At 46.1% G+C, this 72,089-nt stretch overlaps 1 protein-coding gene, 2 non-coding genes and 1 pseudogene across 3 annotated transcripts; 3 read left to right on the top strand and 1 right to left on the bottom strand.

Moving 5' to 3' along the window:
* Positions 1–17,174: 17,174 nt before the first annotated feature.
* On the top strand, positions 17,175–17,245 carry Trnag-gcc. The gene has a single exon. It is a non-coding gene; the product is annotated as a tRNA-Gly (tRNA).
* A 10,145-nt stretch (positions 17,246–27,390) lies between these two features.
* Trnag-gcc lies at positions 27,391–27,461 on the top strand. The gene has a single exon. It is a non-coding gene; the product is annotated as a tRNA-Gly (tRNA).
* Positions 27,462–56,758: 29,297 nt separating this feature from the next.
* LOC115315908 lies at positions 56,759–59,420 on the top strand (annotated as a pseudogene).
* Positions 59,421–61,140: 1,720 nt separating this feature from the next.
* Positions 61,141–62,956, bottom strand: LOC115315909. Its single transcript, XM_040221826.1, has 2 exons — positions 61,811–62,956; positions 61,141–61,296 (listed from the first exon to the last, which is right to left on the bottom strand). Exons 1-2 carry the CDS (start codon positions 62,954–62,956, stop codon positions 61,141–61,143), a joined length of 1,302 nt encoding a protein of 433 aa, XP_040077760.1.
* Positions 62,957–72,089: the final 9,133 nt, after the last annotated feature.

A 72,089-nucleotide genomic window follows, 5' to 3' on the forward strand; every position in this document is an offset into this window, starting at 1 on the left:
TGATGTGCTCCTGAGCTTAATGGGAAGCGTCGATACCCTTCTAACACTACCTGCCAAGGTCGACGCTTTATTGGCACTAAAGCCCACTGTGGAGTGGCTACAGACTACCGTAAAAGAAGTTGAGGAGTCTGTTACCTTTATCAACGCGCAGTATGACTCTATGGTAGTGGAAGCTGCAGCTCAGAAACAACTAACACAGGACCTCAGAGCGGAAGTCGGGGCACTCCATGCCACAGTAACCGAACAAGCAACCACCATACGCCAGCTTCAAGCAGAAATAAACGACGCAGACCAGCAGCGTCGTCTAACAAACTTAGAAATTCAAGGTTTGCCATCAACCCCAAAGGAAAATCTCGGTGAGACTCTATGTGACCTGGCTTCCAAGATCGGCATCTCGCACTTCAAGCCTTCGGATGTTGTCTCTGCTCGGCGTCTGCCATCCAAAAAGGCAGAAAAACCTGACAATGCCCCGTTAATCCTGGTGAGCTTTGCGTCGGTTGCTCTGAAGGAGCAGTGGATGGGGTGTCGTGGCCGACTGCGGAGCCTCCACCGTGTCGGCACTCTTCCAAATGTGTTCCTGAATGAAAACCTTACCCGTGCCAACCGCGAGTTGTTTTGGATGGCTAGGAACAGGGGGAAAGAGAAGGAATACAAATTCATCTGGACAAAAAACGCTCAAATCTATGCAAAGAAAAATGCAGACTCAGCTCCCTTACGGATTAATTCTGTAGGGCATATCGCCAAGATTATGTAAGGTATGAGCAGTAACTTTTCGCAGTTTAGTAGTTTTCAAGCTTTTAAGTCACTAATAGACAAACCAGAGGGGAAAAGTTTTATTTGCTTACATGTCAACATCCGGAGCATCCGTAAGCACTGGGATCATTTTCGAGTAATTGTTCGCAATGTAATGTTTCATGTTGACGCATTCATTTTGACTGAAATTAATCTCCCCGAATCTATGCTTGGTCAATATACCCTCAAAGATTACAACCAATTTTTTTCAATACGACCTAAGCGCAGTGGTAATGGCATCGCTGCTTTTATCCATCAAAGGTTGCAAGTTTCTCCCCTTGATTTAGTTTTTTCTCATACTGAATCCCTTCCACTCAAACTTCAAAATAACGCTTTTTCGCTATCTGTTCTTTGTTTCTACAGGCCACCTTCAGAAAATGCTAGAATGTTTTTAGATGAGCTAGAATTAACTCTCTCCTCTTTATCCTCTATGCAACACCTCTGCATTATAGGCGACCTTAATATAGACGTATCGAAGACAACGGCACCAATCGCATGTGACTACTTAAATATTTTATCGAACTTTGGTTTGGAATGCGTTATTGACGCCCCCACTCGAGAAGAATTTCTAGGAACAAACCTCGTCTCTACTTGTATTGACCACATTTGCATACGGGCACCAAGCGATCGTGTTGACAGCGCTGTAATTCTTGAAAAGTTGGCGGACCACTACTTTGTTTCCTGTCGGATAACACACACTTCGACCTCTGAACCTCAGTCTAACATTATCAGAGAGGTCCAGATTATTGACATTGTCTCTTTCGACAAAGCTGTTGCCTCTTATGACTGGGATGGCTTTTTGGGCTCCGCTAGTGGCGTTGATCTGTATACAGAATTTGTTCAGGTTTTTAACTCCTTCACTGAAGCTGCCAAACGAACTGTTACCTTAAAAAAGCGCAGACCCCATCACGAGTGGTTGACTTACGATATCCTTAAGAAAATTAAAGAAAAGGACGTTTTGTGGAGCCGATGTCGGAAGTCGCCTAATAATGCAAATTTGCAAATTGAATTTCGGCAGGTCAGAAATTGCGTCAACGCTGTCATTCGTTTTGCAAAGCGACGATATTTTAGATCAAAGTTTGAAGAATACAAGCTTAACTCGGCCAAAACATGGTCACTGATTAACCAATTTCGAGGTACTGGGGCTAAACATTCTATCGACCAAACTCTTGAAAATAATTTTGGTTCACTCACCTCGTCATTAGCAGATAAATTTAATGCCTTCTTTGGTAAATATACTGGTGTGACTCGAGCCGCTGTTGACAAACGATGTACTCTGGCTGATACATCCCTAGCGTCAGCTTTTCTTCCTCCGTTAACTGATGCCGAGCTTTACTCTCTTTTGTTTAGTTTCAAAGCCAACAAGTCACCCGGTGCTGATGGTATTCGCACAAATGATCTTCAACGGAATTTCGATAAGATTAAGGAGGTTCTCCTAGTTATGTTGAATGACTTCATTACGAGCGGTAAAATACTTGATGGTCTTAAGGTTGCCATTGTACGACCTCTCTTCAAAGGGGGTGCGCGAACAAAAATTGAAAATTATCGTCCTATTTCGATTTTCCAATCTTAGGGCAAATGCTTGAAAAACACCTTCTTCAGTCGATGAACGGCTTTATAGATAAACATGACATTATTTCACCCACCCAATATGGTTTCGTGGCTGGGAGAGGCACCCAACCGGCTCTTGACGATTTCTCAGATTACCTCTACTCAACGTTTGATAATAATATGTTCGCTTGTGCGCTCTTCCTGGATGTATCTAAGGCCTTCGACACTGTCAGTCATCAATTGCTTCTAAAAAAATTACAACCCTTAGGTTTTCGGGGTCCGTTTTATTCTTTATTAGAGAATTTTCTAACTAATCGTTCTCAATTTGTCTTAACTGGGAAATTTAGAAGCTCTCTCCTTTCTTTAAAAGCGGGGGTACCCCAAGGATCTGTTCTTTCACCTCTACTCTTTAATATCTTTGTCAATGATATGTCTCGCGCTATCAATGGCTGCAAGATCTATCAGTGCGCTGATGACACCCTCCTTACTTCGCGTCATATTAATTTCCCTTCTGCAGTCAACATTCTCCAGACGAATGCCACCCATCTAATGGACTGGTTTGCGGATAACCTTCTTGACATCAACAGCTCCAAAACAAAGCTTGTATGCTTCCGCAATCCCCTTAAAAGACACCAAGCTACTCTCAGGTTTATTCTCCACTCCTCATGCTGCCATCCGTGTAACTGTGACCCGATCAAATCTGTTAACAACGTGAAATATTTGGGTGTTCATTTTGATTTCGACATGTCCTGGAACACTCATATGTCCTACTTATGCGGTAAATTACGAACAATATCTTGTATGCTCTATAACACACGGATGTTTATGCCCGTCAATGTTCGTTTTTTGTTAGTCCATGCGCTTGCCTACAGTGTGCTACGGTACGGAATCACAGTGTTTGGTATCTGTTCAGGTCGCTGGCAGGCAAAAGTTAGCACTTTGTTAAGAGGCATACTGAAGAACATCCTCTACAATACGCCTCTTTCTGCCACTGCCGACATTTTTGAAAGCCTTCAACTGCCGAATTTCCGCTCACTTTTTATTCAGACCGTCCTCCTTCGCAATTTTTGGAGCAGTGATTACAAGACACCGCTACATTCGTCCCGCACATTACGCAGCTCTCCTCGATTTGTAGTGCCACGTTGTTGCACCCGGTATGGTAAATGCTCGCGCGAATCTTATGTGCCACGTGTCTTCAACGCCCTCCCGGACTATATTTATGATATCACATCACTGAAAACTCTAAAAAAAGAACTCAAGTGTCTTAACCTTGATAGTATTTAGTGCCTGCTCCGTGTGCGTTTATGACGATCCTGATGTGCTGGCTGCTATAGCTACCGCAGATTCAAAATGTTGCCTCTTCTTTTCTATTTTATTTTTGGTCTCCGTGCATTGTGTTACACTTTATTTGCGACTCGTGTCTGTAAGTGTTCATTATATTTACGTTGTTACATTCATTTGTACATTGGTTTCGTATGCTGTATTTTTTTTCTGTAATTTGTACTCTGTGCTACAATCGGGAAAGGGGGAGGGGGGAAAGGGGGTTGGGGCGGGGAAGGGGGTGGGGAAAGTTTTATTATCTTTCAGTTCTTATTCTGAAGGCAATGCCTTTACCTTATCACTTAAGTGGACTTTTCTAATTTTTTTTTTAGGGTGTCATCCCACAAGCCCTTCGCTGGCTTTGATGTGCCCGCAAACGTATGTCTTTAGTAGTCCCACTGAGTCAATAAAATGTATGTATGTATGTATGTATGTATGTATGTATTATTATTATTATTCGTCTTCTTCCAAACTCTTTGAAATGGTAATCTATCAATTCCTCTCCTTCAGGTTTCGTGGTATAGTCATTCCTAATCAGCATGGTTTCATGTCCGGCAGATCGACATCCACCAATCTCGTATCTTTTACGTCTACTGCCGCTGAAGTAGTTTGTAATAGAGGTCAGCTTGACGTGTTTTATTTCGACCAGAGTAAGGAATTCGACGTAGTCAACCACAACATCCTCCTATACAAGCTTTTCTCTTACGGAGTATGTGGTTCGGTATACAATTTGTTAAAAAGCTATTTGTCTGATAGGCAAGCCTACGTCCGCGTCAACAATACCACCTCGTCCTTGTACAAGGCAAGCTCCGGAGTGCCTCAGGGATCTGTCTTGGGCCCCCTCCTTTTTAATATTTTTGTAAATGATGTCTCTCGAGTTATATTAAATTCTTCATTTCTGCAGTACGCTGATGATATAAAACTTTACAAAAAAATATCGACCTTAGAGGATTGCATCGTGCTTCAGAATGACGCATATTCCTTCGGTCGTTGGTGTTTAGACAATGACCTCCGTTTGAATCATTCTAAAACAAAAGTAATGACATATTCTCGCAAGACCCATGATATATTCTTTCCATATAGTTATCATGGCGAACTGTTGTCACGTGTAAGTGAACTGAGGGCCCTTGGAGTTGTCTTTGATTCAAACCTGAGATTTGACACTCGCGTTATCAGAGCGGTTCAATCGGCCTTGCGCACGTTAGGTGCCGTGTCTCGCATGACGAAGGAATTCAAAAGCCCGTCCGCGCTTTTTTTACGCTGTATTGTCCCTTAGTTAGATCCCAGCTAGAGTACGCCTCGGTTGTTTGGAACGGCATTTCCAAAACTAACAGTTTATCGGTCGAGCGAGTCCAAAACAAATTTATTTCTATCTTCAAATATCGTTACCTTGAGAAAGGTCATCCTTGCCCGAACGGTGTGTGTAACTCGCAACTTTTCAACTTGTTGAGCCTGCAGCAGCGTCGGGTGAAGGCAAATTTGTTGTTTTTGTTTAAGACCCTGCAGCCTACTGTCCGAAGTGAGCCTCAGAGTTCCACGTGTGCCTACACGACTACAAGCATATTTTTATATAGCTCGACATTTTAGCCAATTAAACCCGATCCAAACATCGGCTGAGTGTTATAATCGCTACTCTGACACAATTGATATTTTTAACTCATGCGGGAGCAAGTTCGGCAACGCTGTTCGAATCTTCCTCTTGCAGGAAAAGGGCTAATCAGTTGAAGCGTTGATGTAGTATTTGCTTTTTGCTCTCACACCTGGTAATGTCTCTGTTTTGTGCTTTTGATTTCCCTTGTTGATTTCAGTGTCTTTCATACTTGTTAATATTTTTATTCTCAGACTGGAGAACTACGTTCTCCTTCTGCACTCGTGTGTATGCGTGTTTGTATGTGTGTGTTTTTGCTCTTTTTTTTAGTGTGCCTGCACTAAGACCGATTGGTTGTTCCTGGACACTTTAATAAACATTGATTGGATTGATTGATTATTATTAATAGCTGTGAATCGCTCCGATTCATTTTGCCTGGGCCACTGATTGTGTAATTTCAGAGCGACTTGATACCATTTATCATTAAGCACGAATCTAGCCGTGAATAAAACGAACACTTAAGAAGAAAGATGGCTCGAAGTTCAAGAGTCACATTGTTCCTGTTACCCACCAAAATTCTAAAATTCGTTCTTTAACTTTGTTTTTCGCACCAAAAGAAAACAGTCTTGTGAATTAGACAACCGGTAATCAAAATATAAAAATCAGAATTGCAAAAAGTCGAAACAAAACCTATTTCATTATTATAACGGTAACTGTAAACGACCCGTTGTCATTTCCTGTTTCGGTTTGAGTTCAATTGCCAAGAAGTTTTTCCGACAGTGCTTAGCATGGCTGCCACAGATTAGGCTCGAATGCATACAGCTCCAGAGGGAGTATAAGCGGATCATGTCAGGAAAGTATACATTAAAGCAAAATAAGAAAGCACAAATTAATATAGGGCGCCCCTCTTCATAGATTTTGTATTGCACTCACCCCCGGGAATATGTGCCATCGTAAGCTTGCGCCATCTCTTAGTGGATTACTGCAGAGCTCCCATAGAAGCCCATGCGTATATACACAGATACGGTCATAACACCGAAATGTTACGTGTTGAACAATTTGCATTGAAACTACTTCATTCTATCACATACCGCTATTCTGGTGCCAATATTTCAAAATGATGACGTGTAAACTGCAGGATTCTCAGTCGAATAAACTTCTGGATGCATTGCCACTACGTGTACTTTCAAAGTTAATAAATGTGTACTGTTTATATTTGGGTATGAGAAACTTGTTATGATTGTATAAATTACATAAATTCCCTTCCCAATATTATGGCAAATTCTGTAGTGAGTAAAATGTTTGTTACATCTGCAGAGAGAGATATTTTGGAGGCACCTCACGAATATTTTTGAGAAACAACGAATTTAAACGAGCACTATTAAAAAAGGAATACAAACAAATACTATATTTGCCATATGATTGCACTAAAAATAATCGACAATGCGCTGAGTGCATTTTTTTTCTAATCTATTTTCCTTGGTTTTAAAATCAATTTGCCGAAAAAGGTAAAGTCGTCCTCGTTTCGATGCATAGGAACATTTCCAGTATTGTGCTACTGACATCAATAAACTCGTCCACAAAAGAAAACATCTGTTTCATAATACGATAAAAAGTTTTCAGTATACGAATTATTAATGTTCTATGAGTAAAACAAAGCAATTTTTATTGTAAGGAATGGGATCAAGGTGGTAATTAAACAATTCACGGTAGAGTGATTGCTCTTGTGAACTTAATATTCACACGTATAAACTGATATTCAGGCATATACTAAATGTTTAAATCATATTAATTATGGTAATCGCCCTGCACACAAACAGGAAAAAGAAGAAAAAAAAGAAACAGTCCGGGAAAAGAGCATATTGAAGTTTCCGACTCGATATCACATTCCCGAAGCCCAAGATTTTGAAATAACACGGGACTGCAGTCAGCGGCCTCAAACTTTATATTTCGTCGCCAGTTCTGAGTTTGGTTGATCTCGAAACGTCCCCGGACAAGGCGTTCGTGCCCAAATTTGAAATGATGAAGGGATGCCTTAAAACACTCTGATCATGTCCACTTCCAGACAAGTTTTCTCCAAGATCTTATTTTAAAGACTTCGCCATAGTAGCACGGTCTGGTTGAAAGCCCTATAGTTTCCATTTCGTGACTATAGTTAAGAAATCGAGCGATCTCAAAAAGTTCCTGGATGAAACGCGGGTGCTCGAATTATGAAAAAAAAATTAACGAATGTCTGAAAATAGTCGAACCCTGTCCACTTCGAGACAAGTTAACTCAAAAATGGCTCATTTAACGGGATTTGCCATAGCAGTAGCTTGTAGCGGAGGGCCCTAAAATTTAAATTAAATTATCAATTGAGTTTTTGGTCGACCTCAAACAGGACCTGGAAAAGGAGAGCACGCCTGAATTTCGAAAGATTAACAAATGCGTAAAAACGGCCAAACCATCCCCATACTGGTTTTCTTAAAAGAGACTAGTTTTGAAGTATTCGCCATAGCATCAGGATGTACTCGAGGATTTTAAATGTTATATTTGGTCTTGAGTTGGGGACTGAGTTGTCCTCAAAAGCTTGCCTGGCGAGGCGCGGGTGCCTAAATTTAAAAAGATGAACGAATTGGCCGAACCAAATGGCCGAACCATCCCTACTTTAAGACCGATCTTTTTTTTTTTTTTTTTTTGTTAAAAAGGATTTATTTCGGAGCATTTACTATAGTACGAGGATCTGAACGAGGGCTCTCCATTTCATATTCCGGCTTTACTTGGGGACTGGGTTTTTCTCAAAATGTCCCCTGGTAACGCGCGGGTGGTCAAATTTCAAGATAAGAAAAAGTGCGCGGAGAAGGGCCGAACCATCCACACTCTGAGACTGCATTTGCTTAGTGCCAGGATCTGCTTTAGGGCTCTACATTTTATATTCCGCCTTTAGTTAGGCAGTGTGTAGTTTTGAGAATGCTTCCAGGCGGGGCGCGGGCGCCAAAATTTCAAAAGTTGAACAATGCGTAAAAATGGCCAAACCATTTCCAACTTGAAACCGGTTTTCTCAAAAAGAATTAATTCTGAAGTATTAAAAAAAAAAAAAAAAACTCCAGGGTGTGCTCGAGAGTTCTATATTGTATATTCCGCCTTTGCTTGGGGACTGAGTTGTCCTCTAAAAGTTCCCTGGCTACGCCAGGGCGCCCAAATTTAAAAACGTGAACGAAAGCATAAAAACAGCCGAACCATCCACACGCTGAGGCGATGCTACTCGGTATGCGTTGATTTTTGATGATTTAGCGTGATGGACAAGAATGATAAAATTATCATCCGCGTCTTCCAACAGCCAACCTTGCGCATGTTACTCGAGTGGTAACTTTAGCGCACCACAATGGTTCCTACATGCTGATCTTCTTTTTATAATTTGCTGACTTAGGCTTTCGATGGCGCAGGGAAAATTTTGAATTTGAACAATGTGTTTTTTTTTTATTATTAAGAAAATATTCAACAAATTTTAGTTAATTATTCAAATTTTCGTGACGATTAGTCCTCTATGATAATCTCCCCCTTGCCGTATAACTTCGAGATTAACTTTCATTAGTGAAACCTTGACGTATGAAAAAGAAAGCAAAAAGAAAGCAATACGTCAAACCTAAAATGAACGTCCTGTATAGATGTATAAATGTAAGGAATTTAAAAACGACCATAAAAACGACTTTTCATTTTTTTAATTTTTTTTTTAATTTTTTTTTATTGTCTGTATGGACCAATATCAACAATATTTTTATACAATAAATCAACGAAACCGAAACTGGCGTTCGGCTTTCCCGCCATAGGACTTTCTTTAGACGGAAGTGACGTCACCAGTGAACTGTTGGTTCTGGCAGAATTTAGTGGTTATGGGCGTAGATGGTGTGGTGAACTGTAGAGGCACGTTGTGCTTTGAGAGCATTGTACCACGTTTGCTTTTGAAATCCCACCCCCATTTCCCGGTGCAGGAATCTGATTACGTGGGGAAGGGAGAGTTTATCTGACGAGCGTTGGAATAGACATTGCGTTTCTCGCATTTCTTGAACGGTCACACGGACATAACGCGGTTATATTAAAGAAAAGCAGCAGCAGGTAACTGCGGTCGAATGCTTGCTCAGAAGCGATTGCAAAAGTCTCCTGCCTGAGTTTGTCACGTCCTCAACTTTCGACATATACGGCACCACTCGAGGTCGTTCCGCCGCGTCTGTGAAGGTCGCATAGCTCAGACTGCCTAACTGCTAGCCAGCGTCGCTTCCCCCTCGTCCGGCCCCCGAGAACAGAAAGACTCTACACTCGTTATTCACATCAAAAACCGTAATGAAAAAAAAAAAAAAGAAAAAGAAAAAAGGAAAAAGTTTTGCGTCTCGCCCAGAATTACTGATCTACTCCTTTGTGTGGTGAACAAAGTTATATTTTGTTGAATTTTAGATTAGATTAACGTTATTTTATCAAGACGTGCACGTTTCAAACGCACCAAAGAGCATCGTTTCTTCCTCCGACAACCAAATATAGGGTAAGAACTACTTTGTGCAGCGCATAAAAAATGTGCAAAACTTTTTTTTTTTTTTTTTTGGTGACAACGAGTATAGAATTTTATATGTTCCGTTCCAAGCTACAATGGCCCGCAGCCGAGGCTCCGAGCCACGCCATTCAATCCAATTTTAGAAACGTAACGCACGACCACACGATACCCTGCGCGTGGCTGTTTCCCTCGCGACGTCCATGTGGCGTTTAAGCCAACCACATGAGGTGTTTTCCCCCGCGCTTCGCCCGCGTCAGCGTCGTCGCTCGCCGCTGGAGGTCACCCACAACGCCCGGGCCGACGCCGAGACCTGGCCGGGACATATCGGCACAGAGCGACGCGCACCGACGCGAGGTGACGCTGACGCGGGCTAAACGCGTGAAAATCGTCCCACGCGGTGGGGCCTTATACGCGGCAATGAATTGACTTTGGCGGCTTGCAGCATCGTTGGCGGTTCATCGAAAGGTGAAACCATGCTTGGACAAACATTGCGAGACAGCGGATGGCACTTAAAGGGACAATGACACCCCCCAAATTTTTTTTTTAATTTTTTTGCCAGGCGCTTTATTATGGTGTCGGAGGACTACCCAATTAATATTTTGCAACAGAGTAGCGTATTTTTTTAATAAAGCCAAAAGACGCAACTGCTCGAAACCGAAACCGAAACCCGACGGAGGTCGGAGAAGTGGAGAGAAGAGAGTGAGTGGCGGAAGTCACGTGGCTACACCCGACCGTGTGTTTTTTTTTTTTTTTCTCCTTCTTGGTAGCAGACGACATGCGGCGTATGGGAACTGTTCGCCGTGGGATTCTTTTGCAGTTATGTATGTTCCGCTCGTTGTTCTGTACTCCAAGATGAGTTGTTTTGTACACTGAGGAGTTGGAGATGAGTAGTGAGTGCCCGTGGTGAATCTTGATCGGCTCCGAAAAGAATACACCCAAGATGTTGCGTGAAGAGCTGGCTCACATGTCCCGCGTCCGAAACAGAAGTGGCATTGTGCGACAGAGTTTCCGAAAGATCAACGGGATCGGGACCAATGGCTGGCTGAAATTCCAATAGACCATTTACGGGCACCTCGGAAAGCGGACGCTACCTGATTTATATGCTCCTTGCATTTTGTGGAAAGTGATTACATTGAGTTCGCAGGTGTCAAAAAGGAAATCCCATACCATTTAATTCAGCGACGTGCCGTCCACAACATTTGTTTCTTATATTTCTTTTTTGTTTGTTTCTTCAGTAATAATTGAAAAAAAAAACAACAGAAATGTAGACAGCAAAAAATATTTGAAAAAAAAAATGGTTTTACGGGGGATCCAACCCGGTCCTACCGCGTGTGAAGGGGACGTCTTTCCCACTGAGCTACTGGGGCATATCGAAATTGCGGTATCTCTTTCCTTAGTAATAATTCAGCCGATAAACTGTAAGTTGGAAAGTTTTCTGCCGATTTTCCTCGAGCAAAAGCACTCCCGGGTCGAAGTCGGGATGCACCACGCATTGGCGACATTCTCACCTAGTAAAGAAATCGTACGCGTGCGCACTCAACTCGAAGTAGACACGTCGCGCTTGACGTTTGCGCGAGCGATGTCTTCAACCACAAGAAGGGAGCGACGGCTCGGCGACGTCTTCGTGCAAATCGGCTTCGTGGTCGGGCGTGTCGTACGGGATGAATACCAATTCTTTTGACCAGTCCCAAATTTCTCTTTTAAAGGCAGACAAAATTCGCCGGTACCGCGAACGACAGTTCTGAAATAGAGGTCCCACGCCCGTCGTCCGCTGCCATCGCCGTCCCTGCGAGTCCCACGATACGCGAAACGACGCACGCACAGAATGTTTCCGGTTGTCTGTAGAACTTTTTTTTCAATCAACGTATTTGCAGCTTTTTAGAAGCCGCAAAAATGGGTTTCATATTTTTTTCTATTTTTAATATTGAGTGTGTGCCTTCAGTGACCCACGACTTTGATTAAATTTGGTGGTCGCATCGATACCTTAGAAAACGGCCCGTGACCGCGGAAAAGAGAGTGAGCGAGACTCGAACCGGCCAGTTCTTGATCGGCAGTTTTCGGGCGGAAAGAAACCGAATTTCGAGCCGCAAATTCTGTTCTGGGTAGTTGAGCTCTCATATGTCACGTACAACTAAAAACCTCGGCGAGCATAAATACCCTGTCAGTGTCCCTTTAAAGGGGTAATCACACGAGGGAGAAATCCCCGGGATTTCTCCCCGGCACGCGCATCCCACGATGAAAACGTCAGGGTTTGCGATGTGCAAAAGCCTCGCGTTTTCACCTCGCGATGCCCGCGTGCCGGGGAGAAATCCGCGGGATTTCTCCCTCGTGTGAATACCCCTAAGGCTGCTCTGTTTTAGACCAACTCATCTTTACAAACAAGTCGGAGCGCCCCTAGCGGACGCCATCAGCGCAGCGCATGCGCGATATAGTGTCGGCAAGAAGCTCGTCGTCGCCCATAAACGAGCCATTGAAATGCGATGTTTTTGGCGTCGGTTAGAGTCCCCGTGTTATTATTCACCTTGGAATAGTTGATTCTATATCTTCCTGGCAATGTCTGACTAGTGGGGCGGCCTCAGCGAAATTACCGAGGCTCGGCACGCCTCAAACCTTCGCATGACTAATGGGACATGCGGCGACTCATTCGGAAACCGCACAATGGACTTAAAGGCTGATTGGCTAGGTGACCTTCTGCTCGCTATTTTCAGTTGTGACATCGCTCGGGCTCGAAAAGCGTGAACCGTGGCTGAGATGGTCGACGTCGAATCGTCGTCGATACTCAAAATCGCGGACAGATTCGGACCAAGTGAAAAAATCATAACAAGTCGGTGATGGCCACTGGTAACAATGACCAACATCTCCTTGTATCCACTGTTTACACTGAGCCTTCTTACCCCAACCAACCTTAGAATTTAAAAGTCTTTGGAGGCCTGCAATTACTTCTTCCCTCAGTTACGGGGCCAACGTTTGGTCTACGGGCTGATGTCGCCTGTAAGAGAAGACGACAAGCAGAAACGTTTTAAAGAGCAGACGGCGGTTTGAACGATCAGGTGGCCGTCTTTAAAGTGTCCAGTCTAGTAGGGTACGTTGTTGGGCTAGTGGGTTCATCTCAGTTAAACATATAAAATAGCGCAATAGCGCTTGTCCTGTATACTTCTTGTCCTTGTTTTTTGTTTTTTTTTGCTCTATCTTATATGTTGTCCAGTTTAGCCTTGTTGCCTTAAAGATATTATCAGTGCATTTGTGACAAGCACTCAGTAAGATTTGTGAATTTGTGAATCTATAAAATGTTTGCGAAAAATGTAAACTTTAAATTGCTTTATTTTCGCAGGCTCCATATTTTTCTATTTGTGCACACTGGGGCTGTTGGGAGCATATCGCGGGCACAATGGACCTTTAGCGCCATCTCTCGGCGGCCGCTCAAACTATCGATCCTCCGCGCCATCTTTGAGCCTCCCCCATCGTTCCTGTCCTGCCTGCATAGCGTTCTTCGCTATAGATCTTAAAATGTTGATTCTCCAACCTGTGGTGGAGCGTTGGGCACTCCTCAATTAATTATATTAGAAATACTGGTTTAGAAAGCAACGTTGCTTTCATTTGAAAGGACCGAAACGACCCCAAGATTAAAGAAACTTGTTTGCGGACACAGCGTGACAAACACTGGGCGAAGTAGACACGTGTAGAAAGAAAATTAGCAGCGACTTTTATTTTCCAAGTACTATAATGCATAAAATGCATCATAGGGAATTGGTGAGGTAATTGGTGTGTCACGTGACGTATCTTTTCCCACTAAATTTAGCGGGAAAATTAATTGGTGTCTAGGTCACAAGACGTAAATTTTCCTGCTAAATTTAGCGGGTAACTGAATTGGTGTATAGGTCCCGTGACGTCAGGTGAAGCAACGTAGCAGCCCTTTCCCATCTGAATTTAGCGGAAAATGCATGAACGGACGGACGGACGGACGGACACCATTTTGTGATTGGGGTAGCGTTAAAACGCATGCTTCAAGAAGCCAGGAAGCGATTTTTCTACGTTCGTTGAATACTAGTTTTGAATCGCTCTCTAACGTTAATAACCGAATGAAATTGCCTTGGTTTTTCTTTCTAAGCAATGGCAGTGAGTAAATGAATTCGATAAATATGAGCATCGTTCATCCCTTTAACTCGGGGCCAGAACAAACGGCCACATGGCTTGATGCCAATAGACCATTTGCAGTTTTCCTAAGCGCCCCGGACCGCACTCAAGGAGTCATGGGAACGGTGTTCCTTCAGCATCCCTATACTTCGTTTCAGCTCCCGTCCGAGCGCAGCCAAACCTACATGTGGCCTGAGCCAGTCACACGCCGGCAATAGGTCACGCGATCTCGCCTGCACTTTTGTATCACTCCGCGCCGCCCGCGCTGGTCGTCCGCGCCGCCCGCGCTGGCCTAGGATTTCGTCTGCTACGGGTGTGTCAACGGTATCGTCTGCTACAGGTTTAAAAAGCGCCCTTTCACGTTCTGAAATTTAGTCACAGGAATGTCAGTACGTAGGCTGGCCGCTGGCGTTTTTGTACGAGCTTTCCACCTGTTCGGCTTAGTTTCGAGATGTAAGTACACATTGCAAGGTGCCCGATGACCCGGCCGTTGATGTTTTCCTTGTATTGCCTGGATATACCAGGAGTCGAGGCGTAGTCCTTTTCACCAGCTTCTCGGCGACTGAATTGGTGTATAGGTCCCGTGGCGTCAGGTGGAGTAACGTGGCGCCACCTTCCCCGCTGAGTTTTAGCGGAAAATGCAAGGACGGACGGACGGACGGACAACATTTTGGAAAGGGGGGTTAGCGTTAAAAAGCATGTTTCAAAGGAGCCAGGAAACAATCTTTCTACGTTCGCCTAAATACTACTTAGAATCGCTCCGTAACTTTAATAACTGAATAAACTTGCCTTGGTTTTTCTTTCAAAGCAATGGCAGTGAGCAAATGAATTTGAGAAATACGAGCATCGTTTTTCCCCTCAACTCGTAGTCAGAACAAGCGGCCAATTGGTCTTATGCCTATTTGCCTCGGGACCCAGATTGAATTGTAAGGAAACATGCTGTTGTTTATCCATAATTCTTTATGAGGCACGTGGTGATTCCCTCTGTCCATAATGCGGCTCGAGACAAAGCATCTACACTAGCGGCACAGAGCTCGGGCAAAGGTACGGGGCACGAGGTCTTGTAGTTGAATCCAGTGCGTGAGGGCTGCATTGGCGCTTCCCATGACTTCGGCCTAGCGTGCGTAGCACTCGTGTTGATCAAAGTAAGTGTAAAGCAAAGCGCAGTTTTGTTTTTCACCACATATGAGCTGTGTCGATCCAATCTTGAGGCGAATCCTATGCCGCCAAAGTTAATCATCGCCACGCGCTCAGTTTGGCAAAGTAGAAAATGCGTGCTAAGCTCCAGGCTTAGTTAGAGTTCGGTTATTCTCATCATTGCAGTGGTTGGACACGAGCCACTGTACCTGAGTGTCCGTCGAAGCATTGATTGTTATGAGCCGAAGTCCAGTTGCCACGCATTTTTCGTGTTTAATCCATGAGCCGCGCTCAACTGTTCACGCGGGTGGTTTCGATCCCGCAATTACGTCATGAAGCTTTGCGAGGGCAAGACTGAAAGAAACAGTCCCATTTTATCCACGCAATTTCACCACCACAAAGAAGGTTCTGAATCAGTGGCGGCCTGCACGAGTATACTTGGGACAGAGTAGGACCAGTACACTTCTGCAAACTCATGAACATTCCAGCGCAATATTGTTTCATGACCCCTTTAAAAAGTAACAAGCAGCAGTTGTTCCGGTGCATTCTCTGTTGCTGTCGTTTTGGATGCTGTGGACGCAACCGGCAAAAATATGTTAGACAGCCTTAATCGGCCTTTAATCCAATAATGGGGTGACTTATATGTGAAGAGAAATTGACCAAGCCCGCGGTAGAGGCAGGAGCCGCGCGACCTGCCATTTCGCCACTCGGATAGTCCCAGTAAAACGCTACGATAATACAGAGACTCGCTCTAGAAACTTCAGTCTGAAAAGAAAAACAAACGCAGTGCTTAAATTTACTTCGCTTCGCTTCTTTACCGAGACACATCAGTAGTGCGACATCACATTTCCTTGGAAGCGCCGTGCCCGTAACCTCAAACATGGGTCGCCTTGTTTAAGACTACAGAAGAAGGTTGGCGCAACATTCGACAGATGGCGCGCTAATCAAAATGAGGACTCTTCCGCGATTGGGTGTGGCATGATTTAAAATCGTTACCGTGGAAGGATACATTTTCATCGTCGATTTCATCCATATCTTTAAAGTAGCCACTTTCGCTAAAATTAGGTCCTCGGGAATATTAAGTCATGTGCAGTATTTCATGAGCTTACAACATATATACTACCGAATCGTCATTTTTACTGGTAGGTTGTGTCACCCACGTTTCTTACTTGAACATGCATTATTTTTATTTTTATTTAGGAATGATATTAGATGTAATTCTTAGTGTTCTAGGAGCCAGGACTAAAATTGCTTTAACGTATTCTATACTCCGATCGTTGCATGTTTAGTCGGAGAGCTGCCAATGCAACGGGATGAGGAAAATAAAGCAACGATACAACTGCAACGTCACCTAGACCTTCATCTTTATGTGTCGTCGGCTAAGCGCATCAAGCCCAGTGAACAGTGAATGTGTGTCTGTCTGTTTTTTTTACTAGAGTCACTGGCACCTTAAGAATCGCAAAGTTTTTTTATATGTTCAAGCTCCATGAATCATGATGCGTTCTGAGTTCTTCTTATTGGTTAACCCTGTCTTTTTCTAAGCTGTCAGGGACTTAGTTTTTGACTGCCCTTTGACATTTTCTGAAACGAAGTAAAGCCCAAATCAGGTAAGTCAAAAGATCGTTTGTTTTTTACTACGTGAACTCTCGTTAATTTACGACAATTTCGATGTTTGGTAAGGCATTTGCTTTGTGAAGATATCAAAAGTAACGATATACACACAGATTTAAAAAAAAATGCATCGTGGGCTATTCGTGCTTTTGCTGTGAAAAAGGTGGCATGGTAGGCAAGCGAGAATGGTGATTTTTCGTTCGTCATCTGTTTTCGCTAAGGGGACGACCGCTATGACCAATTATAATTAACGTTTTTTTGCTTGACATGGAAAGCCAGCAGTGTACCCCTTATTAATAAACCACTTAATTGCGCTAATTGCCAGAGGCCTCAGAAATCCAGGCACTGCTTAAATGCTTTCCACCACTGGGTGATATCGAGAGCACAGCAATCTGGTGGTAAGCAACCGTGGCGAAAGGGAAACGGAGCAAACCAGTTCGAACCTTGTGACGAGATCACCTTGAAAACAGAGCAATCTTTGGCGCTGCACTCAGTCGCAGATTCACTGAGAACAGAGCGTCGGTGGTTCAGTGGTAGAATACTCGCCTGCCACGCGGGTGGCCCGGGTTCGATTCCCGGCCGACGCAAAAACTTTTTGCCTCTTTTGAAGATTGGTGGTCACCCGTCGGGGTATTTGAATGACAAGCACGGCCGCAGCCAGCGTTACGATTCGCTGGAGTCAATCGAACACCTCCAGAGCCGGCAAACTAGAAATGGCGTCTCAGCTTAGACTGGGTGAAAGTGCCTTCTTTTCCCAGCCTCAGCTGAGACGCCGTCTTTTGTAAGAAGGCCCAAATGTCTATCCTGAAGGCGCTCTTTTTTGTACGTTTTCTACCTCTACCTAATCGCATCACGCGCAGTAAAAACGTTGCACTCATTCGTTTTTTTTTTGTGCCTGGTAGTTTCATCGCGGTGGTAGCAAACGCACAAAGACGACGAGCGCCTTGACGATGGGCTTTTAAAACCGCGTTACTGCATCCCTTGGATCGTATAGCACAGGCTGCGGTTGTGATCATACTTGGGTAATAATTCAATTACAGTACTTAAATTACTGTAATTGAATTACTTTTCTTGGTAATTTGTAATTGTAATAATTACTTTCGGCTAAAAGGAATTGTAATTGTAATTTAATTACTTTCTAGCGCCAGTAATTGTAAAATTTCAGGCACATTTACAGTTACTTTTGCAAAACTTTGAAACACCAACGCAACCTCCCTAAAAGCCTCAGCGCTCGCACAATCGGCCTGGCTTTAGGTGAACAACCAAGAATAGAGACACACTCCCACTCACGCACAACATAAATAGTGTCGCAATGTTTGTTGTTTTGTTGCTTACACTACGAGCTGAGCGCAACTGTGCCGTGTAGCGCCGTCTGCTGTGCGAGCATAAAAAAATACCGTAAACATGGCAAAATACTGGTAGAAAAAAATTTAGCTTCAGCTTCCGGCCGAGGTTGGCAATTTTAATTGTCTACGACGTTACTTTTCTTTATTTTTTGCCAGTTTTTTACGTCCCTCTTCCAGTACTGTCGCATATTTGTGTCTTTGTATTATTTTCAAGTTTATTTCCTGTTTGTTTTACTTTGGATATTAATTGCATAAGCGTTTTGGAGACTGACCTCGCACCTGTGAATATTGTCACCAATGATTCGGGAGTTCCGATTCGGTTCTTATGTATTTCTGAGCCATCATAATTTCAACTCAAGGTGAATAATTGACAATACGTGATGTTTCTATGAGAATGCGGTCGTATTAGCGCGTGTGGACTTTAATTTTATATTAACACTGGTAAAATATTGATATATAACTCATTGTCACATTTTTATTTGCCTGGCTAACAAAAGTCTGTCAACCAACTTTTTTTAGCAATCTGGCGTCTTCCAGGGTTTGAACTAATTTATTATTATTTAGTAAAAATATATGAACGTAGTACTTCATTGCCCCAAACTGTCAAGTTCTATCATGAATTTAACAAAATGCATAAAAGGAAAATATACAACACGCGGCATTTATGCAGCGATGCTTGAGCCTCCTTTTTAAGCATTGGGGCAAGGAATGAACAAATACGTTTCTTTCTATTGAACTCGTTTAGTTATATGGCCCAAGTCGGGTCGCTCTCAGAAATAAGTAATTGTAAAGTAATCGCATTAATTTTTAAAAGTAATTTGTAATTGTAATAATTACATTTCACAAAGTAGTAATTGTAATTGTAGTTAAACTACTTTTGAAGCAAAGTAATTGTAACTGTAATTAAACTACATTTTGAAAGTAATTTACTCATGTATGGTTGTGATTCATGCTTCGGTGTCACTTATCGGCTAATACCTTAACGTCATCGGCCACGGAGAGATAATCAGATGTTTGAGAGTGGCCGAAGTGTACGTCGTTAAACTCGCAGGGACTATATAGTACTTGACTGCGATTTGGCATACAGTCTAAAAAATGCCTGTGCGTGTGCTTACCCGTAAAACCCTCAAAGAGCCAATCTCTGCGATCTACGAAATCAGCTCAGCGAATGATGAGGTGGAACATCTATTTTGACCTCAAAGTTTCGACTAGGCTTTGGCATTACGCATAGCAAGCAAGACGCTTTGCAATGCGTAATGCCACAGCGCAGACTTCATTTTTGGGTCTGAACAGATGTTCCGCCTCGTTATTCGCTCAGCTGATTTCGGAGACCGCAGAGATTGGCTCTGAGTGTTTTGCGGGTAAGGAGATGCGCGGCCATTTCTTAGGGTGTATAGTAAAACGTACAGTTCACTTTAAAGAACTCGCATCACGTTCTTTCGCTACACGCCACCGAGGTAGTTTGCGAGAATATTGAGGCTTATATAACTCATTGTCTTTGTCGAGATAGCTGAGACAAATTCAAGAGCAGAAAATATTAAATGTAAAATTGTTCTATGGAATAAAGCCCGTTTCTCGTCGGCGCGTGCTTAGCGCAAAAAGAAATGGGCGAGTGGAAAAGGTGAAAAGTTGTCCTTTCTCAGATTTCGCTGAGTCAAGTAAATCTGCGATCAATCATAACTAGTTTTTTATTACATGGGCACCAAAGGGTGTTAGCATGTTTTTTTTTTTTTTTTTTTTTTTTTTTTCAAAAACATCTTATCATTACGTTGATGCTCACAGTGCTCAAAACTCCAGGCACTTCTCAAATCGTTTCCACCGCCAGTTCATAATGAGATCATGGCGACCTGAGTGTAAACAACCGTGGCGGTAGGGAAACGGAGAAAACCTGCTCTAATCTCAAAACGAAATCACCTTGGGAACGGAGTAACGTTCCGCCGCTCGATTAATCACGGCAATAAAGAAAAACATTCGATTCTTCAGGAATTTTCGCCATATGCAGCGTAAGGGGTTCAGTAGTTTACTCGCCTGCAACACACAGGGCCCGGGTTCGATTCCCGGCAGTCGCTATTTCCTTCATAATGGAACAGCGGGAATTTTACAAGGACACAGGAAGGAACTGGACAGGACGAGCGCTGACTAAAAACTGAAACGTTTATTATCAAGAAACTACGAAGAAAACATACAACACGACTCTCTAATCACGATGGAAACGCGCATGCGCCTCATAAAACTGGCCCATTAATTTATTCTGTTTGCTATGCCTAATTTCTAGCGCAAGGGGCTCTTTTCAGTGTTCTAACGACCTTCTGTCTAATCCCGACGTGCTGCCTTCACTGATGGCGGTCTACGTGTGCAAGGGCGGGGAGGGGGGGGGGGGGGGGAGGGGAGTTGCGTCGCGGTACGCCAGACTTGTGCCCGTTACTCCAAAAAAGTAATTAATTACAATTACAATTACTTGGCCTAAAAGTAGTGGATTACCGTTACAAATTGCTCCCCGTAAAGAGTCACTGATTAATTTCTTCTTTACTTTACTCAATTACTTTTGCGCTACTTTAAAAAAACACGCAAAATACCTGCAATATCAACTGCGTGTTTGTGGGGGGAATTTCGGGCCCCATCAAAAATAAAATAGATTCAGTACTATATCTACCGAATATTTTAGGATAATATTTTATGACGTTGGATCTATAAAGCTTTAAAGGTCTCGAACAGGTGTTCAATATGAACGAATCTAGCGCCGTCCACCCGGGACAGAACTGAATCCCATGAACATGCGACGAATGCACATGGGTGGCGGAGGCACGCACACCATTCGAAATATGGCAACGGCAAACTTTAAAACACGACTCTCTTGGAGATGTGGTTTTTGTACAGTTGCTATATATTGCCTAAATAGGGTCTGGTTTGAGCCACTAAAACCAACTGGCTGTAAGACGTACATTCGGTACTTGCGGTTGGGCAGATTTCAGAGTACCGCTTGTTGGAGGTTGTTATCCGGCCTTGACCCACTTGATCTTTTTTTTTTTTTTTTGGTCATCAAACTAATCAACACTGAAACTTCACACGAAATATTCATTCATAATATTTCAGCCAAGCTGATTTTTCCGTTTAGAAAATATTAAAAAAGCACAATTTTCAGTGGACAGCACGCTTCAATGTATTTCACGCGTTTACAGCCGCCCGCTGCCTTAACTCTTGTGGAGGCACCCTACAGTGTCCAAGTCAGCCACTGTTTATTCTCAGAAAACTCGGGCTGTGTTCCCTTTCCCTAATCCGCTGACAAGAATCCCAACATTCTCGTTTCTAAAAATATGGGTTCAGCTTCGAAGTCCCAAGCCATTTTGGCTGTGCTCCCCGGCTACCTTATCGCCTCCTGTCTAAAGTTACTGTTTGAACTGACAGTAGTGTTGATGCTACCTTCTTCTTCTGTTCCACTGAGCTGCTGCCATCGCTTCCCTTATGTTTGTGCCTTACGCATCCGCTAGTGCGAAGTCAAGTGACAGAAACCACAAAGCTGGTTGGTCCAGCCAGTATTTAGCTTTCACAGCGCTGTCAAAGATGAACATGGTCAAGGTCTCGTTACAATTTTTTTTTTCGGGGTGTGTGTGTGTAGGCAGAACATCGACAAGCGAAGGACGGTCTCGTGTGACAAAAAATAAATGCTGATTGGTTTTTGGGGGACAACACGCAGGAGGTGGGGCGGAAAGGAGGGAGGGGGGGGGGGGAGGGGGCGAGCGGACATCTGCACCACGGTCACAGTGTCTACGTTCGTACTCTCCACGACTCCCAGTTGATGGTTTTATGGGCCATTAGTTTTCTGCTCTTTTGTGCGCTCGAAGCAGTCCGTTCGTTTTCCAAGTCGAAGCTTGTTGCCTTCATGTAGACAGTCGAATCCTCCCAGTTTGACTGCCCGTTCGAACAAGTCCAGAAACGGGCTCAGGCTGGGCTGTCGCGGTTTCCGTGAATTCCTTTCCTTCGCCAGCAGTAGATCTCTTCGAGAGTGAACTCCCGTTTTGTGTTACCATGCTAAAAGCGCGAAGGCCGATGCATCGCCCTTCTTCCTCTCTATTTTTCCCTTTGACGGGGCGGAAGAATTGTAACGAGTAATTTCAGTAGCGCGTTACTGAAAAAGTAATGAAATTAGATTACAACATTTTCAGAAAAGTAACGGTTTAATTGCAAAATTACTAGAAAAGTAATTAATTACAAGTAATTTCGTTACTTGTAACGGATTACTTTCGGGTCTGTGGTACACCAGTGCATCCTTGTGCCCTCCCGAGCTACAGGCCATCTTTGGTTGGATGGCTCCCGCGACCGGACACTCGGGAAGGATGTGCCGCATCCTTCGCTCGGAGTGTGGCAGCAGGTCCGTTTCTTCAGGGACTGCCTACGGATAGCTTGCAGTCGCAAGCCTGAACAGCCTGGAACCAACCACCGGTTCCATGACTGGTGAATGACATCTTTCCAGGTCACCGAGTTTCTATGGAACCAGTACGCCCTAATCTACCTTCGAAGGAAAACAGCGCGTCAAGGAAGGCACAGTACTCGTCCTCGGCGACCGACCAGTCGCAGAGCAACACAGGCAGATCCTCATGTTGGGCCCGAAGTTCTGTTTTGAGCCGGCGCTGAAACGAGTCGACAAGCTGGCCCTGTCAAGGTTGGTGCCTCGCCAGGTTCCGGAAGAGAAAAAACTGAGGTGTATCGCAGGATGCGGAGATCTGTTGTTGAAGTCAGAGCGGGCCTGTACGAGAAGTAGATGTTTAGAACCTGATATTGACTTTCTCGCTACTAGTGGGCTACGTGCACTTGTGTCCGATAAGCTAGGGTTCTTCGTCATCATGCCGGAGGACATAATCTTAGATAAAAAGACCTGTGCTGTACAGAAGAACTTCAAGGCGGTCCTAGAAAGACCAGAAAAGGTTAAGGAAAGAGCCGTAGAGCTATTGGAAAGATAGAACCTTAAGCAGGTGTGTGCAGGGGTAACGAAGGAAAAGAACCTCACTTTGGATGTTTGCTTCACGGCCAAGACGCATAAGGCGGAAGTCTCGTTTTGCACCTTGTGCCTGAGCGTGACACCTGGTTACGTGTAGCGTCTGGGTACCTCAAAAATCACCTGGACATGTTAAATGCCGAGGACCCGCTCGTTATCCCTAGCTCAAATGTCGTTATTTCCTATCTCATGGATAGTAACCCTGTGGGATGTACAGCGTTCAGTACAGTCGTTGAAGATCTTTACTATTCAATGCCCCATGATGACCTCATGCTTTGCGTAAAAGAGTGAATTATGGACCTCAACGATGAAATTGCGTTTAGGTCCCAATGCGTGTCGAAGGGTTTCTAGAAGTGTTGTCATTTTATTTGAAGTCTACCTTTATCGGGTGGCATGACAAGATGTATGTGCAAAAGTCTGGGGTGTGCATAGGGTCCATTGTAGCACCTGTACTGAGTAATATCTCCATTTCAAAGGTTGACAGGGCACTTGACAGTCTTTTGAAGGACCCCGCTAAAAAGATGTTTAGGTATGCAGACGATTGTTTCGTTTTCGCCGACAAAGGTAACTTTAGTGGAACCCTTGATTTCGTGCTAAAAACTTTCAAGGAGCAAGGTTTGGGCCTGAGGCTCACTTTTGAAACTCCAAAAGACCAGACAATCCAGTTTTTGAATCTCAGCGTGGATGTGAGCCAGAGCCACGTTATTTGGTGGCATCATCCCAGAACCACCAAGACTCTCCTTGATTTTAGATTGGGGCATTCTAAATTCGTCAAAGGAGGCACTGGTGAATCATGTATTCGTTCGGCGGTAACAAAGTCTTGCTACGACAGAGTGGAAGAAAGCCTTGCCGCCCAGGTCGGGAAACTAAAAGACACCGGTTTCCCGGATTCGGTAATCGCCTCGGCCGCGGAAGATATATAGTGAAAAGTATTAAGGGTGAGGCGCTAGGGAAAGTAACAAAAAAGTAAAAAAGCAAGTCACAGTCATCCCTTATGTGCACCACACGTGCCGCCTCGGCCGTGTGGTGCACAAAAGAGCCGCCTCGAAGTACGCGGTAGATGTGTTTTCGGCACGTAACAAGTTAAGAGGTATTTGCTCTGCAGTAGAAAAGCGTGTGAACAAGGAAGAAAAACAGGTGGAGAGACCGTGCGGCATAACATACCGCATTGAGTTCGTGCCATGCACCTTGGGTGCAGTATACCAGATACCCTTCACGTGTGGAAAGGTTTACATCGGACAGACGGCGCGGTTCCTCAAGATTCGCCTGCGGGAACACCGGAGTTCTTTAACAGGAACAGCAACCTCCCACTTGACGTTACATTGCAGCGACTGCGCCTGTACACCGTTACTAGACAAAGCCATTCTGTTGTACAAACACAGGGACCAAAAAGTTCGAGAGATTGTCGAAGCTCATAGAGTAAAGAAGGAGGGGCCAGCCTGCGTGAGTCAGGCTTCCTTGAATTTGTTGGACAGTGAGGTCGAATTTTTAGATCGGGGATGACGTATGACGAATTTTTAGATCGGGGATGATGTTTTTGACGATGTGAGTTTAAAAAGGTACCAAATGAAGTCCATTCAGTCATATTTTTGAGAATGCAATGGTCGGTTTGGTGGGTTTCAGAAAACGTTTTGTGTTTGCATTCGCAACTTACCCTATCGTTCCACGCAAAATCGCTTGTCGATCAGCAGTTGACATGCGTCGTTTTGTTTTATTTAGGTGGCATGTATTTGTGTTTCAGGAGAGAGTGATACCACATGGGGGGGTATATAACAGGCAGCCACATCTAGCTTCACTTATAACCATGTATATTTCTTAAGTATAATGTGATAAATCATTGAAAACACACGACAGGTCTCTATTTAATATTTAACTCGGCTTCCAACATCCTACAAGGATAAGCAAGGCTTAAAACAAGATTTGGGAACCGAGCACCGTTCAAAACTTTAACATTTCTGAGACATCTTATAAGGATGTAATTACTCCAAGTTTAACTGAACTTGTGAAAGCTTCATTTTGGCGAAAGCTCTCGACAAACTTTCATAACTTACATTGTCAAAGATTACAATAGGAGGTTTTTATACTCTCAGGACACTGCAAAATAATAATAATGCAAAGCTGTCAGTGCTATACGCACAACCTTCTGAAATATGTGTGTGTGTTTCACGTAGTAAACGGCCTAATTTTTGCGAGAACCCAATTTTCGCGAATTTTCCTAATCGCCTACAATTCACGAAAAATAGGTCCTGCGAACGATTCCGGTAAAATTTAAACACATTGGAATTTATATTACTAATTCACTGCGGCGCGGAAACTAGAACCCGCGGATTATTTAAAAAAATACAGCTTTGGCCAAAATCGCGAAATTTTGAGCCCGCGAAAAATATGTCGTTTATAGTATACAATTTAGAAGTCAGTGTAATTAGACATAATTTTAAATTAAAAAAAAATGCTACCCATAAAAGTACGTAACGCGAAGTACTCCAAACACGTACTATTCAATTGAATTATGCCAGCTCTCAGAGGTTGCAGAAGTCTGAAAACTTTTGTGTTTCAAGAAATAAAATTATTTATTGAGTAATGCAAAACGGGCCGACATTGCATATGGGCTGGATGCCGCGAGATGCCCAAGACGACGAATTGCTCTTATGCACCAATATTGCGCGGCTGTTTTTATAGACCGACACGTAGAGCGGCAATGTTTCCCAACACGGCCCGAAGGCCGCGCATGCGCGGAAGCTATCAGGGTAAAAGCGGCCCGGCTCTCCGTGTTTTCGCCATTCCGTTGTGTGCCGTGCGCTCGTTGTTGAAATTGTAGGGACGCTTCTAGCTTTATTTGTGCGTCATATTCCCTGACAACGTATGTCATATGCTATGCCCGACTATTAGAGCTCGCTACCCGAACCTGAACGGCAGCGGTATTGACGGCGCTGCCGTCGACGATCCACGTCGTAAACAAGGGCTGCTGGACTTCCAGCGTGAAGTTTCTGCCACCGCATTCGACGGCTCACGTTGCCGTTTTCTTAGTCTTTTCGCCAAGACTGTGCACGGCCGACGCGGTGCAGGCGTACTAGTCTCTTGAGGCCTACGATTACTTCGAGTTGGTTTGGCACTGCCGGCGGGATCAGCATACTGCGGGTCTGCGGAGGTTTATTTATTAATTGATTAAATACACACAGCGTTTTCAAGTCCAAGCTATACTTGTCCTTCCCTCATGACCACAAAGCATGACAAGCAGTAACGCTTTGTCCGTTCTGCAGTTTTGGCGGTAACACGCTACAAGTAACGGCGTTACCAGGAACGCGTTACTTTTTTCAGTAACGTAGTAACCTACTCGTTACTTTTTGACACAGTAACGCGTAACGTACTTACGTTTCTATTTCAAGTAACGTAGTTACGTTACTCGTTGCTTCTTCTTCCCAAGTCTTAAAAAAATTACACTTCAAATTTTTCCGTGTTTTGGGCGTCAAGCCATGTGAATATCTGTTTTCTACGTTTTTCTTTGCGTTTGTTCTAGTGAGTATTTAGGTGAAACCGCAAAAAGAGATAAAGTAATTATGTTTCATTTTCTGCATGAACATAACGTTTTTTTAATATATGAGCTTATGCATACCTGTATCATCAAAACGGTAAAACGTGTTTATTCATTATTTAAAAAGTAACGCAGAAGTAAGGTGCGTTACTTTTTATCGGAAACGGTAACGCGTTCCTTTCGTATTTAGGTAACGTAGCTCAGTAACGCGTAACGTTTGTTTGCAAGTAACGAGAAACGCATTTCGTTACTTTTTTTCGGTAGCGCCTACAACACTGCCGTTCCGTCGCCGATCCCCTTCTGCTTGGTAGCACGGGCGTAACGGGCATCCCACGAGCGCTTGGCCGGTGCTTTGTGCGCGAACACCGCGGGAACAAAATCTGGGTGGTCTCAATGAGATGACGGTTTCCCTGCACATAAGCAAGCCTCGGGACGGAGATTGAAATGAAAGCCGCACTTGCCTTCAAGAAAGTGCTTGCCGCACAAACGGTCGTCCGCGCGAGGCGATCATTCTTTTCGATTCACGGATACTACCCACCACCTGCGCCTTTCAGGGTGCGCCGGGAACTTGTGGAAACCCACTGCGCTACTTTTGCTGTACCTTTGGGTGCAATAAACGGCCACACAGCTTCTCGGCATGCTGGGATGCTATGATGCCCATGCAAAACGCGCGCCTTTCTGCCCACCCCACCCGGCTCCTGCGCGATCGTAGCGCCGCCGCAGCTCCGTGACGTCAAGCCCGCGTGTCGGTCATGGCTATTTGTCGACCTTTGCAAAAGAAAGAAGGGAGCAAACCTGTCTTAAACGAGGTCACCTGGGATGCTAACGGCTCAAATGAAGTGACTTTGACTCGAAATGCATGCGTCGGTGGTTCAGTGGTAGAATACTCGCCTGCCACGCGGGTGGCCCGGGTTCGATTCCCGGCCGACGCAAACGTTTTTATTTGCTGCTGACGCCCGGTTATTCTATAGGTTTCTTGACAGACCTTACATGACACTACCCTTACAGAAATGTCATATCTGGACTTATATTAAAAATACAGATATAGATATATAAGGAATTGGGCAGATATGGCCAGATATGCACAATCAGGCCATATCTGGATGGATATAGACATATCTGCCCAATTCCTTATATACCCATATCTGCCCAATTCCTTATATACCATATATAGACTGCTTTATATGATCCCGTGTTTGGGTCTGGCAGATAGGGTACCCACCCCATATAAAGCAATTTTCACGTAATGCTCCTTCTAGCATCACAGGAAAATTATTGCCATGGGGCAGGTACCATACTTTCCAGGTCCAGACATGGGATCATATAATGCATTTCTATGAATATCCACATAATATACATTTTGCTGCTATCCCACACTGCCAAACGTGTGCTTACGTAGATATATCTACAGAATAGGCCACTGACCAATCCTTATTGCTCTGGTTCGGAATCTGTCTTTCTGACAAATATATATGCTACAAATATAGAATGCAGGCGATCGCTAGCTCGGAAACATTGTAACATATCATTCGACGTCGGAAAGTAAACAGCCCTTTGGCGGGATTGGTTGTCGAGGGAGCAGACCGAGAATATGGTTTGCAAAAGAAGTTTTATTTATAAAAGCACCAAAACTCTAAACAAGTACTGCGCCCATTCAAGAAAAAATGATAAGAAACAAAACTGCAATATAGCACGGACAAATATTAAAATAGACCAAAAATGTAATAGTACAAAGACACCTATTAAAAATAAAACAAACGGAAGGCAACAATTAAGTTGTAAACCATACGAAAGTTTCCAAGTCGTTGATTCCTACTCACAGAGTCACAGTCCTGATTCAACTCTCCGGTCGAGCACAGCAGTTTTGACAAGGGCTTCCTTGCTAGCCTCGTCGTTGAAGTCCTTCCTTGCACAGTGTGATATGTTCAAAGCCCCCAGTCGCTCCTCGCTGGCCTTGTTTTTCCGTTCAATCGCCAAATCATTCCTTGTGATTAACACGTCACACACGTACACATACACCGTTGTTCGCCGGAAGCAATACAAGATGAAACGGTCCTTACTGCTCCTTCAACACGACGAGGTCACCACTGCTACCCGGACTAGGAAATGACGAGGGCATCATATCTTTAACTAAAACATCATAAAAAAAAATAATGAACACATAAGAAACGAGAACACAAAGGACTAAATCATGAGAAAAAAATGAAATAATGAACACAGAAGTAAAGAGAATAGAAACACGAAGGACTTACACAGACAGCCACATTTGTTTAGTTAACAATGACGTTTAATTCTGATAAAAATATTCCTGCTGCACTAAAGATCACCAATATGGTGTGTAAACTAGGCGACCTTGAGCAAAGCAGGAATATTTGTGATCATAATCAAATGTCATTGCGAACTCAAAAAGTGTAGCTGCCTGCGTAAGTCCTTCGTATTACTATTCTTCTGGATTCCGTGTTCATTATTGTGGCTGTTTGGGACCAGGCGGAACTTGGTGCTTTTTCCATTCTGACCTTACTTCGGACAGCTTCGTACCCATAGAAAAACCCACTAGCTTCTCTACATAATCCCACTCCTCAAAAAAAGAAAAAGAAAGAAAAAATTGCGTGTATGTTTATACAGTCGGAAGTTAGCTTGCCTCAGTTGGCGTCTGCTGTCTCAGCTGTAGAGTAATCTAGCCAGCGCGGTACAACCGCTGGCCTGGGGTCTTTAACGCGCACCACGCAGTAGTGACACACAACCGCACGCCGGTACGATGCTCATCCAGATCGAAACGGGCAGGGGCGGGGATCCACTCCTTTTTGCTTCCCTTGAGGCACTGACAAATAAAAATCAAAGGTTGGGTCAATTATGTTAACGCAATATACTTCAAACACGTAGCATGAGTGCTGGCAAGATATTTGCTGCCTTCAATCTAGATAAGCTTGGAAATTTAGATGCTAAATAACAAGTAACTTAAAAGCTGAAATATATTTCGATGGAACTACAAAAACCGAAGACTAACTCTGCAAGTATAGTGCTATCTAGTACAACATAATTGAGTAGAATCGAATTACAGCGTCCCCCTTACAAAGACTGGAGCAAAACAAGTATAGACTCTGCCGTGCCACTAAAACAGAAACAATGGTATTGTGATCTCGTGGAGATCAGAGTTCGAAAAAATTGTGACAGGCTTTGGCACGACAATTATGGCAATGTCATTATTTATTTTTGCATATTATACGGTGACAGTGCAGGGAAACAATCACACACCAGATACTCAGAAAGACAAGCACACGCGCTGAACGTATAACTTTTGTGTATTCGACTAATATAGATACCAAAAACTGGTGAGACACTATATACCTTAATTGAGGACATGCATGTACATTTCCCTAGAAGCTTGTAATTAATACTTCAAAGCCTAAAAAAAAAACAGTAGGAAGAGAATAGATGCTTCACCATATAAAGCAGCTTGAGTGTTTCTGGAGGTGTCAAATTCGTTACACGTACGTTGGATCATATGAAACACGTGTACAGCAAATGATCTTTAGAGCTCGACATTTCGCGAGGAATAAATGCCAGCGTCAAAAATTATTTCGCGGGCACAAATTCTTGCGATCGGAGTGGTATGCTATGCATTAATTACCACGGGGTGAATTCATCGCTGCACCAATTTTTGGCAATTTTTTTCTGGGTACGAACTGCGAAAATGAAAGCGGCTGCAGACGACTGGGGTGGCGAAAGCTACGGACTTGCTCGATCAATCAATCGCTGTTTTTGTCGGGTCCAGCTCTCAGCAGGCAAGTACGGAGAGTGCCATCGGCGATGGAGGGGCACCGCGCTCTTCCAGACATTCTAGCTTACCAGTAAACAATACGGCGGAGGGAGAAAATCAACCCCCCCCCACCCCCCATCCGTCTCCCAAAGAGTTCCCCCCCCCCCCCAATCCGTATCCCAAAGAGTTCCGCCGCAACTGATCGACCTTAAGCGAGTAGACAGCCTCTGCATCGACGAAAAAAGAACAACAGCCTCGCATAACACCATTCGCGCACAATTAGTAATACTGGTAAAAGCGAGCGATCTACAGACAATAACAAGCCTTTTGAACGCAGGACATAATCTAGCCCAAACGAACAAAACACAAACTTACTTCGATCCCGTGCCATGATCTTGGCTGTTGAGCAGATTTGACGTAGTTCCACGTCCCACAGTCGCTTCCGTCTTTGTCGGACACATTTGAAACTAAGGCAAACTCCACGCATCACCACTCATCGGGTAATTGGACCGTTAGCCGGCCGTGATCACAGGCATTCATTCAAACGCACACGGCCGGCAAAACGTGCGAAAGCGAGGCGTTGCTTCGATGACGTTGTATTCGTATCTTCAACACGTTTGAAATAAAACGATCAGCAAACTGCACTATAAAACTCATAAAAGACACAGCAATAATAAATTATTTCGCATGTCAATTTCGCGACAATATCATGAATAAGTCCTGAACATGTTGCAAAATATTAAATACGAAACTAAGCCTGCAATGATGAAAAGCAAATTCAGCAGATCCAATGATCAGCAGATCATTGGATCATTATGATTACGCTTCTTGTTTCGTGATTGCTTCTCCGATGTTCCTATCGGCTGATGCCGCACTCTCATTGGCGTCGAAGCGATAATCAGATGCACGGGACACCCCCCGACGACGTCACGGCGACGCCTGGACTACTGCGAAATGGCTTGAACTCCTGTGAAATGGGCCCACCAATGACTGCGAAATGGGCTCTACGCAGCTTCTTTTTTGTTTTTGTTTCTTCATTATTATCCGCGAGCGTGTGATAATTACTCTGGTTCCGGTTCGGTCGCCCGCTTGCGCGTCCAAAAGTCTAACAACCGAATCTAACCAAGCGCCAGCCAATCACGGCTTTGCCTGCGTTCGTGGCAGGTCGTCACTAGCTGGCAACTGATAATGTTTGCCCATCCTTTCCAACGCGTCGTACGAGCCGTTGTACGTCTGGTAGTGCATGTCTACGGTCCGACCTGGCCTCCAGGAAGCATCACTTGTTCGGAACAGTGAAAGCAAAGCGGCAAGCGACCTTTGTCTCCAAAGTCATATATAATGCTTCGAATGTAACATTCAAGAAGCGATCGTGTCACTTTGTTTACGAGATATTAATCAGTCGTATCGAGAGTGCAGAATAACCTATATTTTGCTAAACTTCCCCGGCAAATTTACCGGAGAAACTAAATTGGTTTGTAGGTTACATGATGTCCATGTTTCATCTACATTTAGTGGGTAAACTGAATTGATGTGTAGGTTGCGTGTCATGATTTTTCATGTTGAATTAAGGTTAAGGCTAAATTAGTGTTTAGGTCATTCAATTTCCTCAGCAATTTTAGCAGGGAAATGCACGGACAATGAACGGATAGACGAACATAAGGGAATTAGGGGTTTCCGTTAAAACGCATTTTATGCCTTAAAAATGAACCTGCGGGGGTGTTATATTTTGGTCATCGATTAGCTGGGAGCAGTTATCCTGGCGTGGGTGTGACGCACAACCGAACAGCAAGGACTCAAACCGTAATCGTAACCCTAAACTGAAACCTTTTATGAATGAACATTTTTAGGGTACGTAATGGAAACGAAACCCCTATTTTCATACGGCATGAACCGAAACCGTAACCGTATAACCTTTGAATGTTAACCGGAAAATGATTTCTAGAGTCGGGTCGGGAAACGTTTCGTAAACAACAAATTGAAACCTTTGGTTAATATTTTTTGCTACCATTGGTGTTTCCAGACGGCGTCGGCGAGTGTTGTCTCCCGTTATAATTGAATAAAAGCTGAATTTTAATTACATGACTAGTTAACTAAACTTCGGTGGACGTCCGATTGGTACAATAGGTCACATTGTGTCAGTCGTGTTCTATGCCTGTTTCGTTTACAGCTTTTTTTCTCGGAGTATGAACATGTAACCGATCCCTTACAAAAAATTTATATCTGGCCAGATTTGAAGATTTCAGATATGGCCATATCAAGAATTGGCCACATATAACCTGATATGGTATATCAGCCAGATATAGCCTCATAATGTCAGATACAGCCTGATATCAATAGCGAGGTATGGAAATTCCAGATCTGGCCAGGCATTTCAAGAGGACACAAGCCTGAAATCAGCACTTTATATCTTTTTATTGTCTACAATTCTCTCAAGTGCCCCGGCCCGCACTTGAGGAGCTATGGAAACGGAGGTCCTTCAGCTCCATAATGATCGCTAGTTTTGACCAATTCCTTGATTACGCAGTTTCGAGTGTAATTCGTAGTCAGCCTGAACAAGCGTCCTATGGGGCTCAAGTACCTGTCATATAACTTTTAAATTTTCTCGTCAATGGCAGCGCTTATGATACTGTGCATTGTGTCCAACCTTCAACCAGGCTGAGCCGCCGAAATCTCTTACCATATTATCATTCTCGTGATTGTTGTTTTAGCAGGAATTACTCAAAAGCCGAGAAATCACAACAACCAAAACCGGGATTTAGCTCGTATTCAGCGGAGCTCTTTGACATTTTTAGCGTTTCTAACTTAATATCAGCGTCTCTGGAGCTGTACGAAAATGATAATAATGTAAGAGATATGTCTGCAGCTCATCGAGGTTGAAGGCTGGACGGAATGCACAGTACTGACATTGGCGGGACATTTTAAAAGTGGTATGGCAGGTATTTGGGTTATGTACGGCACGTGTTCAAGGTGACTCCGAATCACACTCAAATTTGTGTAACCATAGAATTGCTCGAAATTTTTGGATCACTAGGCAGCTGAAAAAACACCGTCCCCATGATTCCTGGAGTACGGGCCGAGGCGCTTGGGGGATTTAGCAAATTGTCTATTCGGGCGTAATGTTAACACTTTGAAATAATTAAGCTACATTGAAATTCTTGTGAAAACTAGCACAAATAATCTCAAACTTAAGCTTGTCAAAGCTGAAGTTTGGGATTATTTGTGCTAATATTTAGCTCGCGAACAATGAGTCATTCAGAGTTTGCTAATAAAGAATTTTTTTAACTTTTTAATATATTCAAAATCGGCCGCCGGATAAGTCTTTATATACGCCAGATAAGTCTGTATATACGCCATATCAGGCTGTATATATGCCAGAGAAGTCTGTATATACGCCAGATAAGTCTGTATATACACCATATCAGGCTGTATATACGCCAGATAAGTTTGTATATACGCCAGATAAGGCTGTATATAATCAAATAATGTTTGATATGGCCAGATATGGCCCAGATAGAAGATTTTCATACGGGATGATCCTGAGATGTTACTGTTGGGCGAACTTCGTCATCCCAACTACAAACGTTCTCGACGGAAAGTACGAAGGACAGAAATAAATTATTCTTGCATGTCTGGTGAGAAATAAAATCTGGTATTCTGTCTTTAACAAGAAATAACGCCTCGGAATAAAAGAGAAAGCAACAAAAATGACTAGAATAAACGCTTTTAAATATATTTTCGTCACCTACCATGACATTGTTTCAGCTCTTTACAAATTTCTAGCAAACAACAATAACAACAAAAACAACAACGTTGCTTGCGTACTATTTACCCGACGTTATCTGCAAATATAACTGGTGAAAGGGTACAATAATTGGGCTAGTTGGTCTGACTGGGATCTCTTCGAAGATTCTAACCACCGAGATACAATGAACAAGAATAAGTAGGCAACACCGTTTGGTCTTTTTGTTTCTTCATACTTGTCTTTCGACGTTGTTATCATTTCCACTTAAACTGTCGAGAGGAGCGAGTGAAGCACAGCCGAACAAAAAAATGGCGTACGGCGTTTTTGGCGGAAGGCTATGGGGGCAAGCTACACTCGAGTGCTTTGTCCTAACCTGCTAACTACCAGAAGCTACGCGCCCAGTGAGTAGCAGCACCGGTGCGAGGCACGTAACAACACACCGCCGAAGGGAACTCTAAGTTACTGCAACCTCGTTTGGGCAACACCACATTCACAAACCTGCAAACATTATTTTTACTGCAGAAAGAAATGGTTAGAATAATCTGCAACCTGCTTTATGATTTCCTTCAAGGCTTTGCGTTCTCTTTATCTATAGCTGTGATTTACCTCTCCCACTCCTGCCTGCAACGACTGTGCATGCAATCTGTTCAGGTGATCAACAACTGTTTTGTAATCTCGTGCACACTTTTGCTACAATGGCAATGTACGGGGCCAGGGCTGGTCAAGCCTTCCTCGAGGCTTTTACCCTTTGCTCCAGTATGCTTCATGGAAATAAACTATTATTATTATTATTAATATTATTATTATTATTATTACCTGTGAATCGCCCCGATTCATTTTGCCTAGGCCTCTGATTGTGTAATTTCAGAGCGACTTTATAACATTTATCACGAAGCACGTATCTAGCCGTGAATAAAACGAACACTTAAGAAGAAAGATGGCTCAAATTAAAGATTCACATTGTTCCTATTACCCACCAACATTTTAAAATTCGGTCTTTAATTTTGTTTTTCGCACCGAAAGAAAACGGTCTTGTGAAATAGTCCGCCGGTAATCAAAATATAAAAATAAGAATTGCAAAAAGTCGAAACAAAAGCTATTTCATTATTATAACGATAACCGTAAAGGAACAGTTATTATTTTCTGTTTCGGTTTGAGTTCAAAGGTCAAGAAGTTTTCCCGGCAGTGCTTAGCATGACTGCCACACAATTGGCTCGAGTGCATACAGCTCTAGGGGGAGTATAAGGGGAACATGACAGGAAAGTGTACATTAAAGCAAAATAAAAAAAAGAATAAATTAATCTAGCGCGCCCCCCTTCGTAGATTTTATATTACACTCACCTTCAGGAATATGTGACATCGTAAGCTTGCGCCATCTCTTAGCGGGTTGCGGCAGAGCTCCCATAGAAGCCCATGCGTATATACACAGATACGGTCATAACACCGAAATGTTACATGTTGAACAATCTGCCATGGAACTACATCATTCTATCACATACCACTATTCTAGTGCCAAAATTTCATGATGATGACGTGTAAACTGCAGGATCCTCAGTCGAAAAAACTTTTGGATTCGTTACCACTACGTGTAGTATCAAAGTTAATAAACGTGTACTGTTTATATTTGGGTGTGAGAAACTTGTTATGATTATATAAATTACATAGATTCCCTTCCCAATATTATGGCAAATTTTGTAGTGACTAAGATATTTTTTTTTAGATCTGTAGAGAGATATTTTGGAGGCACCTCACGCAAATTTTTGAGAAATAACGAATTTAAACGAGCACAATTAAAAAAAATGCAACAATATACTAGATCTCCCATTTGATTGCACTAAAAAGAATCGATAATGCGCCGGGTGCATTTTTTTCAAAAATATTTTTCTTTGTTTTAAAATCAATTTGCCGAAAAAGGTGGAGTCGTTCTCGTTTAGACGCATCGGAACATTTCCAGTATTCTGCTACTGACATCAATAAACTCGCCCACTAAAAACATCTGTTTCATAATACGATAGTCTTAAATTGTAAAAAAAGAAGTTCTCAGTATACGAACTACTAATGTCCTGTGATTAAAACAAATCGATTTTTATTGTAAGGAATGGGATCAATGCGGTGAGTAAACAACTTATGGTAGAGTGATTGCTCCTGTGAACTTATTACTCACACGTCAAAACTGATATTTAGGCACGTACTAAATATTTAAATCATATTAATTATCGCAATCGCCCTTCACAGGAACAGTAAAAAAAAAAAGGAAAAAAAAAACGGAACAGACCGGGAAAAGTGCATTTGAAGTTTCCGACTCGATATCACATTCCTGAAGCCCAAGATTTTGAAATAGCACCGGACTGTAGTCAGTGGCCTCAAACTTTATATTTCGCCGCCAGTTGTGAGTTTGTTTAATCTCAAAACGCCCCCAGACAAGGCGTTCGTGCCCAAATTTGAAATGATGAAATGATGCCTGAAAACGCTCTGATAATTGTCAACTTCCAGACAAGTTTTCTCGAAGATTGCTTATTTTAAAGACTTTGCCATAGCAGCATGTTCTAGTTGAAAGCCCTAAAGTTTGTATTTCGTGACTATAGTTAAGAACTCGAGCGATCTAAAAAAGTTCCTGGATGAGGCGCGGGTGCTTGAATTATGAAGCAATGAACGAATGTCTGAAAATAGTCGAACCATGTCCATTTCGAGACAAGTTAACTCAAAGATGGCTCATTTAACGAGATTTACCATAGCAGTAGCTTGTAGCGGAGAGCCCTTAAATTTAAATTAATTTATCAATTGAGTTTTCGGTCGACCTCAAAAAGGACCTGGAAAAGGAGCGTGCGCCTCAATTTCAAAAGTTGAACAAATGCCTAAAAACGGTTGAACCATCTCCATATTTAAGACCGGGTTTCTTAAACGAGACTAATTTTGAGGGATTTGCCATGGCACCAGGATGTGCCAGAGGGCTCTAAATTTTATATTTGGCCCTGAGTTGGGGACTGAGTTGTCCTCAAAAGGTTCCCTGGCGAGGCGCGGGTGCCTTAATTTAAAAAGATGAACGAATACGTACAAACGGCCGGACCATCCCCACTTTAAGACCGTTTTTGTACACATTTTAAGACCGTTTTTGGACTCATTTCGAGGCATTTACCATAGTACAAGGATGTGATCGAGGGCTCTCTATTTTATATTCCGGCTTTTGTTGGGGACTGGGTTTTTCTCAATATGTTCACTGGCAACGCGCGGGTGGTCAAATTTCAAGATATGCACAAATGCGTAGAGAACGGCCGAACCATCCACACTCTGAGACCGGTTTTCTTAAAGAGGGCTCATTTTGATGCATTTCGCTTAGTACCAGGATCTGCTTTAGGGCTCTATATTTTATATTCCGCCTTTAGTTAGGCAGTGAGTCGTTTTCAGAATGTTTCCAGGCGGGGCGCGCCTGGAAACATTCAAAAGTTGAACAATGCGTAAAAACGGCCGAACCATTTCCAATTTGAAACCGGTTTTCTCAAAAAGAACTCATTTTGAAGTATTAAGAAAAAACTCCAGGGGGTGTGCTCGAAAATTCCATATTTTATATTCCGCCTTTAGTTGGGGACTGAGTTGTCCTCGAAAAGTTTTTGGCGAGGCGAGGGCGCCCAAATTTCAACACATGATCGAAAGCATAAAACCGGCCGAAACATCCACACGTTGAGGCGATGCTATTCGGTTTGCGTTGACTTTTGATGATTTAGCGCGATGGACGCGAATGATGAATTTATCATCCGCGTCTCTTCACAGCCAACCTTGTGCATGTTGCTCGAGTGGTAACTTTAGCGCACCTTCTTCCTAAAATTTACTGACTTCGAGACTTTCGATGACGCAGGGCAAGTTTTGAATTTGAACAATGTGTTCTTTTTATTATTAAAAAGTATTTAACAAATTTTAGATAATTATTCAAATTTCCGTGACGATTAGTCCTCTATCATAATGTCCCCCTGGCCGTATAACTTAGTGATTAACTTTTATTAGTGAAACCTTGATGTACAAGAAGAATAAAAACAGTATGTCAAATCGAAAATAAACATCCTGTATACATGTATAAATGTAAGGAATTTAAAAGGACCATAGATACGATTTTAATCTTTTTTTATTTCTTTTTTTTTTTAAATTGTGGTTTTCTGATTGTCTGTATGGACGAATATCAACAGTATTTTTATACAATAAATCAACGAAACGGAAACTGGCGTTCGGCTTTCCCGCCATAGCGCTTTTTTTAGACGGAAGTGACGTCACCAGTGAACCGTTGGTCCTGGCAGAATTTAGTGGTTATGGGCGTAGATGGCGCGGTGAGCTGTAGAGGCACTTTGTGCTTTGAGAGCATTGTACCGCGTTTTTTTTTTTAACCCCCCCCCCCCCCCCCCCCCCGTTCCTCACCTATCCCGGTGGAGGCGAGGGAGCAGGGAGAGTTTATCCGACGAGCGCTGGAATACACATTGCGTTTCTAGCATTTCTTGACCGGTCACACGGACATAAAGCGGTTGTATCAAAGAAAAGTAACTACAGGTAAATGCGGTGGAATGCTTGCTCAGGAGCGATTGCAAAAGTCTGCTGCCTGAGTTTGACGCCTCTTCAACCTTCGACATATACGGCACCAGTCGAGGTCGTTTCGCCGCTTCTGTGAAGGTCGCATAGCTCAGACTGCCTTGCTGCTAGCCAGCGTCGCTTCCCCCTCGCTCCGTCTCTTGTGCGGCCACCGAGAACGGAAAGACTCTACACTCGAATCAAAGTCAAATTTGGGGGTTTTACGTGCCAAACCAACGACGGGCACCTGGCACTGAGGATTAATTTCGACCACCTGGGGATCTTTTGACGTGCAACCGAAAGGTCGGTTACCACGGCGCCTTCTCCGCAATAAGCCTCCATCGTACTGCGGGCACCTCGGTCGGGATTCGAACCCGCCACCTGGGGATCCGTAGGCCGGCGTTCTCGCCTCGGAACCACCGAGGCGGCACTCTACACTCGCATTCATATCAAGAACCGTAATCAAAAAGAAAAAAAGTTTTGCTTCTCCCCGAGCATTACTGATCTACTCGTTTGTGTGGTGAACAAAGATATATCTGGCTGAACTTTAGACTACCTTAACGTTATTTTATCAAGACGTGCACGTTTCAAACGCCAAAAAGCATCGTTTATTCCTCCGACAACTAATTATATGATAAGAACTACTTGAGGCGGCGCAGGAAGAATGCGAAAAACATTTTTTTTTTTTTTTTTTGTATGACAACGAGTATAGAACCTTATATGTTCCGTTTCAAGCTACAATGGCCCGCAGCCGAGGCTCCGAGCCACGCCACTCAATCCAACTAAAGAAACCTATCGCACTACCACGCGATACACTGCACGTGGCTGTTTCCCTCGCGACGTTCATGTGGCACTTAACGGGAACATGAAATGATTTTAAAATCAAATTTCATCTACCGCACGTCGTAAAAGGTGGGAAAAGAAACACAAAAACACAAAAATGGGGAGCCAAAAAAATTATTTGCTATAGAACTTTAAAAAGAAATCTGGACCCTTTTGCGCCTTCTTTCCTTCGAAAGCTCGCTGCCTTTTCACTACGATGCATCCGCGGAAACGGAGCACGTCAGCCGAATCCACGTCGCCTATTTTGTAAGAGCCTACCTCACCAGCACCGCGATCGTAAACAATAAATAGCCGGCGAATGTTTCCTAGAAGTTTTGTTAAATAATATTCAGATCCACATTTTGTAGCGTAATTAGAGATGTGTGGCGAAAATTGCGAAATTTGATAATGCTGAGAGCCAAGCGCCATCTATCGTGTGGTAAACGAAGCAACTACTGCGCGTACGCAGTAGGGCGGGGCCGACTTCAGTTACTTGGGTCGCTTGGGTCACGGGGGTCCCGACGACCGACGAGCGGTTATTTCCTTTGATTTCCTTCCTCTCAAAACTCTGACTGACTGAACGTTTATTTTTCTACGTGTTCTTCTGGCGCGTGCCGACTTCAAGCAGCAAGAAAAAAGTACTTAAAACAGACCACGACGAACAAGAACGCTGGATCCACAAACACCCGAGAAAAGCGACAACGGCCACGAATCCACCGACTCCGACGAAGCGAGCTGCTCAGAATTTAGGCCTAGCAGGCACTCCGACTCTGCACAGCGTTGCTTAGTCGCAAGACCGCCTGCCTACGACCGGCTGGCGTGCTGAATGGAATATGCCCGCGCTACCCTTGTGGACCCTTCCCGTATTATAGTTTGATCGCTGACCTCAATCTTGGTTTGAGAGGTGAGGTCAATCTCTTCCCCTTGTTTTCCGAGGCACTGTTGACGAACGCTCGTCGAAAAGGGACTCTCGTCGATTCTATCTTCTTGTTTTGTGTGATATAGAGCTGAAATAAACGCCGTATGGATTACCTTCGTAACACGGTATGTACACTTTGTTATTGGTATGCCATTTTTATTCTGACAAACTGCACGTCACTGTCGAGCTATAACAGTTCGTGGGAGGTATACGTGCAATGCCGGTCCAACCTTTCTTCGCCGAGTGTCGCGTCAGTATCGAGTGGCAATCGTAAAAGATCGGTCCCGAATTGCTTACCAACAGCGCGAATACAGCACTTCCATCAAACATGCGCGTCCGCTCCGAGTGTGAACAGGTATTTACGTGGCTCTTGCTGACACTCGTAGTTCAAACGTATCTTTTTTAACGTCGGCTCGCTCCTGCATCTCCGAGGCCGCGAAAAACGCCGCGGCAATGGACCTTTTCCACATACCGACGGCACCAGGTGGTGGGTGCACGAACTAAAAATTGAGGAAGTGACCTACCTGCGCTACCAATCGATAATGGGAGCTACGCTACCAGTTTCTTCGCTCTCTGAGCTGCGGCGCCTGCCCAACGCGAGTTTAAAGAGGAGCATCCGTGGCGTCCACCAAAACGTCGTGTTTTCCTTTCCGTCGACGTTCTTTTTTTTGTAACACAATTATATATATGCTGCAGTTACGTATTTTACTCGCTGATATACAGCCTCCTTCCGAATTTTCTCGATTTTTCGTTCCGACTTCCGCCGCTTGGCATCGGGCGCTCGCTCGTGCGCAGAACACTTCTCGGAAAAGGTCCATTTGTTTCCATCTACGTCGCTTTGCAAACGACTGACACGGGCCGCCTTTTACCAACAATGACAGTTGGGTTGACTTCTGGAGTCTTCACCGGAAGACTCGCTGCACTTCCCAACAGGCATACCGGCGTATGGGACTAGTCCCATGCTGTCGCTGTAGCGCAACATATCTCATTGAATTTCGCCCAGCTGCGATGCGGCTATGAGAGGCGCCGATTCAGAAAATACGTCGGTGACATCAGCGCAGTAAAACCTACCGGCGCAACCCAACTCGTCGCCGCTAACGCTCCCATTCTCCTACTGCCGAGAAAACTTCCGGTTCCGGAAACAGCGTACGTCACGGCTTGTTTTGCGGTCAGTTGGAGAGAAAGAAAAAGTCGATATTTCATTATTTTTTTTTGTGTAGAAGTTAATAAACCGAGACGAAAACGGATGCCTGTTCGGCATTCAGTGAACATTGACGGTTTAATGTAAAAGTTATCTGGAAAAAGTAAAAAGGTCATTTCATGGTCCCTTTAATTATGGTGCCTGGAACGCGTCTCCGACTGGTGTGTTTACCGCGGCCAAAAAAGTGGTCCCTCGATTTCCGCCTGATGACGTCATAGAAGTGTCATGCTGTCGCTGGTCGCGACCCTGGCGGCGTCCCAGCAGTTGTGGTATACATGGCAGACGCCTGTTCAGCTGCAGGTCGCTCTCCACTGTGACAGTTCACAGAAGCTAGAGCAGCCGGAAGTTGGGACGCCTTTGACGCCTGGGACGCAGTGATGACAGCGACACTCGCGTTCGCTCGTGCTTTTCGCCAGCATTTCTACGGCCAACCGCCAGGATCGCGACAGGCAACAGCATGACACTCCGGCTTCTGTGACGTCATTTGTTACCACTTGGGGACCACTTTTGATGTATGGGCGGGATAGGACGCTAAACACACCAGTCGAAGACGCGATCCAGGCACCATACTTTAATTAAGCCCCAACCATATGAGGTGTTTTCCTGGAGGTCACCCACAACGCTCGGGCCGACGCCGAGCTGGGGCCCTAAGCTGTACGCTTGGCGGACACGACGGCGAGAAATCTGGCGGCCGCGATTGGCTAACGCCACACTTGACCTTGGGGCCGGCCAATCATAGCCGCCGAATTTCTCGCCGACTTTTCCGCCAAGTGTCCAGATTAGGGCCCCTGGCCGGGACACGGCACGGAGCGACGCGCACCGACGCGAAATGACGCTGACGCGGACTAAACGCGTGAAAATCGTCACACGCGGTTGGGCCTTATACGCGGCGATGAATTGACTTTGGCGGCTTGTAGCGTCGATGGCGGTTCATCGAGAGGAGAAACCATGCTTGGAAAAACATTGCGAGACAGCGGATGGCACTTAAAGGAGCTGTGCAACAATTTTTGTACTGTACACAAATACCGCTTAAAACGGATCCCGAACGTTAATAACATATGAAACACGCGTTCGTTTTTCACCCCACGCAATAGAAGTCCCAGAAAAAAATTTAAGAAAAACGCGCAGCGTTCACCCCCTCAACTCGCAGCCAGAACAAGCGGCCACGTGATCGCCGATGATATGCCGCCAGTGTTGATCACAGCCACGCGCTGGGGTTGGCAAAGCGCAGGACACGCGCTGAGTTCCAGACATTGTTATGGCTCGGCTGTTGTCGTCGTTGCAGCGATTGGACACGGGTCACAACCCGAATGCTTCTCGAGCTAGCAATTGTAACGAGCCCAAGTCGAGTGCCCACGCAATGCTCGGGTCCAATCTATGAACCGCATTCAAATATCGTCACTTGGGTGGACTGCGATCCCCGAGTTACGTCATGGAATTTTGCAAAGGAGAGATTGAATGAAAATGATCGCTTTTGTCCTTGAAATCACACCGCAACAAAGGAGTTTCTTGGCCAATGGCGTTGCGGGTGAGTATCCTTGAGTCCCAGGTGTGCCAGTAAGATCGTTTAGAGAGAAAAACATTCCAATTGAATATCGTTGCACAGCTCCTTTAGAGGGACACTGACAGGGTATTTATGCTCGCCGAGGTTTTTAGTTGTACATGACATATGAGAGCCCAACTACCCATGAACACAGTTTGCGACTCGAAATTCGGTTTCTTTGCGCCCGAAAACCGCCGATCAAGAACTGGCCGGTTCGAGTCTCGCTCACTCTCTTTTCCGTGGTCACGGGCCGTTTTTTAAGGTATCGAAGCGACCACCAAATTTAATCAAAGTCGTTGGTCACTGAACGCACACACTCAGTACTAAAAGTAGAAAAAAAATGAATCCCATTTTTCGTGGCTTATAAAAAGCTGCTAATACGCTGATTGAAGAAAAACAAGTTCCACAGAGAACCGGAAGCATTCTGTGCGTGCGTCGTTTTGCGTATCGTGCGACTCGCGGGGACGGCGATGGCAGCGGACGACGGGCGTGGGACCTCTACTTCAGAACTGTCGTTCGCGGTACAGGCGAATTCTGTCTGCTTTTAAAAGAGAAATTTGAGACTGATCAAAAGAATTGGTATTCATCCCGTACACGCCCGACCACCAAGCCGATTTGCACGAGGACGTCGCCGAGCCGTCGCTCCCTTCTCCTGGCTAAAGACATCGCTCGCGCAAACGTCAAGCACTGCACGAAGTGTTTACTTCGAGTTGATTATGCACGCGTACGATTTCTTGACTAGGTGCGAATGTCGCCAATGCGTCGTGCTTCCCGATTTCACCCCAGAGTGCTTTTGCTGGAGAAAAATCGGCAGCAAATTTTCCAACTTACAGTTTACCGGCTGAATTATTACCAAGAAAAGAACCCCCCCCCCCCCCCCCCCCCCCTAAAGAGATGTCCCAGTAGCTCTGTGGGAAAGAAGTCCGCTTCACACACAGTAGGACTGGGTTATATTCCCCAGTGAATCTTTTTTTTTTCTCAAACATTTTTTATGTCTACATTTTTTTAACAATTATCACTGAAGAAACAAAGAAAAAATAACAAACAAATGTTGTGGACGACACGCCGCTGAATTAAATGGTATGAGATTTCCTTTTTGATTCCTGCGAACTCAATGTAATCACTTTCCACAAAATGCAAGGAGCATATAAATCAGGCAGCGTCCGCTTTCCGAGGTGCCCGTATATGTTCTACAGAAATAGCAGCCAGCTATTGGTACCGATCCCATTGATCTTTCGTATACTCTGTCGCACAATGGCACTTTTTTTTTCGGACGCTGGACATGTGAGCCAGCTCTTCACGCAACATCTTGGGGTGTATTCTTTTCGGAGCCAATCATAGAAATTCACCACGGGCACTCACTACTCATCTCCAACTCCTCAATGTACGAAACAACTCATCTTGGAGTACAGAACAACGAGCGGAACAAGTATAAATGCAAAAGAATCGCACGGCAAACAGTTCCCGCTACGGCGCCACGCATGTCTCCGATGCATGTCGTCTGCTAGGCAAGAGGGGAAAAAAAAAAGAGCACGGTCGGTTTTAGCCACGTGACTTCCGCCACTCGCACTCCTCTCTCCACTCCTCCGTGCGCGGGTTTCGGTTTTGGTTTCGAGCAGTTACGTCTTTTGGCTTTGTTAAAAAAATACGCTACTCTGTTGCAAAATATTAAATGGGTAGTCTTCCGACACTATAATAAAGCGTCCGGCAAAAAATAAGAAAAAAAAAATTGGGGGGGGGGGGGGTGTCAGTGTCTCTTTAAAGCGCCGTTCACACTGTTGCGACCGAGTACGACTGAGAGAGACCAGACCGGTTTTTAAGCCTCTTGCGACTTCTTATGACCGGATGCACTGCAGCGCGGAGCTGGTCTAAGAGATCGCGAGAGGCTTAAAAACCGGTCTGGTCTCTCTCGGTCGTACTCGGTCGCAAGAGTGTGAACGGATTTTTAGGCTGTTCTGTAAGACCAACTCATCTTTACAAACAAGTCACAGCGCCCCTAGCGGACGCCACCGGCGCAGCGCATGCGCGATATGATGTGGGCAAGAAGCTCGTCGTCGCCCATAAACGAGCCATTGAAATGCGATGTTTTCGGCGTCGGTTTGCGTCCCCGTGTTATTATTCATGTTGGAATTGTTGATTCTACATCTTCCTGGGCAATGTCTGACTACTTATTTATTTATTTTAAATACCCTCAAGGTAATAATACATTGAAGAGGGGAGTGCACATCAAAATAATAATTACAATGTGCACATGTTAGTCAGAACTCTCTTAAACAGAACAATATCAGTAATATTAGCATTGAGGCGGGAAGGTGGTTCCAATCTAATGATGTTTGGAGAATAGAAGAATATTGAACAACGAAGTTTTAAAATTTGGCATACCGACTTCATGACTATGATCAATGGGAGCAGAGATATAGAATGGTGGGATTATTAGTTTACGACGAAGGTCAGCATTTTGATGAAATATTTTATGGAAAAGACACAAACGAAAGATTTTACGGTGATGCGTTAGTGATGGCAGGACTAAAGAGGTTTTCATGCTAGAAACGCTGGCAGTGCGGTGATAGTTCGACATGATAAAACGGGCTGTGAACGGTTTTGCACAAATTCAATAAGGGAAATTAGTGAAGAGTGTGAGGGGTCCCACACAGGTGGCGTCACTACGGCCAGTGGCACCCAGGGCGGTGGCCCTCCGCGACGCCCCCCCCCCCCCCTCCTCCCGTAGCCCGCCGCGACACCCCCAGGAACGGTGCACCCGGAACGGTCCGCCTCCGCCTCCGCCTCCCCCCCCCCCCCTCCCCCCCCTCCCCCCCCCCCCCCCTCCTCCCCTTGTGACGCCACTGCTTGGGCGGCCTGAGTGAAATTACCGAGACTCGGTACGCCTCAAACCTTGGCATGAATAATGCGACATGCGGCGTTTCATTCCGCGTGGACGCCGCAAAATGGACGTTAAAGGCTTATTGGCTAGATGAGATTCTTCTCGCTATTTTCAGTTGCGACATCGCTCGGGCTCCAAAAGCGCGAACCGTGGCTGAGATGCTCGACGTCGAATAACCGTCGATACTCAAAATCGCGGACAGAATCGAACCAAGTGAATCAAGCATAACAAGTCGGTGATGGCCACTGGTAACAATGACCAACATCTCCTTGCATCCACTCTTTACACCGAGCCCTCTTACCCCAACCAACCTTAGAATTTAAAAGTCAGGCCTGCACTTACTTCTTCCCTCAATTACCGGGCCAACGTTTGGTCTACGGGCTGATGTCGTCTCTAAGAGCAGACGACAACCAGAAACGTTTTAAAGATCAGACGGCAGTTCGAATGATCAGGTGGCCGTTCTTAAAGTGTCCAGTCTAGTAGGGTACGTTGTTGGACTAGTTGGTTCATCTTAGTTAAACATATAAAAGAGCGCGCTTGTCTTGTATACTTATTGTGTTTTTTTTTTTTTTTGCTATTTCATATGTTGTCCAGTCTAGCCTTGTTACCTTAAAAATATTATCAGTACATTTGTGACAAGCACTCTGTAAAATTTGTGAATTTGTGAATCTATAAAATATTTGCGAAACATGTATGCTTTAAATTGCTTTATTTTCGCAGGCTCCATATTTCTCGATTTGTGCGAACTGTGGCTGTTGGAAGCATTTGGCGGGCACAATGGACATTTAGTGCCATCTCTCGGCGGTCGCGTAAACTATCGATCCTCCGCGGCATCTTTGAGCCTTCTCCATCGTTCCCGTCCTGCCTGCATAGCGTTCTTCGCTATAGATCTTACAATGTTGCTTCTCTAACGTGTGGTGGAGGCGTTGGGCAGTTTTCAATTAATTATATCAGAAATACTGGTTTAGAAAGTAGCGTTGCTTTCGTTTGGAAGGACCAAAACAACACCAAGATTAAAGATACAGGGAAAACTGTTTGCCCACACGGCGTGACAAACGATGAACGAAGTAGACTCGTGCAGAAATAATTAGCAGCGACTTTTGCCTTCAAAGTACTATAATGCATAAAATGCGTTACAGGGAATCGGTGAGGTAATTGGTGTGTCACGTGACGCATATTTTCCCACTAAATTTAGCGGAAAAAGTGAATTGGTGTCTAGGCCACAAGACGTGAATTTTCCAACTAAATTTAGCGAGTAACTGAATTGGTGTATAGGTCCCGTGACGTCAGGTGAAGCAACGTAGCACCACCTTCCGAGCTGAATTTAGCGGAAAATGCATGAACGAACGGACGGACGGACACCGTTTTGTGATTGGGGTAGCGTTAAAACGCATGCTTCAAAGGAGTCAGGAAGCGATTTTTCTACGTTTGCTGAATACTAGCTAGAATCGCTCCCTAACGTTAATAACCGAATAAACTTGCCTTGGTTTTTCTTTCTAAGCAATGGCAGTGACTAAATGAATTCGAGAAATATGAGCATCGTTTAGTCCCTCAACTCGGGGCCAGAACAAGCGGCCACATGGCCTGATGCCAATAGACCATTTGCAGTATTCCCAAGCGCCCCGGCCCGCACTCAAGGAATCGTGAGAACGGTGTTCCTTCAGCTGTTCAAGAAATTTTATTCCACAAAAATGCACGCTCGCTGCACGTAAAAATCATGTTCAAGGGTCTCGCGGGGGACTGATCTGTAGTATCAACTAGAGTTTAAGGCCCATTAAACAGTAAAAAGTTGATCATGACGCGACCCCTCACCACACAGAGGTAGCGGCACGCCCACCGGCGGAGAAACTCTTGTTCGCCAAGAGAGAACCACTGGTCGTCCAGGTAGGCGGTGAGTTCTTTTCAGATATCCCACAACAGAGGCCACAACGCGCGGCGTCAATATCGCTGGGCCGTCGCGACACAAAGGTTTCGCCACAGCACCCACTCACATATTGCCACTAGTAGCAGCGCAAAGGCGCCCCGCGGGCAACGGCCTTGTGTGACGTATACGTCCAGCCCAGGACCACGAAACGAGCGCTGTTTTATGCGCCATAGGTCCCTCGCCGGTACACACACTCTCATGACGTGCGCGTTTAATTCTATTGCACCACAATTGACGCACTGTGCGTCCCGTACCACATCCCAGCGGAAAAGCCTGTCTTTCGTTGGGAGGACACCCCAAACCTTTAACCATTCAAAGTCACGCACGTGGTCCGGCAGCGTGGACGACGTCATTGCCAGCCACGGGTACGGCTGCACTGCGCCCGGTAGCGGCGGGGGTTGGTCTGCCACCACTAGGCGTTCAACACGCCTAGACGCCGGCTCCTCTCGTGACACGTGGACGCTGAGCTTGTCGAAGAAATCCGCGGTAGACCTGTAAAATGCAGGGGTCGTCTCCGCGCGGGGCCGAAGAGGGCACGGAAGAGAGTCTCCCAAAAGACGGTTATTGACGCCGAGGACGGTACAGCGTGAGCGGCCGTGCTAGGTTGTCGTGGTCGTCAAGAATTGCCAGGGTTGTCTTCAGGGCCAGTATGGGCGCCGCCAGCTCGATGCAAGGAAAGCTCCACGCTTCTTCACAGCGGGGGAGGCATAAGCGGGAGCGCCTCACGAGTTCTGTGCGGTTGTTCCAGAAGAAGGTAAACAACACCGAGCGCACCTGGAGGATGAAGGGGCGCGGTGGGAGGGCTACGCGGGCCACATGCCACAACCTTCCGCAGAAAACCGTCTGAACAAGGTACCGCCGCACAGCCATGGGGAAGTCGTAATGGCCAGCCTCAGCGGCCTTTTCGATGATCTCTTGACGCAGGCTGGCCCAGGTCTCCGGAGCCACGCCGAAGGCGTCGTACCAGACCCCAAGAATGGTAACGGACTGGGCTCGCGGCAGAAATGGCGGGCACGTGGGGGGAGCCCCGATACAGAGCGATTTGCTTTTTTCAGGGTTCAACCGTGCGCCGGAGAGGCACGCGTACTCATCGAAAGAGCCGGGGGGCCTTCACCAGGCTGTCTTCGTCGCGCAGGTAGAGGGTCACGCCGTCCGCATATACGCCGAGACGCGAAGCTCACCGGACCCAGGTAGAGCAAGTCCGTTTATGCTGGGGTGCCTGTCGACTCCAACCAGGAAGGACGAAAAGTACCGGGGCAGCGGGCACCCCTGCCGAACTCCTCGCGTTACCGGAAAGCGTGCCACTAAGGAGCCATTCAGGAACAAGTCACTCCGCAAGTCACTGTACAAGGCTGCGAACAGCTGAGCTCTTTCGGAGGAGAAGCCATACCCGTCGAGAACACCGAGCAGGTTGGTGCTCGACACGGTTGAACGCCTTGGCTTGGTCCAACGACACGAGAAGCCCGTTCGCCCGTCGGTAGCGTGTGAACTCCAGGATGTCGCGTGTGAGAGTCGTCAAAGTATGTATGCTGCGGCCCGACACCGAGCACGTCTGTCAGGGGTTCACCAGCTCCGGTAGGAAAGCTTGCAGACGCGAGGCTAGGGTTGACGCGAGGAGCTTGTAGTCACTGTTTAACAACGTTATCGGGCGCCATGCCCCGGGGTCGGCATGGTCACCACCCTCCTTGGGGATGAGTACGATCCGTCCCAGCCGAAAGGTTGGCAGTAGGAGGAGGGCTTCAAAGTAGACCCGCACGACAGCGGTAAAGAAGTTCCCGAGAATGTGCCAGAACGTGCGGTGGAACTCCGCTGGGAGACCGTCCGGTCCTGGTGCGGAGCCGTTCTCCATCCGCTTCAAGACGTTCCACAGCTCTGTCGCGGACGGGGGCCGCCGCAGACCCGCGTTATCCTCGGCGGAGATCTTGGGGAGGCCGCTGAGGAGAGGGTGCGAGGACACCGAATTGCGATCAACCGGCGCGTCCGACTGGGCCAGCGACCGGAAGTGGGCTGCGAAGCGACCATTGTCAAGGTGGCCGGGCGACCCCGACGCGGAGGGCGTCTGCTGTCTCTCCAAGGCTTGTAGGCTTGTGCGAAGGGTGTAGCGCAGTACCTCCGGGTGGACCGACGGGCTCCCCTGCAGCCTGCAAGACGGTAGCCGTGGTGGAGTCCCACCGAAGGTATCGTTCGTAGCGTCTCTGCATATGGTCGAGGTACGCCCTCATGAAGGGGTCAAGGCGGACGATATGGATTCGGAGGATAGTGTCTTGCAGAAGCCCTCGATGCCGTTCGCGGAGGTGCCGTCCCATCAGAGTGCTGAAGCTTTGCCATTGACCTTTCAGGCGGTGCCAAGACGCCGGCTCTGGGCGCACGCCCACTAGCGACTCCTTGACAAGGTTGCCCAACGTGCGGCGCGTGGTCTTGTCCTGGAGGATCCCGGAATCCAGACGCCACGGACGCGAGGAGCGTGCGACCGCAGAGTCGAAGCAGAACTTGATAAGTAGCGGACGGTGATGGAAAATCTCTTCTGGGCACGACGGGAAGTCCACCGCAGTACAGGTCTGTAGCAAGGCAGATAGCGCGTGAGGCAAGTACAGCCGGTCTATGCGTCTTCCCGAAGCCCCTCTGTTCCACGTCGACAGGTGGGTGGATCCATCCCAGGTGAAAATGTTGCAAGTGGAACCACTCGAAGAGGTCCCACTTGAAGTGGTTTGTCGAACAGGCACCACTTGGCAAGTGGAACCACTTCAAATGGGACCGCTTCAAGTGGGACCACTTCAAGGGGGACCGCTTCAAGTGGTCCCACATCAAGTGGGACCCCTTCAAGTGGTCCCACTTGATGTGTGACCACTTGAAATGGTCTCACTTGGAGTGGGACTACTTTAAGTGGACCCACTTCAAATGAGACCAGCTGCGTTTTCCGTAAAAGACTTCATAATCATGGTCAAATATGTAAATTCATATTTTATTTGACACCTTTGATCAGCAAATACAAAAGGAAATGTGTCCTGAGAGTCCAAATGAGCCTTGAAGTATTAACATTTTATCAGATTACTTTTTTTTTCAAATTACATTAAGCACACGGGTCAAGAAGTCATTCTCGATTAACTTTACATTGCCCCACTTTTTCTAGTACGAAACGACGTATGCTTCATAAAGAAAACCTACATGCTTGGGAAAAAATTAAGTTACCTTACTTAAAAGCAACATTGGAATGAAAAAAGTTTCAAACAGTCGGTATAGGCCACAGATATCACAAAATACACTTTAAATGAAAAATAATTTAATTAGAGCAATATGTACGGGGCGAGGTCCATTTTAGTTTGATTTCATCTGTAGCCACTATTCGAAGGAAAATGTCAAACTAATAGTATCCCTTTTTGCAGTCTCCCATTTATTTGGAAGGAGAAAGACTCCTCAGCTGTTTATGTAATCTTTGTTGTGTCTAGTCCCATGAACGACACGTCTTTCTAGAGAGTATTATCTGTGCGACATTTTTCAAATGGTGGCTACTTTTGAGAGTGACTATTTGACAAATTGATGCAAACTAAAATCAGTCTCGAACCGTAAATATTACTTTAATTCAGTTGCTTTCTCTCCAATAATAACTTTTGACATATATGTCCTATCCAGGCGGTTTAAAAAGATTTTTTTTGGCAATGCAGTCACCTCTGAAGATGAAGTAAATTTAATGTACACATACCAAGAATACATCAAAAGAAGTATATACATCTGAAATTCCTTTTTGCTAAGACAGCATTAACAAACAAAACTTCAACAATGGTAGTGTCAAGAATCACAGAGTGAATAGAATTAAACTATTCAAAGTAGGATATAAAAACAAAATCATGTCTACCTTCATTCACGAAAATAAACAAAAGACACTAACTGTCACATTATTAAAACCAAGAGCTGTTCACTAAACGATGCATGTACATGGAAACACTTCAAATAAACGTATCAAATCAGGAGACATCAAACTGGTAATTGGGATAGAACAATGCTTGCAGGATAGGTACAGTCTGGGAAAAAAGTTTCCACAACCACGGGAGCTGTGGCCGATTTACATTGCTGCACCCTCTGATGACTCGGCACCTGGCGTTGAGACCGGTGCTTGGCTCTGTGCATTCTTCCATACTCGCAGGGATGCCGATTTCCTCGCTTGCGGCTCTCGTGCCTCGGTTGTTGGTAAAATGCCGCGTGGCACCGCTGCTACATCCTTTACTGTTTATCAGTTCAGGTAAGGAAACATTAAATGTAAAAATAAAGTTTATCATAATAAGCGATAAAATTCAGACGGCCTTCAGGAAGGCATGCTATCACTGGCAATGGATACTAGTTGGGTTGAGTGAAAAGAGCTGGCGAAAAAGGCACGCCACCGTAAAAGCTGGTAAGATCTGCGAAACCTTCCTCCACTGATTCACGGGCACCTCTTACCACTGCTGCTTCCGAAGCAGCACCATGTGACATGTCAACAATCGGAGCGCGGGAGTTGCAGACGTAGAAACCGGCATCCCTGCAAGTACCACAGGATGCGCATGCGCTAAGCGCCGGTCTCGACGCCAGGTGCCGAGTCATCAGAGGGCGCAGCAATGCAAATCTGCCATAGCTCCTGTGGCCCGTACACTTTTTTCCAACTGTACATGCCAAAGAAAAGCGGCGTAATACACATTTTTTTCACATATGGCAGAATTTAAAAAAAAGGTGTTCTGGGTTTAACTGATGTGTGCTGGGGTAAACCTTCAATATTCCCATTTATCTGTATCCTTGTTCATATTGCAGCTTCCGTAGAGACCCCCTAACTAGGCATGGGCGAACAGTGCTCTGAACTGAAAGGTTTGCATTTTTTGTAGCTTTTACAGCACAATTGCATTCCTACTACTAAAGGCTGGTTCACACTCTTGCAACTGAGTACGACCGAGAGAGACAAGACCGGTTTTAATCCTCTTGCGACTTCTTAGTACCAGCTCCGCAGCAGCGCGCCTGGTCCTAAAAAGTCACAAGAGGATTAAAAACCGGTCTTGTCTCTCTCAGTCGTACTCGGTTGCAAGAGTGTGAACGAGCCTTAACTCACAAAAAGCTATTTTAGATCCCCGCCTCTGCTCAATTCACATGTCCAAACGCCTCATGCTCTTGCGCACATCTTGGATTTTTTGCGACAGAATGGTAGACATGTTCTTGAGGGCATGTGTCACAGATATTCCTGTTCGGGATCCCCAGTATGTCACTGTCTCTGCAAGACAGCAGAAAGCAAAGTGTATTACGCACAGATCACACATACAAAAAATATGTGCAAACTTACCAATCACCAGCGCCACTTTTTCAGGGGTCAACTCCTTCCTTGCAGTGGCACCAGACTTATAATAGTCTTTTGGGGCTAATTTACCCCCATAGGTTCGTTCGGCCAGCCCCCGACGACTCCAAATTGCTTGTGATATGTCCTTTGCTACTAGCGCTGGCTTTGTCTGTCCCATGGGTTTCTTTGCTTGCTTGCTGCCAACCGTCAGGCCCCTTTTCAAGTGGAACTACAGAAGTAGTAGAAACATCATTTAGAAGCGACCTTGAATACATGTTAATTATATGCTTACCCTGCCACCACCGATGTCAGTAAAAGGAGCATGACCCGCAGCCTGAAGGTCATCCACTGAGGAGAGGCCATGATTTCATAAGTTAGCCAAAATATTGAAAAGAGCACTAAAACAACAGTGGTGCCTAGTCAACTTGGCTACTTTACCTGTGGCTGATGGGGATCCCGAGGTGGCTCTTTGGAAGCTCCTGGGTTGGTCATCTCTTGGGAGGGTACTTGGGGGATCCCTTGGGGGCGAATCTAGCTGCTCAGTGTTGGGCACTTCTGGGGGTCCTCTGGCCAAGCTTACTGGAAGATTGGGAGGAGGTGTTGCTCGTGCTCTCTGCACACTTGTCTCCGGGACGTGTCGATGTGGTATGCAGCCTGAAACATATGTGTCCCTCAAGTATTGAACTTTAAATGTAACACTGGGTAAAGTTGTGGATAGGTTATTCATTGTAAGTCATTTTCTTATCAATACTTCTGCAAGTTGAGTCAAGAATGCTCAGCATATTATAGCATACATGTACTGGACAGGCCTCATAATTCTGTGTGAGCGACAGGCCAATTATGACATATAAAATATGACTGTCACATTAGACTGCTGCACTATAAATTATTGCCCAAGTTTACCACTGTTTAATCTTGGAATCCATGGATCTTCTTGTTGGGAATCTATAAACAAAAACAAAAGTATGACCTACAGGCTACAATCCATCATAGTTAATACATATTACCAAACACTCTTACAACTTTACTAAAGCTACAAAATACTCAGGTCATAACATTAATTTCAGATAACTCAAAACGGCCAGCGAGATCCATATGAACACACTGGTGCCCTAATAATTAAGGCTGACAACGGGAAGCAGATTGACTTTTGAAAGATGGGGCCATTTAGATGTTACTTTCTTTACCTTCATACTAAAGAGTGTTTTTCTGTGCTCAAACCTGTAGGTGAAAATGGCAGAAATTCCCACTGGCAAGAGATCTTTTAGCCAACACCTCACATCTAGTAGTTTATAAAAAAATTTATTCTATCAGTTCAGTTCTGTTTAAGTTAATAAAAACATGTCAGTATAAGCTCATGGGCTCCTTACCTGGACGAACTGCCTGCACTTCTGGCAGCTGAATAGGCCTTCTTGACTCCAGTTTCTCCTCAACTGAACAAATGATAAACACTACCTTAGTTTGGAAACCTCTACCGTAATGCAAACCAACATGAAAACCTTAAACCTCAGGGGAAAAAATAATATTTCGATTAAGCATTATACACCAATTTCAACCAAGCAAATCATTAAAAATTGCCCCTATATATTTAAGGAGAGATTAGTTCAGAAATGTGACAGCTCATCAGATGCATATGATGATAACGTCAAAAAAGTAAGCCATCAAAAAGAAATGAAGTATTTTCTGTATGTATGAAACAACACGGGCATGCAGTCTCCAAAAATACACTGAATAGAACCACAGGCTTCTATGCAAACAGCTGAATGAATGAAGACATACTTACTGGCTGCCAGCTTGCTAGCGATAGTCCCATTCATAGATTTTATGATGTTGGTGAGTTGGGCCTTCTCTTTGATGGCTTCCTCACAGCGGTGGCGCCAGTACCTCGCCTCGCTTCTGGCACGCTTCAGCTCTGACGCAGAAACGACATAGTCATCACTGTCGCTGTCCGATTCAGTTGCAGGACGACGTCGTTTTGTAGAGACCTGAGCAGTAAAAAATTTAGACCATTGTGCACGCAAAGTATCAAAATCTTGTGTTAAATGCATATTTATGGACCACATACCCGGACGGCACAGGCGGCTTCATTTTTTTCCCTAGAGTTTTCCAGATGCTCTTGAAGGATGCTCTGATAGGCAGAGCTCTTAGATGCCAACTGGTGCACTTCCTGCCTTTTCTTCTCCTGTAAAAAGTTACGAAAGTCCTGAAAGACTATGAAAATGCACTAAGTATAAATGAGTGCAACATACCTGTTTGGATGTTTGCTTCTGAGAAGCAGGTGCCTCATGCTCACTTCCTTCTCCAGTTTCAAAATCTGAAGGGTGGATTACGGCCTTGAGCACCTTTCTGGATGCCCTCTTCGCTTGCAGTTCTTCGGAATCTGTGTTACAACAACAAAAAAAAATTACTTAAAATAGTACATAAAATATTTATACAACAGAGTTTGGCACTTATTAGGTCGCAATTTTGAGATATATGAATGCAAGAACATAGGCTCCTTTGATATCCAATGCTACCCGTTATGCCTTTTGACTAGTAATTGTTATCTCTATACACTGCGCGAGTATGAATAAGTTGTCATCTAGTCGTCTATCGGTGCTGTTGCCAGCAAAAATGATTGACACATTTTGCTTGTTCTTTCTCTCCCTGCTATTTTGGGGTAAGAGTCACACTATTACCACGCGACGAAGCGAGTGTGACGCAAAATTACGCATTTACCTAGTGTTGGCCAGTGAATTCCTCGCATAACGATTGTGTGTACACTGGCAAGTGAAATAAAAGGCTGTCATCAAAACTACCAAAACTTGAGCCATATAAATACTACTAAAACACTTAATCACCGTTTAACGTAGTTTTGCTCTTGCACAGTTTGCGGTGCTGGTCTTTCCACGTGCAGTGGGCCCAAACCTTCTGACGAACAGCACGCGGATTTCGAAAGGGGCTCTTAACTCGTCCAGTGAGAAAATGCGGATTACGTGCGCATGCTAGTCGTTGCGAGCAGTGTACATGTGGCTGACATATTTGATATTTCCCATCAGTGGCTGCCTAATTAAATTAAATGACCGCGAACACCACGCAGACACGTTTCCCTTGAAGTCGCGCGTCCGCGCGTATTTCATGAATATGATCACGCCCTCCTAATTTTATGTATTATTTATTTGTAATAATTAAGTCTCCAATTACTTACTTGCCAGAAGCAGCACTTGCGAAGGATACGATCCAGTGTTCTCGGAGTTTTCATTGTCCTCCCAGAACGTCGTGTATACTCCGTTCTTATCGAAGTCATTTTCGTTGACCGGATGAAAGTCCTTAATGCACCGCACCGGAACAACGTACCCCTTGTGATCAAAATCTTTAAAAAAAACGAACTAGCGCGAACATCGTTTCGATGATGTAATAGGAATTCGCGATTAACTAATCTCCAGCACAAAAATGTTCTGGAATCTGCATCCGGAGTGCCGACGCTGTGGTGGCTGTGGATCGGATTGGAATCGGATCTATGATTAGGCTTGAAAAATTATGACCACATAATCTACATTTAAAGAAACGTACTATTACAACTAGATTAAAGATAACAGAGATTTTTTATTGAAATGTTTGGCAATTATAAAGCATGTGTAAACGAAGTAAACGTAAGTTTCCCCCTTAACCAGTTACAGGGGCAATAGCCAACGAAATCCAATCCCAATCCAAAGAACTGGACAACTAGCTAGCAAAGCCAACAAAGCCACATTTGGTTCACGGCGAACATGATTTCGTTGAACTTCGGAAAATTAACGTTGTTTTTCAGTTTAGTTGGAGCTGCTGAGCAAGATTGACTGCCTGTAGCTAACCGGGCCGATCTAGACTTCTGTTGACTGGACCGTGATCGTTTTGTGTTGTTTCTCGACTGGAACATGCTGTGAACGTACGACGATGAGCCTGAGCAAATTCAGAACTTGTAAGCGATATCTTGAGCCCGACGCATGGGATGAACCGTTACCAAGATCAACAGTACACGAGATAAGAAAAAGGGTGCTCGTGTCTCCAAGTGTTCCCTGTCCACGCCATAATTCGGGGTGGCCAAACCCTGCGACTGCTTCGACTACTCGTGGAGCATCGGACAGCAGCTGCGGAGATGAACCAAACAACCACTCGAGATCTGAAGGGAGTGATCCGTCGCACGTACTTATAGACGATGATCCAGGAGATCACACGGCTGCTGAAGACAGCGGTTCGGCGCCCTACGATGAAGACGAACATCACTCTTCAACCGATACTCATCCAGGCACCAGTTCTGCCTGCTCCCCGTTCCTGCTGGAGTTTGTGACCCCTCTTCGAGATGGGAGCTCCATGTCTGTAGGAGATGTCCTTGTCCTCATCATAGACATAGCGATAAAGCATGACTTAGAATGGACGGCCATAGAGGACCTCCTAAAGTTCGGAAATATTCTGTTGGGAAAGAATGTTCTTCCAGAGAGCAAATACTTGTTCAGGAAGTTTTCTGGAGCTTCACCGGAAGAGATGCAGTTCCACTTCTACTGCCCTACTTGTGATCAACTTCTGACGAAAACTGGAGGAAAGCTACCAGAGCGCAACAACATATCGAGCACGTGTTCGATATGCGGAAAGCATTACGTTGGTCGCCAGTTAATGGCAAATGGGAACTCTTTTGTTAGCTTGCCGCTGGATAAGCAATTCACCTCTCTCCTTGCGGACAGTACTGCGAGAGAGCAGCTCTTGGAGTCATTGAGCCGCACAAAGGCACCAGAAAATACTGGTGTATCGGGCATCACCGACGGCTCTTTCTACAAGCAACAGCGAGAGAAGCTCAACTGCAGAAAACAGGACCTGACGCTGACCACGAGTGCAGACGGGAGTCCGATGTTCAAGTCGTCAAACTACTCCATCTGGCCCGTGCTCTTCACCCTGAACGAGCTGCCACCACACCTGCGCTGGCGCAACGTCATTTGTTCTCTCCTGTGGTACGGTACGAAGCACCCAAATATGACGCTGCTCCTTCAAGCGTTCGCCGACTAGATGAGGGAGCTCTCCAGGGATGGGATATCTTGGAATACAGGTGGCCAAGATATACATTCAAAGGTATGTTTCTATATATATGCTCTTGACACAGTCTTATCTTATATTTTATTTCTTTGCATTACATTTTGAGCAGCCTTCGCCCTAAGGCTTGCGGCTATGCATTTATGCCAGGAGTTACTTTTTTTATTTCTTTTGTATAGCCTCTGGTTGAAAAAAATGAAGTCCTAACTTCTTCAATACAATAGACATCTGATATGAAACTACATCAATACATATTTAACAGAATTGGAGGAAAAATGCAAAGAAGACCTTAGTACCTATCTCACCAGTTCAGCTACTTCTTTTTTAAATTAGTTTCTAATAGTATTTATAAAATGTATTACATTGTTATGGAGTTATTAGAAAACAATTTCCATGCAACTATAAAATGCACCGAGCTATATTCTTTGGTGTCTCTTACGTTTTTAGGTCTACTGCATAACCACTGTCGCAGACGCTTCAGCGAGGGCCTCTATGCAGAACTTGGTGCAGTTCAACGGGTACTATGGCGGTGCTTGGTGCTTACACCCTGGAGTTTTCGTCGAAGGTACAGTCAAATAAGTTTATTCTTTGAAGGATCATTCTCAGTTGCTAGGCAAAGCACTAATGTTCATGTTTCATTGTGCAGGCAGCGTGAAGTACCCGGTGACAGTAGCTGTTAATGACAGGACTGAGGCTTCTATGTTGTCTGATATGACAAGTGCAGCAGCGACAAGCCACGCCGTCAACGGGGTTAAGGGGCCACCGCCTCTCATAAATGTTCCGGGATTCGACATAGTTTGGAGTTTTTGGCCCGATTATATGCACTGTGCCCTCCTTGGTGTTGTGCGTCAAGTCACCGAAATCTGGTTCTCGAACGTCGGCGAGGACCATTACATAGGGGCCCCTAGGGCTTTGGCTGTGGCGGACCAGCGGCTCCATGGTCAGAGGCCGCACCTGTGCTTCAATCGTCCACCATGGTCGATTAAGCTCAGCAAGTATTGGAAGGCGTCAGAATGGGAGGCATGGCTGCTTTATTACTGCCTGCCCTGCCTGAGGGATATCCTTTCAGAAGAGCTTCTCGAGCATTTTGCGCTCCTTGTTTCTGGACTTTACCTCTTGCTGCGGAACCATGTCACGCTGGAAGAAGTCGGTACAAGCACTACCAAGATCACAGAGTTTGTCGTGCTGCCCGCATTTTCAACCTGCGCGTGAAACGGTGTCCACTAACCTCAAAACTTGTATTTGTTAGGGAATTTCAGATCACCTGGTAAAGTCAAAGAATTACCGGATTTTGTTGGCTAAATCAGGGAAAATGACCGTGCCACTTGCACTGCAGTGCAAGTGGCACGGCAGTGCAGAAAGAGACGCAGCAGTCGTGCGTCGGCATGGCCGTGCTGAATATTGCCAGGCATGTGATATGTCAAGCAAAGAAACAGTCAGAAAATTTTATCGAAATGGTCACGAAAAACCTAAAAGTCTGGGTTTTTTAAAGTAGGTGCGAAGAGTAACGTGATTTCAACGCGATCAGGAGCAGCACAAATGTAATCAACTGCCTCCTAATGTGCCAAAATAAATAGATTGAACAGAGATATATTAGGAACAAGTTGGCAGTCCTGTACACTCAGGTTCATATGCTACACAATCACGTTTTAAACAAAATATCTAGTTGTACAAAGAGCATTCTCCAACTCACCAGATATTTGTATCACCAACAACTACCTCCAAATTCTAATTTTTTCATGAAAGATCTTTGTAAGCTGCTATTTTTTTACTTTGTCTGCATTCTTTTTTTTGTAGATATAATTGGTTTATTTTGTTCTATATGAGATGCCCCCTCATTGTTACATTGTTCCTCTTGTTAACCTTAAATTGTATATATGGTAGTAATTATGCTGAAAATTGTCCTGGCAGAAGTGAAACAAAGATATACCATTCAACAAACAAGCAGTGTGTTTGTTGTTATTTTCGGAATCATCTGTTTAGTTGACAAACAGAAGTTTTACTATCTCGCCAACTTGAAGTAAATATATATCCTGAACTTTGAAACCATTCATTTGTTTTAATTTTTTAGTCATTACAAGGGTTTACTTGACAAACTGAGAAGGTGTACTATCTTGCAAGTCTGGTAAATCACAAACATTTGCCAAGTTTGCCTTCGGTTAATCACAGTCGTAAAGGCAGAATTAGCAGTGGGGAGAATCCGTCAAGTGCAGTGTGCCATGTTCTCCGGTGCTGATCTGATGATAGGAGTCTTGTCGCTCCTTCCATTGGCAATACCAAACAAACCTCTTGCGTCTTGCAGAGAGCCCTTCTTGCTTGTTGTTAGTAGCTATAACTCCCCCCAAAATATGAATTCCAGACATTTCTGTGTCGCCACGTTCACTGAGGTTGGGCTTAGCATAAACTTGGAAGCAGTCAGGAAACAATTGCAGGGCTCCTTTTAAAGACTGCCAGAACGCCCCCCTCCAGCATGTGCTCGTTTCCTTCACCGGACGTAGGGTGGGGTTGTGCACGTGCATGCTTGTCATGAAGTTCAGAAATCTCGTGCAAGAGGCGGAACTTTTTGAGCAGTCTTAACCTTTCACCGACTAGAGTAGCTCGAAGTGTACAAGGGACGACCAATGTGCCTACCAAGTGGGACCACTTCAAGAACCACTTGTATCCAAGTGGTCACAACTGGACCTCAAGTGGGACCAGTGCAAGGACCACTTGCATCAAAGTGGTCACAACTGGACATGAAGTGGGACCACTTGCATCCAAGTGGCCACAACTGGACATCAAGTGGGACCACTTCAAGGACCACTTGCATCCAAGTGGTCACAACTGGACATCAAGTGGAACCACTTTAAATCAAGTGGGACCACTTGAAATCCCACTTCATATTTTCACCTGGGATGCAGTCAGGACCATCCGTCCACGAGGTCGAAGTGCCTCACAAGCCGCCGAAGTTCACGGGCGGACCAGGTTGAGCGACCCTGACCAGGACCTCGAACGCCGGCGTTAGAGTCCAGGACGCAAATGAAGTCGCCGACCAGAAGCACGGGCCCGCGTCGAGAAGGTGCACGTCGAGGCTGCGGAAGTAGTCGTGCTGGAAGGTCGATACAGTTGGCGCGTAGACGGTGACGAGGCGAAATTTCCGTTCGCCGAAGAAAAAGTCAAAACGGACAGTCCTTCCCTCCGTATCAAAAAGATAAGTGGCGTTGCGCAGCACACTGCGATTGCATACAACCACGCCCACGCCCGTGCGCGGCGCGGCGCGTAAGAAAAGAAAGCAGCCACAGAAAACGGGGCTTCGAAATCCGCAACGTCACGGAAGCGGGCAAAGTTGGTGTCTTGTAAGCAGAGAAGATCGCAGTTCTGCATCCTCGCGAAGTGCATCACTTCAGTTTGCTTCGCTGGGTTTCGAAAGCCCCGCACATTCAGGGATAATATGCGAAGAGTGGCCAGAATAAAATAAAGAAAAGGGATAGGGACGCCGGGCGCGTTGCTTGGAAAGTGGAGCTGTCGGAGGATGCTGGAGAGGGGTCGCGACGCGGGGGGGTGGACTTTCGCGGTTTCTTGGGCCACGTGGCTCGTGGGTCACTGTCAGGTGAGCGGGAAACGCTGCTCGTGAGGGGACGCTTGGAGTCCTCGTGCGGTGGTCGGCTCGAGTCGGAGTCCGGTGTGTCAGTGGTGGTCGTGGCCATACTCTCGGTCGGTGTCGCTGCGGGGCCACGTGGACCGGGGTTCTCGTCGATGACGAGGTGGTCGCTGTCGCTGGAGACCTCGCCATCACCCGACGCTGGGCTCCAGGCTTCATAGGTGGTGTCGCCGACAAGAACCGCGGCGGCTCGGACAGAGTCCGTCGCCTCGGCTGAAGTCACCCCCGAGCCGGTCGGGCTTGGCTCAGGTGGGGCGGATGGGGGCGGCGACGGAGGAGGCGGGGGTGGGGCTACGGCTGCAGCTGCGGCGTCAGGCGGTGACGGAGGGTCGACGGTGGAGACGGGTGGTACGGCCGGAGCCTCGGGGGCGATGGGAGAGGTCGCGCTTCCTGGGTCCAGGGCTGGGAAATCGGTAGCGTAGTTTCCGGCGACCATGGAGGAGTAGCTTCTCTTGGCCGTGCAGTCCACGGTCGCGTGGGTTCCACCGCAGCGTCTGCAGTTGGCAGTGCAGCCCTCAGTGGGGTGCCCAAAGACACCGCAGCGGTCGCAGTAGCCCGTCGTACACTGTGCCCGGACGTGGCCCTCCTGCCTGCAGCGTCCGCATACGCGCTTCAGGCCGCGGTAGTCAAAGGTGGCACGATGACCGGCGACGCGCAGGAAGTTGGGCAGGGGGTTAGCCTCCTTAATCTCCATCCGGCAGAAGCGGGTTCCTGATTTCACAGCCGCCGTTCGGTGGTAGGTCCCGTAGGAGACGTCGATGACTTTGCCGTACGGAGCCAGAGCTTGGACGAGCTGGTCGTTGCGCACAAACGTCGGCAGGAAGAGGCAAGTCACATTCGTCACCTGCGGACCCGTCGGCACGATTGGGACTGACTGGTTGGCGATGGAGACGCTGCCGGCCTCACGAAGCTTGAGGGCGGCGGCACGGGTGTTGACGACGACTTGGAAGTTTGTACCTCCTAGGTGCTGCGCCGAGAAAATTTCGGGCAGCCCCACAATGGCAGGTACCCCATCAATGAGGTCGTCCGCCGATGTGCCTACTGGCACGACAACGTCGAAAGCGTGCGCTTTCGGCGGGGGAGGAGCTTGCGTCGATGCGGCCGCCATCGCGGGCGGCACCCTCGCCGGGGAGCTCGATGACACGTGGCCAGGGACCGCAGAATTCAGGCCCCGGACGAGATGAGAGTCAGGAAACCGGGAACTCAAGAACAGCGACGAGACGTTTCAGCTCCCTAGTGACTACTGCGCATGTGGTCCACCTTTCAACCTGGCTGAGCTGCAGAAATCTCTTAAAATATTATCATTCTCGTGATGGTTGTTTGAGCAAGAATTGCTTAAAAAGCCGGTAATTTACAACAACAAAAACTAGGATTTAGCTCGGAGTCCGCGGGACTGTTTATAGCATTTTTAGCGTTTCTAACTTAATATCAGCATAATTATATTCTAAGAGATTTCTGCAGCCCATCTAGGTCGAAGGGTGGACAGCATGCCCAGTATCGAAAACGTTGAAATTGCGGAGAAAGTTTGAAAGCGATATGACAGGTCATTGGAGTATATCAGGCGCTTGTTCAGAGTGACTCCAAATTACGCTCGAAACCTGTGTAACCAAAATAGGGTTGAAATTACCGATTACTAAGGGCCTGAAGGAACACCGTTCCCATAGAAAAAATCGTAAGGGTGCAGGCGAGCGGCTGAATATTAACCAGTCTCAGGTTAATTCAACACCGTTCCCATGATTCTTTCAGCGCGGGCCGGGGCACTTTGGGAATACAGCAAATGGTCTATTGGCCTCGGGACCCAGATTGAATAGACCGATCTCACCAGCCAGTTTGACTACGCCACCGCTGCCGCAATGCATCGAGGGAACTTTAGTCTTTCTGCACGTGCGACAACCTTGCTGGAGCTCTTCGCGTGTAGAGCACGAAAAGGCACGAGCCCTCGCGTGCACGGTCGTCTGCCTTCTGTGAACTGAAGTTATGGCGGCTTTACGCATGTGCCCAACGCTCAGTGAGATCAGTCTATTGTGTGGAAGCGAGCTGTTGTTTATCCATGGTTTTTTATGAGGCACCTGGTTATTCCCTCCGTCCACAATGCTGCTCGAGACAAAGTATCTACACCAGCGGCACAAAGCACGGGCAAGAGTACGGGCACGGCCACTCGATGAGGACTCCCCTTGGGAGCGACTAAAGTCACTGGATCCTGGGAAAGTAGCGCCATTGCCTTCCTTACCTGCTAGCCGGACACAAACGGATACTAACATACAGACGATCAAAACCTCGCAAGGCGATTGGCTAATCAGCCTACGTTGCCATGGAAATCGCCATCTTGGTTCATTTAAATCTTCGAAGCTTCCAGGGGGTCGTCCTAAACCAGTCGTGCCAAGATCACCATGGAGCATCATCGTACTGGAAGCGTTCCTCGCCAATATAAGAGTCTTTGGCACTTCGTATGCGAGCAACTTATTAATGATGCCCATCTCCATGGATCTCTTACAATTATATTGTTCTTCTTGCGCATTTCACGACAGTAAACTTATTTTTCAGTGCCTCCAAGCAACGACACAGTATCTGGTGGAGGTACGAAGGTGTACGCCTGTTTCCCCGGTGTGTGGTTAGCATAATCTCGGTATACAAAAAACGACTCAAAAAAGCTACCCGTCACCAGCGAATCTAAATCGGCTCACAAAGAACGGAGGGGTCAAGGAGAAATTGCTCATTTCACGGACCAAGATGGCGACCACACGGGGAGCTTGGCGTTACTTTCCCAGGATCCAGTGACTTTAGGAGCGGCCTGCCGTATGCCTCACTCCGCCGGTGAGAGCGATAGTTCTACTTTACCCCGCGGCGCCAGCCGTGGCGCTCGTTATCGGTGAGAGACTCTGGTGAGAGACAGAGCCGTGTATTGGGAGAGTTTGGCCAATAGGCGGAGCAAAGGCCGCCGCCAGCGCCGAATATCCCCCCCGCGCTCAGAGCGTAAACTAAATTTGTGACACAGCGTCGACCAATCAGGAGACCGCGACGTCACAATATTGCAAACGACATTCAAAGCGTGAAATAGAAGCGTTTAATCTCAGCCTCTCCACTCCATCTCACAAATGTCTGCAGTAAAGACAAAGGCACAGGCGCGTGAGCCTAGCTCAGCAAAACGCTTTTGTTTGTACGAGAACTCGTGCATAGGAGGCACTTTCCAAGGCTCGTGCCCATGCCTTTGTCTGCACTGCTGATGTTTGTTCGCTCTGTGCCGGCTTGCTAGAACAGCGTCCTGAGACTGGCTGAAAGAAAGCAATGCAAAGGGTGGGGCGCGCGAGCGTCTTGAGACGCGGAGTCCCGCTCGGCTCGTGCGCTGGCTTTGGCAGTGCTTTCTTTCCCCGTCTCAGCTGAGACGCTGTTTCTAGCAAGTCGGCCCTGGTTTAAAGCGCACGTTCGTTTATTCTACACTTGAATATTGGCGTGACTAAAACCTCACATGCACAAAGCTATACTTTTTCACTCTAGCAACGCTAAAACGGCTCAAATTAGTCGTGTCACATATTTAGAGCACACGACCACCGCTACGGGCTGTTTCAAGGCCTGTGGTAGGCCCCGGGATGCTCGCCTATCCAAACCAATGATGGCCAAACTCTCTCAATAAACGGCTCTGGTGAGAGATAGAGTTCCTTTCGGGGGAGTTAGCCGCGCGTGCTAAAAGCAAGAGATAGTTGCTTCGAAGGAAGCCTCGGCGGCTGCATGAGCGCTCGTGCAGCGAGTGCTCCAGTCAAGGTAGTAAAGGCTAGCCGCTCGCGCTAGCACAGCGTTCGCGGTTAGTCCATGCTAAGGTAAGACGTAATATAGTGAGAGAGGAGCAGTACGCCCGGCCCGGCCCGGTGTGGCTATTTAGATTTTTTTTTCGTGAAGCCGCAAGTCTCAATTGAAACGAGTGCCAGATTGCATGAATGATGTGACAAATCTGTGTAGAATAAAAACACATGATTCTTTCTGCGATAAGCTCACTCAGCTGCAGGCTGCGCGTTAAAGCTCCATTCTGCTGGCAGTATGAGCGAATTGTCGTTTTCTTGCTCCCGTAACTGTTGCCCCGTTTCTATTACCACTGTACTATAGGAGTTATAGTTGGATATAGCTAGGCCGTATGATGTCCGGTTTTAACCGACGCTCGAGCACGCGTGAGCTGTGCCATTTATTCATCTGTGAAGGACAATATAAAATCGGATTTCGCGTGCATAACTTCAGCAATATAAACTTCATTGTTCACAAAAAACAGACCAAGGGAGTCATATAGTTCACAAGCGGAGTACCTTTCGGGAAAGAAGCTTCCGCAAAAGCCTCAATATATTCTCTAGTGGGCTGTTTAGGTCACCAGCCCAGTTTGCCACAAAAGGTCTGAGGAGCTTTCTGAGAAAGAGCTCGCAGAGCTCTTCGCTGTGGTACGGGTCTCGGAAGTTAACACACCACATCAGCGGGCAGTCCATAAGGTGTGGAAGCACAGCGCTCGAGAGGACCTTGCAAATCCTTCCACAACCACCAATCTCTGCCGACTGTAGAGCCCTCTCGACAAAGGTGCAGACGAGCTTGCACAGCCAAACAGCTTCAGGTCGTGGATAGCTGAGTCCTCCTTGGTCAAGGCTAAACGCGAACTGATATGCTCCGTCATCCCTATTGAAAAATATTTTTTACCGGAATGTCATTTCCAGTAAAAGTCTATTTTACTGGATTATGGGACTGTTTTCACTTCCAGTAAAGCCGTAGTTTACCGGAATGTCACCGGGTTCTTTACTGGAATGTTACCGGTTGTTTTACAGGAATATTACCGGATTTTTATCGGAATGGCATCAGATTTTTTACCAGAATGTCACCGGATTTGTACCGGAAGTGTATTTCCAGTAAAAATCTATTTTACTGGATTATGGGACTCTTTTTACTTCCAGTAAAGCCACAGTTTAGCAGAAGATCACCAGATTGGCCGGGATTTACCGTGTTTTTTTTTCTTTTTTCGGACGTCAACGGAAGGCACTTAGGAGGAAGCTGGTGAACTGTGGCTGGTGTACCCTACCTAAAAATCCGGTATAACTTTTCGCTATCCGGATTATGGAACCGGAAAGCTATCTGGACTCTATCCGGATTCTATCTGGAGTTTAGGTTTTCAGAAATTATTCCTTTGTCGACAATCTGGATTTTGGGTTTCCAGAAACAAATTTCCGGTTCCATAATCCGGATAGGGAAAAGTTATACCGGATTTTTCGGTAGGGTATGTTTACCAGATGCTGGACGATTCGCTAACAATTAAAGTGGTTAGTCCATATAGACCTGAGGGTTCTATGCATTTATTTAACAGGGTCGATACCAGTGAAACAATTTGCAGAGCTGTAGGCAAAAGCAATCAGACCAAATAGGAACAACCAAGTCCTTTGCCGCAAAAGATATCTTTCAAGGTACTCACAATGCCGCTGGGTAAATTCCTAGACGCACGGTAGTTCAACTAATAAAACCGCGCAGGTGCACCACACGGACACACACACGTATACTGCCAGTAGCACGCCTAGCGAAAACCACGACCGCGCGGAACGAACATCCGCCGCCGTAGAGAAATCCCGGGCACACTCACGATGTCGTCCCTGATGCCGTCGCCGCGGGTGCGCCAGGCGTCAGTAGCACGCTTAGCGAAAACCACGACCGCGCGGAACGAACATCCGCTGCCGTAGAGAAATCCCGGGCACAACACTCACGATGTCGTCCCTGATGCCGTCGCCGCGGGTGCGCCAGGCGTCAGTAGCACGCTTAGCGAAAACCACGACCGCGCGGAGCGAACATCCGCCTCCCTTGAAAAATCCTGGGCACACTCACGATGTCGTCCCTGATGCCGTCGCCGCGGGTGCACCAGGCGTCAGTAGCGCGCTTCGCGAAAACCACGAATTCGCGAAACGAACATCCGCCGACGTTGAGAAATCTTGTGCAGTCTTTTTCGCTCGCTGGATGCTTCTGAAGGTGGACGGACAGAGGCGCAAGAAGCAGGTCACTGAAAAATATATTCTTTCCATCTGCACACCCAGCTGCTTTGGAAGATATAGGCCCCCCACATACAGTAAAAGCTCGTTAATGCGAACCGCAAGAAGAAGCCGCCTCAGTTCGAATTAACGGAAGTTGGAACAAACGAAAGTGAAGTAACGGCCTTTCCTTCTCCCGACACAGCACGGAAAACAAAGTCGTAACGCTCGTGGAATCGGTGCAGCCACCCATCTGAAGCAGCAAAGTCCTCGTAAACCAGCTGCTGGGCGAAGTCCGCTGCCTCGCCAGCATGACAGGGCCGCTCAGTGGAATATCGTGTGCACGCATGTCCTTAATCCAAAGCAGAAGCGTTTTCTCGAGGTCGGGATACTTTCCGGGCCGCATCCTCTTCCTTTCGTTGGCAACTTCTGCCGCCATAGCGTGCTTTTCGGTATTGCACGCTTCTTCGCAATTTCTTGCTTAGACAAGATTCCGGCGTCCGCTTCCCGCAGGATGTCACTCTTGTTTTGGCACGGTATTTGCCGCGGGCACACGCCATCGTCAAGTCGCAGCTCTGGGTCCGGCGCCACACCACCGATGTCCGCCGAAACAAACTTTAGCCGAGGCTTAACAACACCACAAGGAATCGCGACGGCCGCTACCCCCAAAGCTGAAAACAAACACGTCCGACGGAGACTGCCGAGACAGACGTGCGTGTGTGTGTGTGTGTGTGTGTAGGTGTTCTAAAAGAGGGGGGGGGAGGGGGAGGGGAGGAGAGGGCCAATTGCGTGTGCGCACCGGAGACTTTTTTTTTTTTTTATCGGCGGGTCGGCGCACGCAAGGAGTCTCGGACGTCACGTGCACGTAGCACGGAGAGGAGGCAGCCGCCGCTGCCTTCTGGCCGCCTCCGCGCCGGTCCTTCTCTCGCCGTTCTCTCCGTTTCGGAGGCGACGCAGCCTCCCGTGTAGGGTAAGTTTCTAGGAAATCCGGGTCGTCTGGTATATGAAAGTGGCTGCCGGGGACATCCCAGCGAAATCTGTTTGCCGGCAAATAATCTACCAAAGACATGGTAAATTGGTTTCGGATGAAAACGGGTGAAAGTGCCCACTTTTTTGGATCGTCAAATCAGTTCACTGCACGTACTTTTTGAGGATTGCAACGTCGTCCCGAGCTAAAACTCGCACTCACGAGAATGCCGCTCGAGTGGTCTCGTACCTGCTCCGGCCCAGACTTTTGCCTGTCACAAATATCAAGTTGCCGGTGATCGCTGCCCACCGTTTTGGGTCGTCAAAACAGTTCGCTGCACGCACTTCTTGCAGAATTGCAACGTCGTTTCGAGCTAAAACACGCACTCACGAGAATGCCGCTGCATTGGCGGCCGCCATTACAAACTCTGTCCCCTTGCTCGTCTTGGCCTCCTTGACTTAAGCGGTTCCCCTTGCGTCGGCTTCCAGTGATGCTTGGTGTCCGGCAAACGAGAGTGGCTTCCGGTAGGATTCCAGCGGCGGGTAATCGAAAGTGGTTCTGATAAGCTTTAAGCGAAAGTGGCTACACTGGTTTCTGATGAAAATGAGTGGAAATTAACCCGTTCCCGCCGAATGTTACTGGAAGTTTTTGCCGGATTTTAACCGTCAGCGGCTCCGGCAAAAGGTCCAGCGAAATCTGGTCACTGGAAGTGGCGGCCGGTAATGTTTCCACCAAAAAACTGGTCAACTACGCTGGTTTCTGGTGAAAGTGAGTGGAAATTAGCCCGTTTCCACCGAATGTCACTGGAAGTTTTTGCCGGAATTTTCAATAGGCCTTGGTCAAGGCTAAACGCGAACTGATATGCTCCGTCATGTGATGCATTTCCCTTAAGATGCGCTTGCATTCACGACACGTCACCTGCAAAGTTTAGCGGGTTCTACACATTAGCCTTCCTTGCTTTCACTGAGAAATTCTTATTGCTTTGCTAGGTTGAATCTTTCAGCTAATTACTTTGAAATTACGACAATTTCTACAAATAAAAATGGTCACCTTTTGTTCGCAAACGAAGGCCAAGTAGCCAGCCATGTAAGTCAGCGGTGCGAACTCAAGTTCGGAAGAGATTTCGTTGTACTTCATCAACTGCAGGATTTCCTGTTTCACGAGTGGAGTTGGCACATTTCATCGTCGTCTGGCACTCAGAACTAGAACGCGCATTTACATTTCCGGCAGCTTCCAAAATGCCAATAGAAACCACACACGCGAGCACAGAGTGACACTACGATATTTTCGCCGAGCAGAGCGGTGCATAGGTGGGGGGAAAGCGAGTTTTGCTGCCTTCTGCAACCGCGGCAGCGCCTCGGTATCGGCGAAGCCAATAGGGAGTTTTAGAATAGCGCACGCTAAAGCTTTGCGTGCGCAAAGAATAGCGTCGTCGCCACTGCGCATGCTCCGAACGCAAACCAGATTTTGCGCTTTGCGTGCGCAATTTTAGCGTGCGCTATTTCTCGGAAATAGCGTGCGTACGCAAAGAGTCTTTGCGCTTCTCCAAGGAGGATTCATGATGAGAAGTTGGCTAAAACCAAGACGAGCAGAGTTGAAAAAAAAAAAATGGCGGCTTCCAGGATTATGTCAGCGGCTGCTTTGGCGACGTCGTGAGTGCGACGTCGGCGGCATCCTCGCGACTGCGATTTTCAATACGGGACGACATTGTACTCGGTTTGGCAACGATCACCGACAGCTTGATGCTTGTGACGCGCGAACATTTCTCGGCGAAGGTACGATGTGCGAAGGTCAGTACACGATACCTCTCTTGCCGAGGCGACGCAAGCGGACACGACCGGTCAACCGCTCGCTTCGCATTCTCACGTTTAAACAAATTTAAATAATACTCTGGACCAAAAACCTTTTTTTTTTTCTTAAGTTACACCCTTTCGTGTGTGAAATAAAATTTTTTACTGTATCTTGGTGGCGTCGCAAGCGCGAGATGCTTGGGCTTTTGCGTCGCGACGGAGAAACGCTATTCTAAAACTCTCACGCGTCGCGTGCGCTAATACAAGCGCTAAATTTAGCGCTAGCGTGCGCTAAAATTGCGTACGTTATTCTAAAACTCTCTAATGACAGGCAGATATTTTATCTGGGTAGCGGAGCAAGAACGCCTTGGGCGCCTTTTCTATACTCCGTTTCACCTTATGTTGTACCGCAGCGAAGGCTGGAAGCGCGAGCTCATAGCGTTGACAGCTGTCCTTACTGCACGAGAGCTTGTACTGCCGAGATCTGCCCCAGAGCAAGGAGCTCGCGCTTACAGCCTTTCCTGCGGTACAACACAAGACCGCTCCCTAGGGTGCCTACATGTCTGTCTGTCTGAGGGTGAAGACATTCATTGTTGCCCTGAATGTGCCAGCGCGTGACGCTCTCGCGCACTCGGTGCGTGACTTGGGCGGTATAATGGCATCTATGCATTAGCCAAAGCTACGCGCTCGAGCTGAGTGACAACGGATTGCGCGCACTTCAAAATGCATAAAAAAAACATTGGGCGGAAAAATGGCTGAGATGTCACCACTCAAGCAAGCAAGCGCGTGTGTATGAAGGCACTCTACCGCTCCCCGATGTGCAGCGCCCCCATGGAAAATGGCAGAAGTTCTCCTTTCACGCGCGCTCTTTTGTTTTCGGAAAGACATCGGCAGGCCGCACCAACAGGGGGGATCGAGTGGCCGTGGTACGGGGCACGAGCTCTTAGCAGTTGATTCTAGTGCGTGAGCGCTGCATTGGCGCTTCCCATGCACTACGGCCTCGCGTGCGTAGCATTCCTCTTCCTCAAAGTAAGTGTAAAGCAGGCGCGGTTCTGCTTTTCACCACATATGAGCTGTGTCAATCCAATCTCGAGGCGAATCCTATGCCGCCAAAGTTAATCATAGCGACGCGGTCGGGTTGGCAAAGTAGGAAATGCGTGTTAAGCTCTATGCATTCTTAGAGTTCGGTTATTCTCATCACCGCAGTGATTGGACACGAGCAACTATACCTGAGTGCCCGTCGAAGCATTGATTTTACGAGCCTAAGTACAGTTGTCGCCCATTTTTCGTGTCCAATCTCTGAGCCGCGCTCGACTGTTGACGCGGGTGGTTTCGATCCCGAAATCACGTCATCAAGCTTTGCGAGGGCAATACTGAAAGAAACAGTCGCATTTTATCCACGCAATATCACACACACAAAGAAGGTTTTGAATCAGTGACGGCTTGTACGAGTATACTTGGGCCAGAGTAGGGCCAGTACGCTTCTGCAAACCCATGAACATCCAA

The sequence above is a fragment of the Ixodes scapularis genome, unplaced genomic scaffold, assembly GCF_016920785.2.
Source record: "Ixodes scapularis isolate PalLabHiFi unplaced genomic scaffold, ASM1692078v2 PGA_scaffold1__304_contigs__length_218370807, whole genome shotgun sequence".
In the NCBI taxonomy this organism is placed as follows: Eukaryota; Metazoa; Arthropoda; class Arachnida; order Ixodida; family Ixodidae; genus Ixodes; species Ixodes scapularis.

Bases quoted from the DNA above. Each gene is read 5' to 3' on its own strand.
- LOC115315909 (XM_040221826.1), bottom strand. From the start codon at position 62,956: ATGGCGGCCGCATCGACGCAAGCTCCTCCCCCGCCGAAAGCGCACGCT. The intron at 61,297-61,810 runs GTTTCCCGCTCA...TCGACCTTCCAG, and splicing joins AGCGTCCCCTCACGAGCAGC to CACGACTACTTCCGCAGCCT.